At 37.6% G+C, this 62,936-nt stretch overlaps 1 protein-coding gene across 2 annotated transcripts; it reads right to left on the bottom strand.

Annotated features, from left to right (window-relative positions):
• Positions 1–12,743: 12,743 nt before the first annotated feature.
• Positions 12,744–40,620, bottom strand: CLOCK (clock circadian regulator). Of its 2 annotated transcripts, none has more exons than XM_010179037.1 (20): positions 40,574–40,620; positions 38,865–38,924; positions 38,302–38,450; positions 34,092–34,183; positions 32,636–32,725; positions 31,059–31,179; positions 29,810–29,923; positions 28,629–28,747; positions 24,647–24,729; positions 24,316–24,422; positions 23,530–23,677; positions 23,237–23,312; positions 22,174–22,315; positions 21,688–21,788; positions 20,743–20,832; positions 19,876–20,034; positions 18,130–18,336; positions 16,647–16,855; positions 16,090–16,333; positions 12,744–13,897 (listed from the first exon to the last, which is right to left on the bottom strand). In XM_010179037.1, the coding sequence occupies exons 1-20, from the start codon at positions 40,618–40,620 to the stop codon at positions 13,715–13,717; spliced, it is 2,541 nt and encodes an 846-aa protein (XP_010177339.1). In that variant the 3' UTR covers positions 12,744–13,714. The 2 variants fall into 2 exon arrangements, with proteins under 2 accessions (XP_010177339.1, XP_010177341.1); XM_010179039.1 differs by having other exon boundaries at positions 19,876–20,022.
• Positions 40,621–62,936: the final 22,316 nt, after the last annotated feature.

Here is a 62,936-nt window from a genome sequence, read left to right as displayed (position 1 = left end):
CCTGCTGCTGCCCAAGTTTTTCTGTGATGCTCAGCACATTGCATAAGCCCATTTTTCCGCAGGTGGTTGCTGACTTCTGGTTTGCATTTTCCGAGTGTTCCATTAGGAAGTGTCCATCAGACTCTGGTCTAGTTTGTGAAGTGCTGCGCATCACAACTAAAGACTGTGGGATGTTGTACCTTTAGCTTACAAAGTGTTTGTGTAAGTGCTACAAAAACAGATACTACAAAAATGTAGATACCTTGATCTTGGCTTTCAAAATCAGTGAATGATTATGATCTGGATCTTTTTTTCATATTATCTGTGGGATTGTTTTATACCCCATTGTTCCATAATATGTTCAGATAAATTCTTGTCTGTGAAGTACTAATTTACATAGCAGGACCGTTACAGAAATGCTTATGAGGAAAGAAATTATCTTTACATGGAGATTTGAGCAGTGTGGTCAGTCAGCTGTGACCATACATTCTTCAGGGAAAAGGAAACAAAATAGTACCTGACTATTTGTTAAGTGTCCATCCTGTAACAGCAAACAGGGCTCCTGTTTCCCGCCTGCTTCCCACCTGTGCTGCTTGGTGGTTTCCTGCCTGTCCTCTGCTCGGTGCTCGACACCTTTTTTCACTGGCTAGTGGCTTTGTCCTTTTGGCTAGTCAGTGTTGTCTTTTCATCATACCATATCATTTCTTAGAGAGTTTTCCTGTTTGCCTGTTAAAATTTTCATGCATTCCTCATGTGATGGAAGCAGCTTTTTTTTCCTCTCTGAGCTAAAAGTCTCACTCAGAGATGTGCAGGGGACTCAACTCCACTTTCCCTCATTCATCTTTGTACAGCAGAAAGTCCTGCTCCTGCCTTGCCTTCATTATTGGTTGTTAAAAGATTGCTTTGTGTTTCTAATGCTGAAGTCTTCTGTTTTATGAGGTGTCAAATATGTCTGCTGCCCTTAACTGTGTAATTTGTAAGCAGATCTGAGAAACCTCTTTAGGCAGTAGTGGTGTTCACGTGTTGAGTAGCTGTGTTATGCAGTAATGTGAAAGCTGTTGCTGATGATAATCTTTGAAAACAGTTTATTGTCCTCTGGGCTTAAATTCTTCATACTTCCCTCTTTGGGAGCAGAGTGTAGAGCACAAGCTTGTGAAGCTGGACAGAAGAGTCAGGATGTGTTTTACCTGCTGAAAACTTTCATTTGCAGTTCATGGATTTATTTTTCTTTCTTTATAATTAGGTTGGTGTTCTTCCAGCTGATGCATCTTGTGTTCCTCAACAGCAGCCACCTTCTCTCTAGAGGTTGCTTCACTGTTTTAAGTACAGCAGAGTGATTTCTGGTTCTATATTTAACAAGTTGAAGATGCTTCTTGGTTGAAACATGCCATATGCTCCTGCATTAGTCAGTCTTAGATTTAAGTCTGTCTCACTGGCTGATGTACACTGTTACTGCTCTTCAAGGCAGGGATGGAGAGCTGAGCAGAGTGAACACCAGAGAGTATCCTCCATGCTTGACAGTCTGTAACCAGGGAATAAGGGCATGGCACCTTCGTGGCAGGAAGCTGTTGTAGTGGATTGTCAACTGTGCTGATGTTTCACTCCTGTGTTTTTTCCTCAGGACCCCTATGGCGTGGCAGTAGGAGGAACAGTGGGACATTGCCTATGCACTGGTTTAGCAGTTATTGGAGGGAGAATGATAGCACAAAAAATTTCTGTCAGGACTGGTAAGTGAAAGCTTGCTACAGCCACAAAAGATGCATCAGTGCTGGTAATGTTTGTGGTGTAAATTACTACATGCTTGGGAACTGTGTTTGTCAAAACTTTTGGAAAACCCAAGAGCATGTGCTTGCTACAAATTTCATTTAGAATGTTTGTTCTGTAGTTGCAGAGGTTGTAAAAAAAAAAAAACCAACAAAAAACAAACCAACAAAAACAAACCACCTTCACTGAAAAACTGAAATGTGCATTCTGTTCTGTTTGTTTGCCAAGGAAATTGGTGATGAAATGCTAATTAGCAACGATTTAATATGGTCCTAATAAGCTCAGTGTGGCTCTTTGGCCACAGGAATAACATTATTAGGTTAGACCAAAGATCCATCTAGCCTTTTAGTTTGCTTAGAGAAGAGCAGGAGAACATACACAGAGGTACTTTCCTGGAATACTGTCCCAGCCCCTAGCAGACTGTGGCCATTGCAAGCAGTTAATGTTTCGGTACTGTTTCTCTCAGTATAGTTACCTAAACTGTGCAAAAAGTGCTAATTGTTATGTCACTCTTAACTGATGGCTTGCTCCAGCATGAGAATATTGCATCTTATTTTCCCCCCTACAGACAAATACTCAACAGCAGGTGTCAACCTCAGTGTTGTACTAACTGAAGTAATAAAACAAAGCTTCCTTCTGAGGACCAGAATATATTCTTGCAGATATGTTTAGACAGTTGGATGGCATATGGGCATCCTGATGCTGAGCTAGAAACAGCATCCACTGTTTGCAGCATAAACTTTAAAGTAAGGTTATTTGGGAATCAGACATTTTAAAAGAAATTAAAATCTGTAATGTGTAATGCAAGATTTTTAACTTTCAGTATCTAATTTCTCTTTGATTTGTGTTTTCTTTTCAGTGACAATCATAGGAGGCATTGTCTTCTTAGCATTTGCATTTTCTGCACTATTTATAAGTCCAGACTCTGGTTTTTAAAATTTTCCATCACTGCAGAAGAACAAGGATTGGAAGCATCAAGCAGCTATCCTTGTGCTTTTTTGTATATAGTGTACAGAGTTAGAGTTAAACAAGCACTGAAGATGAGACACTGAACTTTTTATAGCGAATGATTCATGGGACTGACACATTTATGGACAGCTTCTGCAGTGGAGATCTGTGTATCGTCTGGTTTGTTTATTCTGTGGTGCCTGTTCCCTTGGTGGGATTTGTGTGGTTTTCTTGCTTGCTGGACCTGGCTCAGCTGAGTTTTGAGGATCTGCTCTCATAGGTTTTGAGGCTTCCTCTTTTCTTCCTCTGTTACATGTGGCCACCTTTCCTGTTTCTTCAAGAGCTGATTCCTCAGGCTTCTCGAGGCAGACCATGTCCTGTTCCGTGTTGCTCAGCAGACGGCGTACAGGAGAAAGCTCCTGGCTCCCACCTCCAAGGACTTGGTTTCCAGGATGTGCCCAAGGCAGGATCATCAAAGCAACCAGAAACTTGGGAGCAGTTCCTGACCACTGAGTGGCTGAGCCACCAACAGAGAATTTTATAAACTCAATTTAGAGGGAAAACTTCTTAATCAGGGATTTTTATCAGGAAATTGGTGTATGGTGATTAACAACCTACCATGTTCAATATGCAATCTGTCTGGAGCTGATATTGTTTGACTTTTTTTTTTTTAAAATTTGAAATATTAAAGTATATGGAAAGTAATAAAATGGTCCAGTTTAACAATATTCCGTTCCCAGGACTGAACAATAATGGAATTCTTAGATCTAGATGTGTTCCTCTCTTTAGAAATAGAAATGTAATCTGGAAGAGTATTAATAAAACATAGCGTCTCCATTTGAGCTATTCTCAGTATTGTTTTCAGTGATTCCTGCCACAAAGGTTTTGGTGATTGTGTACTTAAGGTGAGAAAAGTTTACAAAATTTATTTTGGATACTGATAAATGCTAGTGTTACGAACACGTTGAAAATGTTGACCACTGAAGATATGTGGGTTGCAGAAATACGTGCTTTTCTCTGCTCTTCAGTGATGATTTGGATTCTGAGCTAATGTCTGAAGTAACCCACTAAGATCTACACAGTCACAGTCTTGTAAAACAGAAGATATGGTTTCTAATATTATGAATCTGCCTTATATTGTAGCTGAAGTAGTACAGAGCATTACAAATTTGACAGTTTTACTTGTAGCTCACAAACAGGGCAGTCCCTGATCCTTCTCTTAGGTTTCTCTGCCCAGAGAACCCCTTAATGCCCCATTTCCTGCACTCTTAAGGCCGCAGCAGTGCAACACCTTATGAAAATGGGCTCCAGTTTCAGGCTCCAGGTCTAAATGTTCATGTCTTGGCCTGAAAGAATGGCGATGGTGCTGCTGGCAGTTCTCTTGCTCATTACCAGGTGAGGCACTGCCTTGGTTTGCTGTTGTGGCTTTTGTGTTGTGGTTTTGGGTTGGTTTGGTTTAGTTGTGGGTTTTTTTGTTTGTTTGCTTGTTTGGTTTTTGTTGGGTTTTTTAAAGTTTAATTTCTGTTTGGTTGTTTTTCTTGTGAACCAAGTGTTGTAGCCAAAACCTGCAGCCCCTTCATCCCCACAGCCTGGAAACACACACTCTGTCTTGGGGTATGTTTCAGCTCCTGTGTGGAGAGGATTTGTAGCAGAGGTCGTGTTAAAACAGGGCAGGAACCAGGAACCCAAAATAGGGAAGAGCCTGAGCTTTAACTGTTTACTAGACAACTGCTGCTTGTATTAATGAGAAGTGGTGCTGCTGGACTGGGTCGTGTTCATACGGATGTGACCTGGGTAAAGTAACTGGTGCTATTCCTGCTGAAAATCAAAAAAACTGAACCAGGTGGCCATACTCTAATGTAGAAGCTTTCCGAACTTTATATGTGCTGCTTAAAGCTGTTCTGATAAAAAAACAATTAGGATCAATAGAAAAATGATGCAATTTAATGTATTTGTAGAGATAAATGTGAAGTTGCAGGACACACCTCTGCAACTTCCACGTATATATTTTACTGTTACAAACTTACACATGATGCTAAGTACTGATGTATCTGGCTGCTCTGTAATGCTAGCTAGGCAGGTAGAAGCTAGTTTGAATAATGATCTTTTTGTTCGTTTGTTTTAAAGCACAAACATTGACTTATCCTTGGAAATCTATTAAATAATTAGCTCATGAAACCTCAGTAAAAGCTTTGAAAGGTGCTCTAGTTGTTGCTGCTAGTTACTGTGATTCAATGTTGTCAAGTGCCTGCTGGGATTTCTCACTATTTGAAGAATCTGCTCGGGGTGTAACTGAAGCCTGTTGAGGGTGAGAGAGGGCTCTACTGACATATTTTTAGCAGTGCTGTGTCTGGTGTGCTGTCTCCAGCAGAAACGGTGCCCTCCCACAGCATCCCAAAGCGCTCACGCCCTGGCCATCTCTTGGCTGGTTCAGGGGTTGGGATTTTAGCAGCTTCCCTCATACTTTCTTGTCTTTCTAGTGCATTGCTATCTGAGAGGTGTGTGGCACTGTTCTGTCTCAAAATACCTGGATACTTGAGATATTGGTAATATCTTTAGGAGTGTGTGCATGTGTATACATATTGAGATACATATATATTAATAAAAAAGTGTCTTACCCTTTAGGGTGAGTTTGCATCAAAAACTTCCAGATTTTGTTAAAGCCTTTCCTTTGCCCATGCTTCCCTTAAAGTAGCAAGTCTTAATTGAAGAGGGGGGTATGTTGTAGGTAAGATTAAGTAAGTGTGGTTACTAGAGTTAAAACACTTTGGGAGAGTATGTGAGCTGGGGTGATGACCCAAGGGCTGAAGCACCTGGTGCTGAAGGTGTTGAGGGCAAAAGGTGAGGTGATGGGGACTGATGCAGCATTTAGCCTGCGTGTTAAAGCACTGAGGCTGAGCAGGATCTCTGTGTGATCAGATCTGGGCGGGGAGGAAGATGCAATGTTTATAGAGGCACCCAAGCAATGAAATTGTAGCCAAGTGGCTGGGGAGGGGACAAATGGGGTAAGGAATCACCTGAGGTGACAGATGAGTCAGCCTCCTATCAGGTGCATAGAAGTGGTCAGTAATGAGTTGTCAAATTGTCTGGGTTGATTTGCTGTGTAAACAAGAATACAAAGCAGCAAAGAAAGGAATCATAAGTGCCAGGTGTGGGCCTGGCTTCCTGCTTTCAGCCAGGTGAGGTTGTTCAGGTGGAAGAAATACCAGTCACGTCCAGCCCAGTCCTGCTCTGGGGTCGGTAGGAGGAGTGTTGCAAGGGCTGGAGACTGCAAAATCTCAACTTTCCTGATGGCAGGGCAGGCTTGATGCTGTGCTGGTGTCCCATGTGGTTTCATAAACAGTTCTGTAGCGAGGCATTAAGCACAGCCACCTCCTAGATGGCAGTACTTGTACAGGAGCAAAATATAGAAAAAGTTTAAATAATAGTGCTATTTCCCTTTTAAGTGGAGGTAAGTTTGGAGTTTGTCTTGTATTTTAAAATATGAGGGAAACACTTAAGGTAACTAGCTGAAAGCTTAATTGCCTCAGTCCTATGCGATTTCTTGTTCTGCTGTAGCTGGAGAATGTGAGAAGCAGTGACCGAATGTTGAAGTGCTGGAGAGGCTCTGCAAACATGGACATGGGCAGCTGTGCACCAGAGCTGTCCCATCGGTCCTGCAGCTCTCCCTGCTGGGGTGTGGTGCAGTTGACTTCAGGGGCTCCCAAAGGAGCCTCCAAAGCAGTGTTTTAGGCAGGAAAGTGCACCTCTGGCTGCACGTGTGCACAGCAGAGGTCTAAAAGCGCATGCTGCCTGCAGCCACTCATTTCCAGGCAACAGAAACAAATGGAGATGAGGGTCACTTCTGCTGGGATGGAAAAAAAGTCTCACATCAGCTGAGATGTTTACACTGAGAAAACCTCGCGCTTGTTATTTTTGAAGGTGCCTATTCCCAATCCTTAGGTAAAGCCTCCCATTACACCATATGTGGCAAAGTGCAATAAGCAAAGATTAAGGTAAATTTGTAATCTTTCATCCTGCCAGGACAAAGTTTTTCAAAGGAAACAAAAACCAAAGTACAGGGCCTGTCCACCAGCAAGCCTGTTCCTCCTAGGCAGCACAGCCGGGTATGTAGGTGCTGGGCTGGTGCTTGGGCTTGCTGGTTTAAGGTAAATCAGTCAGGTACCACATCTGGAAATGTGAAAGCTCCTGAGGGGCTCTACTGCTGCGGTGCTGTCAGAGGCAGCTGCTGCTGGAGTGGCTTACCCTGGCCTGGGCTGCACCTCCGGCTTGGGCTGGGCTGGATAGCTGCCACTGCCTCCACGTGAGCCCTTTTACAGCACCTTTCTGGAAATGGGTTGATGGTCGATACTGCCTACGTGTTAGTCCCAGATATTGTATATTATAAAAAAAAAACCCCACCACCTCTGATCTTGAATTGAGAGGATCAGGCAGTTTCATCCTAATATAACCAGAGTTATCCTTAATTTCCAGAGATGTGGAAATAATGATGTAATGGCACTTGCCATACTGACATGGCCTTTTTCCATAGATGGCCTTGTACAGCCCCTGAAGGCAGCACTCTGGGCCAGTTACAGCTACAGGCTTTTGCTGTTGTAGATACAGGTTACGTTTAACCCGTAACATTTTCCACCTACAGATGACTTACACTGTATGTGCGTGTTTCTTCTGCGTTATTTAAATGTATCTCCCAAGTGAGAATATGGTTGCCACAGGGTCTGAAAGAGACTGTGTGCTACACAAATTTTCCTCATGTGTTACTCTTGAACAGCTGAAATCTGGAATTTATATCAGTAATGCCGGAGGCTCAGCAGTGTACCTAACCTTTGGATCGCTAATCTTTACAAGTCCTTAACAGCTGCATTCTCATATAAGCATGGGTTTTGCTTCTAAGTTTGCACAGCAGCAAGATGCCATTGAACAGCATTGCTTCAGGTGTGGCAGCAGTTATAGTTACAGCTCTTCTTCTTGATAAGTTCATGGAAAAATATTGATATTTCCAAAGTTAATTTTTAAGAAAATTATAATCCTGCTTGCTCCATGCTATTGGTTTTATCTCACTGTTGACACTACGGCACTAACTTCTATAGCTAATTTTGTTTTGACTTCTGGGGCACAGGGGGCTTATGGCATATGGAAGTAATATACAACTTGCAAATGTACCTTCACATGGACATCTAGTGTGATACTACAGAAAGGAAAGAACTGCAGGCTGTAAAGATAGCTAAGCATATTTATAATTTTCTCAGCCGTTCGGCTGCAATTACAGGATCTCCTTCCCTCCCACCTTTCCTTGAACACTTAATTAATTGCAAGTTACTTGTGTTTACACTTTTGCACTGATCAAAGGTTCAGGGAGAAAGGCTTAGACCACCCTGGCAGGTTCCACCCTATCACACAGCTCTACAAAGCAAGAGCTGTGTCCCCTGAACGAGTTGTGCTCTCAGCTACATGCGAGTCCCTGCTTCCTTCTTCAGTGGCACAGCTGACATTTGGGATCCTCTCGACTCCTTTACAAATCCTATTCTCGGACAATTCACAGCAGAAGAAATAGTCAGGGAGGGGAGTTGACAGAATTAGAGAGATGTGAACCCCTTCTGTGCCCACCCGAACAGGGCAGCGCTGCTCCCTTGGGGGACAACGGAGACTGACACATTCAAACCAGCGCCACTGAGCAAATCCAAGGCAGTAACGAAATACACAAATCAAGCCTTTAGAGTGGGGCATCAATTTATAAAGACATACACAGAGAAGACAAGAAAAAAAATACAGTATGCGTTTTTACTGAAATCTCACAAGTCATTTGTCTGGGTAGGGGGAGAAGAGAAAATCGACAACAAGCAACTTCTCACAACTCAGTTCTGGAGGGGAGAGTGGCTTCGTTACAGTCATGGGAAGGGTCAGAGAGCGCTTTGCTGTAAAACTTGGATAAAACTGACATCAAGCAACTCAAGAAATAGTAAACTTCTAGAACCTTCGAAGCTACAGAAAGCAAAATTTTTAAATGAGTTACATGTATTCAGTTAAAAAAAATCGACAGTTAGTAGTGGTCACATGAACACCAGGGAACTGCATCTACATTTCCTGACGTCAATATGAGCGGCACTAGGGTTTTCCTGTTTGTTTTCTTGTATGTATACAAATCTAATGCCAGTTAAAAAAATATAAAACTGAAACCCAAGAGACTGTGAAATCAACACTGCTAAGAAACTCAAAAGTCAATCCATTTGAAAATAAATAATTTTTACCTTTCTTGTTAAAAAAAGACAACTGGCCACCTGCTTTCAAAGCAGTAACATTTTTAAGACCATTCCCAAAGTGTTTCATAAATAATTACCCACTGATTGTCTATTAATGCAGCATCTCTCAGTCTCAGCTGGGGTCTCTGGTTTAGGATATACAGTATTTTGTTCAGACACAGTGTTTTGCTTTGTGTTCCCCCCCTCCCCTCATTTTTATTTAGGTACAGTTTCTTTGAATATAGCATATCATGCTGGCAAAATTCATGCAGATGACATAGCATGAAGTACAGCAGAGCTTAAAATCACCTGTTTAAAAAGGAAAAAAAAAGAAAGAAAAAAGACAAGGAATGTAGTGTTAAAAATCATGACAGTGAAAAGCAACTACCCAGTCTGACAACCAAGACAATTTCAAATGTTCTCTCACAGTTCTCTCATCTACTATGATTTCTCTAAATGTCTTTTTAAAATCCAAATTCACTTAATTCTCTTCAACTTCTTCCACCAGAGATAAGTAAAAAAATAAAAGGTTAATTATTCTTTCCCTTTTAATCAAAATAACCATTTTCCAGCCCTCTGACTTACATATAATTTTAATAATCATTTCAAATAGAGAAACATATGAATCTGACATGTTTGACATCTCCTGATGCCACGACATTAAAACACTCATAACAATACCTGGGTTAAATCTCTGAAAATATAAATGGATCTTAAATCGACTCCAACATTTGAAAAAGGCCACATCTTTAAACCTCCGGAACATTTTCACACAGATTATCATCCTAAGGGACACTTGCAATTACCGAGCAGGTAAACGAGCCTCTGGATGATTCTCTCTCATAGGCACTCGTGCAACTTAAAAAGCCTCCTTCCAAGGATGCCATCGTCACTAATCCCTTCCCCGGCCATACCAAACACACAGGCGGTTTCAGAAGCCTTTTTAATCTTGCACTTTGGGCCTCAAAGGATCACCATGTTAAAGAAACATTTTCCAGAAATGTCTCTCTTGACAGATTGATGCGTGTTATTCCTCAATGCCCCGCCTTTAAAACAGTTTCACTGACTAAGGAAATAAACTGGTTTTCAAATAGTCTTTTTCAGTAAAGTGCTTGTTAATACCCAAAAAAAAAAAAAAGAGAAAGTGCTATTTGAGCCTTAAAAGGATTTCTTTTTCTGTGAAAAACTGCCTGATATAACTTTATTCATTTTTACATAAAGCTGAAATGAAACCTATCTCTTGTAAGGATACTGGGTTACTAATTTTGGTGTTTGGCAGCGGGCAAGATGCCCACGGAAGGTGGTGACACACTGGAACTGTAGTGCAGAAGGTGAACCTTCTAGGTGAAATGGAAGGCATATGGAGAGCTCCTACTAGAATCCTTTCATATTTACATACAAATATAATATATATTAAATATAATATAAAAATAGCTATATTCTTTTTCTCTGAAGTTATCCTAGAAGCTTTTCTTCAAATCCTCACCCATTGCAGGCAAACAATGTCTGTCTCCTAAACTCTACGCAACTTGTGTATCACCAGCCCATTTCCTCGTAACTGCAATCCTCTCCTCACCAGACTCCTGTCAGAGCCGTGCTGTAGCGGTTACGCTCCAGAACCTGCAGCATCACAGCATTCGTTACCGCGCCACTGATCAGGATGTTGCAAACAAGCCTATGGCTGTAGTAAATGAGTCGGGCAGAAGCAAAAGGCTGGTTAAGAAGGAGCCAATAGTAGCCTGGTCCTCTCCCCACTAAAAATCAAGGACAGTTCAGCAACTGATTCAGCAACAGGGGAAGGTGCAGACCCTTAAAATACACACTTTTTAGTCACTACCTGTGAAACAAAGCATCTGCATCCTTTCACAGAATCTGGACCAAGTTTTACACACTCGCTTTTTGAAAAAAGAACTGCCCAATTCGTGGCAGGAATTTTTCAAATGCATGCTTTACTTTTCCAGTCTCTTTGAATTTCCTCATCTTCTATGCTTTCTCCACCAGCTGGCAGTCTCTAATTGAATGACCTCTCTCTGAGGTTACAAAAAGCTTCTTTATCAAAGCCTACATATTTCTATAGTTCTCTTCCAGCAGCCATGCTATTGTCAGCGTCTAATTCCTCTCTCACCTAGTTCAGCCTTTTTACTGTCAGACCTATAGCAGCACACCAGAGTATTTGGGAAGGGGAAAATGGGAAGAGAAGATTAAATGAAGCTTTATATAAAAAGCTGCATCATTAACCGTCTGGCTGGTATCTCTATTTTCTGTAATTCTCAGTATAATAGCTTAATAAACCTATTTTACCACTATTCAATAGTTCTAACAGCACTATTAAAGCTCTCCCAGTTTTCATTTTTAGTGCTCTATTATTATTATTGTAATTTGTTAAGAATTTTTTTAATCTAATCTATTTTTCATTAAGCAAAAGCACTGACAGCACAGACCTCGAGTCAACGCAGCTGAATTCAGAAACAGGTAGAACAGTAGGGATAGTAGAGCAAGGCAGGGTTTCTTTACACACAACTTCACAAAAACAGGTTTCTGACAATTATTCCAGCTCCAATAAAGCCAGAAATCCCTTTCAAGAAGGGAAGTGCTCCTCGCTGTGTTTGGTATTGGCATCTGTTCCTTGCTTCAGGCTGCAAGCGGCTTCCTGGAGCAGAAAGCGATCTGATCCTCTTTGGTACTGTGCTCCTCACACTCTCCTTCCTTGCTCACTACTGTGTTTTTTGGTGCCAAACTCTTGCTTTATACCTGGGGAATAACAAGGATCTAACGGTGGGACATGTGCAGAGGCAAAGGCAAGCCTCAAAACATAACCAATGGTCTCAGATGCTTGGCTAAACTGGTATTACCTCCCCATGGGTTTGGTTCCTCCAGTGATACAATCAGAATAGTCCATCACCATTTGGTTACATTCATTCAACTCCTCCTCACTATTCAAGATTAATCCAGCTTTCTCTTCCTAGTACTAATTTTAACTGCTTTTACTGTTTTTTGTTTTTAATTATCAGCTCTATCAGCATTTAATTATTTTCCTCTTAAGTTCTGGTTTCCACAAACTAGTACCATAAAAACCTACTGAAGATTTACTTAAAATAGCACATTGTATCTGTTGGAACTTTTTATTTTCTTTATAAAGTGAAGTTGCCTTCTGAAGTCTTAGTTCAGTGATATCTCTTAAATCAATAGCCTGGTAGTGTTAAATGCAGTCACGATCTCCCCCAACACATACTTAAAACGCTATGAAAATGATTTAAAAAAACAACAAATAAAACTCCCCAAACCAGCTTACTACTCCTCCTCCTGCAAAAGGAGTTCTAGACTTTTAGATTTATTTGAATCTTTTAAGAGTATTACCTTCAAGGTCTGAGATTTTAAAGTCTCCTCTGTTTCTGGCTAGTGTCTGAGGGGGAGTACCACTCAAAAATGCTCATGTTCTCAACTCAGACCATTATTAAGATCAGCACAATACAGAAATACCTATGAAGCAGATACACAAGTTTGGCTGACAATGTACTAAGACTTCAAAATTGAAAATGATTACAGATTCAAGACATTGTAATTCAAGATGTTCAACATTATCACCTGAATTAAAATCAAGGCACTATGGGTTTGTTGTTGTTGTTAAAATGACCCTGAATTAGTTCTGACTAATTTTTGAAGGAGAATAAAAAGATTCCAACATATTTTAACAAGTTACAATTCTCACCACAGAGAAAGTGGTTAAAAAGTGCCCAAAAGATTATTAAATGTAAATATATTTTTGTGCAAATTACTCCTATAACTGAAACATTCTTGAAAATTACTGACTTTTTTTAAACCTTTTACATAAATATTTCTGACTATTAACTATATCAAAAGATAGCTTTGGGGAATAAAATTCCAAACCATTCGCAAGAAAGCAGTGCAAATTCCTATTTTTCAAATAAAATGATGAAGTAATTATGAAATGATGGATGATATTCACGAATCTGAATGTCCTGAACCCTGATGCACGATCACCAGTTCAAACAGCTTCATCAATAATTTAACCTCGAGAAGTCAACTACCCAACACACGATACCTCACCGAACAAACTCTGACATCACAGACAAAGCACAAACAAGAGACTTGTGCCCACATTAAGGGTGAAAATAATGATGCATCATGTTGTAAACAAAAGGGTAGAACAGAGGAAAACATTAGTCTGAGTATGGCGTGAGAATTCAGGGAAACATATTCAAACCTACAAATAACAGATTACATTTTCATGCATCATATAAAATATTTCGCTCTTTCTCCTTTTATGCAGACATATACACAATATTTTACAGCATCTGTACAACAGAGAACTGGATTTCACACAACATTTTCAAAATATTTACTGTCCCATAATCATCTGAAAAAAATTAGATGGTTTTTGGACTATATTCCTGGCTTTTTTTTTTTCCTGCTAATTCAAACAATTGCTCCATGTCCATTTTAATACTTTAAAAATGTACAGGATTGATAAAAATACCAATATTTTCAGCATCCCTCTCATTTCAGTCACATTTTGAGATTTCACCTGGACAAATTAACACATGGCAGCAAATCCTTTCGAACACAGAACCTTGGGCAACTATCAAAGTTGGCCATGTCCCCATCACCCTCATGTGGCTTTTCTTAACAGATTCCAGAAGTTAGATCTCAACACTGCGGTGTTAGAAAGCCTTGGTACTGCTACCTCTGCAGCCTCAGTGCAACTGTTTGTGGAGCAGCCTTCTCCCAGTAGTTAGCTTCAACAAAAGAGGCTGAGCCCCACACTATTGTGGCTGGACTTTGGATGGATCAGTCATTTTGTCAGTTCTGTGTCGAGAAAGCTGTTGCTGCTGCTGCTGCGACTGATGCTGCTGGTGGTGGGACTGAGTAAAAGTGCCTTGCTGTAGTGGGAAAGCAGCAGAGAGGATAAGCTGAGCTGACTGATTTCCGTGAAGTAACCTGGAGGTCTAAAACATGCAAACAGAAACAGATTATTTTTCCTGCTGCACTGAGAAACACAGGCCTAGCTGCTTTTTAACTTCTCACAAGGGTTCAATCAAAATAAGCTTCTGATTTGGTCATTTAAGCTGAGCAAATAATGCAAACATTAGTTCCCACTAATAAAGCTAATTAGAGCATCTGACCAATTAATAAAGCTGCTGTAACTGGTCTTTGCAATTTCCCATGACAACAGGTAGAAACACATGGCAGTTTGTCTCCATTTCAAACCACAAGAGCATAACAGGGCTCAAGGAATCTGTTTAAACAAGTGCAGGTGGCTCTCATTGCAGTCAAATGTAAAACCAGCACACGACTTGGCAGAGACCCCGTGTATCCCCCCAGCCGAAATGAACAAAGAAACTGCCACATTTCCAGGCCCAAACCAATGCCTTTGAAGGCAATTAATTACTACTGGAAATAGTACTTAGTTTAAGTACTAATTAATTAATTTTCTTAGAATCAAAAGATGATGGTAATTGCAGGAAAGCAACAAAGGATGGGTACTAATGCACTCAAACATCTCAATCCAGAAATATGTTCTGCAGCAGAAAGTAAAGTACATCCCACAGGATCAGACAGTAAGGAGCCCCAGTGAGTAGAGGCAGGAGAAGCACTGTTCCTTTTCTCAATTTTTAAAGAGCATTTGGTTCACTTCAAATTCTAGCACTCTTAATAGTTCGTATTAATTAATACTAAACTTTAGCCTAGAAAGAAATTCTATGACAGGAACAGACCTTTGGAGATCTTAATCTTTCACAGATCTTCTGTATTTCACCAGAATTAAAGTCAAAATTGTACAACTTTTTTATTTAGAAACACAGCTGCAGACACTACTGACCTGCTAAACATCACTGTTGTTACAGTATTTGTCTGAGTTGTCAGAGAACACATTCAAATCTGTGCTCTGGTCTGACTCAGTTCAAGAGCCTCCCACTACAAAAATGAGTGCTGAAATTCAAATCACTGGGTATTCTTCTGCTCTCTTTTTGAGAGTCAGCTTGCAGCTGAAAAGCCTTTGCCTGATGCAGGACTGAAACTGGTATGTTTCCATGAAAGATTTGTTCAACAAGTCAATATTTTCTGTCAATGATCTACTGAAAGAGAATTTTACTCAGCCCTAAACATAACTGTAACTGTTCATTGTGCACATAAATGTAGGTGAAGTCTCCAATTGCTTACTACATTTGTATATATTCCACTTATGCCCAGAAGTCTAATGCAACTGGGAGACCACACATAGTAAGAAAGAAAAAATACTTGGAAAATAAGCATTTTTAATTATGTATACACTAAAGAGTAAAAAAAAAAAAAAGGAGAAAAGGAAAAAAAATAATTCCTAGAGTAGTTAAAGAATGTTGAGAATGTGCATATCATGACAGTTACTTTATCTTTCTGAGAAGGCAACATCAGAGGGCAAATTAAGATTTTTTTTTTTTAACCCATGCCTTTTTGGAGGCACCTCCTCTCTAGTGTTCTAGCTACTACTACATCTCTGTCACCAGCATCACCTGCTGGGTGAGCTCTGTGCCAGAGATTAATTGCAATCAACAAATAGCAACAGATTTTCCTAGCAATTCTTTCTACCTTATCCATTTTTTCTTCTCCTTTTGTAGGCACTTCCTGACTGTCTCTGAATTTCTTGGGCTTTGCCTTCCTTGTCTTTTGATCCAATCTCTCTCTTTTCTTCACCTAAACAAGGTTCTTCTCTGTTCTCTGCTTAAAAGGTTACTCACTGCTCAGCCTCCCCTGTAGGCTAGACAGATGTTCATGTCTTATGCTACAGGGACATGCTTTGCTTTGGCCTGCAAACTGCTTTCCAAACCATACCTTCTTGCATTAATATGTGGCTGCAAAGAAAATGCAGGCTATTTTAAAGGGAAACATCTGTTTCTTCATCCCATGCTCATTCAAGAGCAGCTATTCAAAGGGAAGAAGATATAAAACAGGACAAAGCATGGAGTGAAACTGCAGGAAAGACTACTTCCCCTTTGAGTAGGAAGATTTTAGAGAATGGCTACAGAACAAATATCTTATGCATCAGGCTTGTTCACTGGTCACTATTTTAAGAGCTCTGTTTTCAGATGAAGCACCCCTAGGATAAACTAGCAATGCTGGAAGTCTCAGGACTTTGAAAGATTTTTAGAGAATGCCAAATTACCTGTAGGAACTGCTGGGGATGCTGGGTCAGCTGCTGCTGAGCTGGTTGCTGAACTGTGGCGAGCTGCTGCTGCTGATGTTCTTGCTGACTTTGCTGCTGCTGCTGTGGCTGCTGCTGTTGGGCAGCAAAAGTGGGATAAGCTGTCACCACCTGTCCCATTAACATGGTACTTGGTACCATCACTGCTCCACATGCTACTGGGGCCGTCACAAGTTTTGTTACAAGCTGCTGACCTTGAGAAAATCTGTTAACAGAAAAAGATATTTGGAGTCCTTTTAGAAAAAAACCAAACAAACCAAAATCAACCAAGCATCAAATGCACTTGAGAAATGCGGATTCATCAGGTTTGTACTTTGCTATAACAACACGGGTTTTGACAAGCCTGCGAACATGTTGTTTTGGGCTAAGTTTAGTTGAACAGTTGTATCCATATATAGTTAAAATAATAAATCATGTGATTTTTTTTAATGCTATTTCAGTTTCTTTGGTGTATGATGTAGCTATGTAAGCATATCATTATAGCAAGTCATCTTGCTTCATTAGTCCTGAAGATTCACCTGATTTGCCTGTCCTGTGTAAAAGTGGTTACTGCAGCAGCATTCTGGTTGTTGTTCTGTGGTAAGCTAGAAGGAACCTGGACCATGTTTCCTGTTGTTGGCTGCGAAATCACCATAGTGTTATACAAAGGTGCTGAGACGGTGTTCTGTGACTGACTGGCAAGAGAAGACTGTTGATTATGTCCACTGAGTACATTTGGTTGATTATGCTGAAAAAGAAAAAATATTTTATGAGACAGCAATTTGAAAATAGCCAGGTACTACAGCTGTCCTCCTCATTGTCATTGCCCATACTTCACAGCTGCCAATGTTTTTCTTTAACAGACTAATTCTTAATTTCAATTACACAGGTATAGCTACTGACTGAGGATCTGGAGGTATGACTCGCCCTAGGACATCTGAAAATCTCTTAGATTAACCTCTTCTTCGGTTTAGGATACTTTTTTCCTGATTTTCTTTCAGCTACTTCCATATTGTTTGTTCAAGAGCCTATTTTCCACTTCTTTAGCATCTCTGTGCTCAACTTAGCCTAAAATGTGCACATCACGTCAATCAACTTCTTACTTGAAAGTTTGAAACTAGCTTACTGCTGAGATGGTAACATTGTCCACCACTAGTCTGCCTCTTCACAAATCTCAAAAAAAGTATGGATAAAGATACAGAGGAGGGTGACCACAGAGATCGGAGGTATAAGGACCCTCCATACACAAAACTGTCAAACCCATTAGAAGTGGTCAGTTTGAAGAACAGGCTTCTATGTAGACATGTGACAGAGAACTTTGAAGTCACATGTGACTGAGAAGATGAAAAGTGAGCAGCTGTTCAATGTGTTTCCCACCCCTGAGCTGGGTGGCAAGTTTAAAAAACAATCAATCATATTTCAAAGAAAGTGAAGCTACAGAACTGACTACGAGATACTGTGAATTTCAAAAGTTTATATGGAATTGAATATAACTGAATAAACTCACAGAAGAAAAAGACTATTACATTACAGATGTCATGCACCTATGGCTTCCGACTGAAGTTACTGAAGAGTAGAAAAGTCAAGTGCAAAAGCACCAAGATATGCTTGCCCTGTTCCTATGCTTTTCTAGCTATTTGCTGTTTGGACACAGGGTTTCAAGCTCACATAGTACAAACCTCATGTGTTCTCAACAGAAAATTCATAGACATTCAAAAAAAGGCAAGGTAAAAGTTTTCTTGAAGCTGGTCTTTCAAAGATGCTACTTGTTATTCATTAGTTACATGAGTTTTAAGTCTTAAAATAAAAAACAAGACCTGGAATTGCATTATCAAGAATGATAATAAATGATAAAAACAATAAATGATAATAGCAATAAATGCATTTCAATTGTAAAACTTGGAACATGAAGAAATTAATACAACTCAAAGGACAGAGGGATGTCAAGGAAGCTGTTGTTGTGTTTCAGCTATGGTTCTGAGCATATATTCTGTCCAGCAAAATCAATAATGAGAATTTTACCTGAGCTGCAGTACTCTGCAAAGGCTGTTGCTGTATCATGTGTGGAGTACTTATATGGCCTGCGTTCATCCCACTTTGAGCCTGGTTAGTCTGAACAACTTGACCTTGCATGTTTATTGGCGTAAGCTGCTGAACATTTGAAGAATTTCCAGAAGCAAGCTGCACAGAACCAAAGTTGAGCCCAGAAGTTGACTGCTGCAGGAACATCTTACAAAAAAAAAATAAAAAATTCACAAGTTAGCTTTTCAGAAAAATCTGTTCATTGTTCAAGATGTTTTGGAGAAACTGAACTTAACTACTTTAAATCAATGTAAGATAAAGTTCCATCTTAGTTATCAGAAGTTTTGAAACAGCTGAAACTTACTAGAAGTGTTGAAACCACCTATACGGGGTCAATATTCAGAGATTCTACTGTAACTGGTAAGGTAAGAATCAGATTCTTGATTCCTAGAGCCCTAAACATTAACATTTAGTATTTGTTCTTAGAGAAAAAGTACTATTAACAGATTAACTTGTAATGCAGTCTACAAATGTGTAAAGAGAAAACACATTTGAGATCACATTTCTCTTTGTAGGATCTCCAGCAGTTAAACTAATTCAAATGAAGAAAATCTCAGAAATAATCGGTCCAGGCATAGCACGAAGAACATAATCCTCCTTGGCAATCAAGAAATCATAATGGTTTTACTGAACTTTCCAATATTGCTGTCATAAACTGAATTCAGCACAAAAATATCTGAGTCTTTACAAAAAGTTAGGCTTCAGACTATAAGAAGAGAGGGTAATAAGGTAGAATGTGCAGCCCTTAAATATTTTCTCTATTTTCCACAGTCACTTTACAGCGCATAGGAAGACAGCTGTGAAGCTGTGTCATTTTGAGGCATCTATTAGGCAGTCTACTGTTGGCAGGCTTGTGCTAGACATGATAAAACACTGAAAAAGGCACATGCCACAAACTCTTAGTCTTCAACAGAATTTAAGCAATATACTCAATACTTCCAGGAAGTATTTTTTTCTACTCTTTATTCACAATGCACACTGAAAATATTTAGATTATTTCCTTAGAGGTGTACTTCAGTTTGGCCTTTTTTAGGTTTAGTTTAGTTTGGTTTTTTTTTAACTAGAAAAACCCAATAGGGTCATTCTTTTCTTCCAAAGATAGCTGCTGAAAAGAGAATGACAAAATGAGAAAAAAAAATAGTGGTTAAAACACAGAAATGAGGTAGTCAGCTGCTAGACTGAGTAATGCATCCTTTAGACTCCTTGTCTTTCTGGCTCAAATACACTATGCAAAGTAGAACCACTTCACCAGGAGGGTGTGCAGGAGAACAACAGCCTGACAGTAAGGGCAGCTTAAGAAACAAAAGGTATGAATTTGACACCCTCAAGACAAAAGAGGAAATGAATGCTTATCTTGCACACTTTGGATTAATATACTAGTGTCTGCAAAACTTAGCATGAAGTAACAATCACTGCATCCTTTTATATTTAGATTCAGGCACAAGCTAGGCTTGAGCTGCTCAACTCTGAAAAGAGACATTTGGGCACTTCCAGATACATTCAGAAGTGAAAAGGCAGGTACCTCAGGAACAGTAGCTTCAGATGCTACAGATTTTAAATACATCAGGTCCAGATGGCAGCTGATAAAGGGCAGGGAGGATCATCTTGTGGAATTCAGTGCCCAAGTCTCATTTTAGATGCCTAAGTTCTCTACAGATCAAACGCGTAAGAGTTACACCAACTCACCTGGAGTCCTTGGCCGTGGACAATTTGAAGCTGCTCTTGAATCTTACGCAACTCTTCCTGCTGCCGATGAATATTTGCCTCGATCATGCGTGTTCTTTGCTCTAGCTGGTCCTTTAGATGTTGCATAGCTCCTAATTGAGCTGAAAACTGAAACACAGGCTATAGTGCAATGGAGAAATTAAAAGCTGAGGCAAAATTATGACACTTTATTTATAGGCAGCTAGCAGCAAAGAAATTAATCACTCCTCCTTAAACTGCTAAAAACCATAATCTGAGGACAAATTCATTCATACAAAAAAAGGTCACAGAACTCACATTTAATTCATGTCATATTTAATCAATTCATTAGAATTGGTGAAGGCTGAGCCCTCAGAGGAACTATGTTTGCCACTTCTATTCTTCCCAAGACATCTGCTATGGGCCACAAGTCAATGTCACCTTTTGATACTTATATCTTATCAACAGGACACAGATCTTTGGTTGGACCCAATATCATTGTTCTTATTTCACAAAAGTGTTTCATAGGCCAAGTTGCCTTGTGTTACAAGCATATGTGTAGGAAGTTACCAGCACAGTTGATGGATTTTTAAATTAATGTCCTAAAACAGTTTATCCTAAATTGTGTTTATACCTATGTTTCTAATGGTCAAAGCTGAGAACTATATCCATACAAGTAAGGAGAAAAAACAAAACAAAACAAAAATACCAAAGGATAAGTGCCAAATTGGGGAACTTGCTGATTTCAAGAGAATAATGTTAAAGGTGACTTTGGCACAAAAGTACTCAATTTCTGGAAGAGAAACTAACCTTATATTCAGAACAAGACTGTTTGAAAAATAATAAACAATCAACTAACTTAAGCCATACCTGGGACATGCCAGACTGGAGCTGTAAAGTTGCAGGCTGAGACATCGCTGGCTGTGTTACCGGTTGTCCAAGAGACTGGGAGCTTAAAGACTAGGATTTAAAAAATGGTTATTGTTCCATAACTGGAAGAGAATGAACTTCACAGTCGACATGAAATATTTCTTTACATGAAGTGTCAATTCCAGAATAGCATCATATGAACACATGATAAAAACAAGTAGATGTTTCCTGAAATATCTAACCTTAAATATTGGAGAATTAAGAACTCAAGAGTAATTGTTTATATTCAAAATATATAATTTTTCCACTGCTGAAAATATATAAAAGCAGTAGGTATAAAACAGGAAAAACAGAAATTACAATTACAACCGTTTTAAAAGTTTTATCTGTAGTAAGGGAAAATTTTTTTCAACAGGTTTGGAAGTTGACACCTCTGATTTATTCTTAAACTAATAATTTTTTAAAATATATATTTTAATAAGCATTCTGTTTTTGAAGTGAATGTATTAGTTCAAATGGAACATGAGCACTGAGTACATGAAGCATGACATTTTCTCATGTTACCAAGATTTGAGAAACTATATGAAAGTGTTCACTAACAGAGTCATAAATTTATATGAATTCTCTACAGGGACACACATGCAGAATCATAAAAAGAAGTAATGCATGAGTGAAAGCAGATTCATACATAATCTTGCAAAGCCTAATGCCAAAAAATGAGTACTTATATGCTTAATCATTGTATTCCCTTAAAATGTAGTATACTGAAGTTGCATAGTAATGATACAATTCTGATAGTCACATATCACAAGTGAAACTGTTTTAAGTGAAATTTAAATTATGTGTTTTCAGAATTTATAAAACAAAAGCTTATATGGATTTAATAATACCTTCCTAAAGGTGCATTACACTGATTAAGTACAAAATTTTTCTCTGGAGAGTTACCTGACTACTCACAGATGATCTTCTTTGTGCAGTCTTTTCATGACCAGATAAGCTTTGCCTTGGAGGAGTGCTAGTGTCCACCGTCATTTTAGTTGGTGTTGCTGACAATTTTCAGAATTGCAACAAAACCAGACACGTTAATAGTAATCTCAGTTCTGCAATGCAGTAATCAAATCACAGGAAGCTTTTCATAAATTAAAAAAACCCTTCAGGCTTTGAGTCTTTTTTCACCCTGACTATCCAACAATAATGCCATCAGGACTGAAATAGGGTGTTCTAGGGGCTGCTATTGTACTTTTAGAAGAAGTCATTATACAACCTCTGAAAATCTGAGTGGTAAGCAGATCTCTGAACCATGAAAAGGACATTTTCATTTGCATGCTTTTCATAAAATTATGACTGCTAGTTATGCATTTAATTAAAGTAAATAAAGTAGAGAGAGCTTTCACTAGGAAGGCAATAATATTTTCATCAGTTGATGCTTACATGAATGATCTGATACTGCAGTATGTGAAGATTTTCTTGAACTCCTGGAGGAAGCAGAAGGTGTGGGGCTGGTATCAAACCTTTCCAGTGCTTCTTTGAGACTCACTGTGTTTATGTGATTGTCAGACCCAGAGTCCTGACTCTGAAGAGACACACACAGACTACGATTACTTCATCTGATTAAGCACGCAATGTACATTTCTCTTAGTGAATCTCTAAGACCATGCTGTGTCTAATCAACACCCTTACACAGATGACTGGGCAGAAGTAGTGGCCTGTTTGATATCTGTAAGCTCAGTTTCCATTTGCGGCTTTTGTCCTTGGAAAAGGAACCAAACCAAAGCCATATAAGCCTAGAAATGAAAATGCATGCAGACACAGGCTACAAACTGACTGCTGAGCTGACCTCCTTTAGTAACTCAGTTCACTCTGAACATCAGCGTAATAAGTAACTGCTTATTCTTTTGAGAAAGGATGATTTAATTCCAATAGCCGGAGCAGTGTCAGATTAAATTTGCTGAACTGCCAAGGGAAAATATATCTGAACTGCCAGAGGAAAACACACCAGAGCATCTGCACAAGCTGGCTTCTCTAAGACTCACTGAGCTTCCAAGGACATTAATACAAAATGAATTTCATATATTTCTAAGAAGTGGGACAAAGTCACACAATGGAACAGCTCCTGCTTTCCTCTTGTGAATTCCTTTAAGCCATCTTTGTGTGTTGACCTTGTTTTTTCAGATTAGGAGTGCTTCCAGTAAGGAAGAACATTTATTTATGAATCAAACTCTGCAGGAATCAGATCTTAATAAGGACTTACAGATGCTGCCAAGTTATAACTACACGCACATGAACTTCTGAAAAGAGGAGGGCAAGTGTTCAGGGCAAAATGCAGTTAAATACCCTTCCTAGACTTCTCTGATCATTTGAAATAGCCATATTATTTAGAGATCAAAGCAATTACTTTATCTGTAACAGGACACTTGCTGCTGTGTATTTGCTTACATATAATTTTTATTATGAAAGAAAGAAGAGCTAAAATAAAATTATATAAGACACTCACTTTATCTGCTGATATCTCTGGAAGAGACTCCTCAATACCAAGTTCTCGTCGTCTTTCTGCCCTAACTTCTGCATAACTAGAAAAACAAACCAAACATAACTACTATATTTTGGGTTGATTTAAAAACACAACTAAAAAATAAACTCTTAGAGCTACCTTGCTTACAAAGTATCTCTGGAAGCTCTCCAATGATTCTTTAAACTGTTATGATTTCTCTGTCTCTAAAAATAACAGCAACACAGCTCCCATGCCATTAGAATTTCTCTAAAATAGATTTTTAAAAAATAACTCACCTTACAACAGTGTGCGTACAGACAATAAACTCTGGCCTGGAATTCCACTGGTGATACGTGATATAGTAATGTGTTTGCAGCCAAATCCATTGTTGTCCCTTTGTAAGGAATCTGTAGTAACATGACTTCCCTTTCCCATACTGCATTACTATAAAAGTGAAGAATAAAGTTTACTGTCTTTCCAGTCTGTAAATATTGCAATTAGATCATAAACATTATTTCCCGGCTTCATATGGCCTAAAACCACATCTAAATACAGTATTATGATAATGATTAAAAACAGGCTTAAAATTAACTTTCTAACAAAAAAGAAGTTTACAGTGCATTTTTCAAAGAACTGCAAAATTCAAACTTCCATTTTTTGGTGGGTTTTTTACGTATTGTGAAAAGTTTATGTGCAAAATATTTAAATAAAGCTTCATAAATAAAAACATAGCTAAACAGAAAGCTTATTCTGTTACATATTTAAGCAATTTTTGCAGTCATTAAACATCCCACATCCTTTTAAATTTTACTGGAAGAACTGGAGAACTATAGTCATAGTGCTGTGCACTCCAATTTACCACAATGAAAACTCCAAATTATAAGATAAAATTAAATCTCTTTTGCAGTTCTATATCAACAGAAAAAAGATTAGCAGTGCAATAATGTCTAATGAATGGGAGTAAAGATGCTTCACACAAATATACCACAAAATGTCACTACAACAGTTGTACAATTTAACAAACTTCAAACCAAACATCTATAAAGCGAACTTGCTCGTTTTAGCAACGTAGTCATACTCACAATGTTCGTGACATTTTGCCAGATTATCTAGATCATCCACATGATAATAATCATAGCCTGATGTTCCCAAAACTTCAAATGGAAGATAACCTATTATTGGAGGTGCCCTAATTAATACAAAAATTAATGTCATTTTATTTTCACACAAAAAACCCCAAACAAAATTATTTTATTATATACATTTTCTTGTTTACAGTATGTGCGCTGAAAAGAATTAAAATTTAAACCCAACATAAGCTATGAGTAGTTAAGGTTGATTAGTGAACTCTAAGTATTATAGCCACCACTGTGATTCAGCTACTATTGCTGCTATACAGAGAAGGAATTGCACCTGTGATCCAAGAATAGGAACTTCCATTCTAAGCTATGTCTAGATGTGAACTCTTCATTGGGTTCTTCAACAGTGCACATTTCCTAAAAAGTAAAAAAATAAAAATCTCTCTCAAAACTGCTCTATTCTAATTCATAAGCTCTTTCGAAATTCAGACTTACCTAAAGTTAGTAGAGAACTTCACAAAAGTTACAATGTTATTTTTAGACAGCTTCATTGTTTTTGCTTGTTTAGACGCATAGTACTGAGGCAGAATCTAATCTCAGTTGTGCCAGCCTGACACTCATTTGATTTAAATGGAACAACCCTGGTGTGAGATTAAACTCAAGCTCAGTATCTACAAACACAGTAGTACAAGCAGAAATCAATAGCTCCTGCAGTTATGCTTTTAACTTGTAACAAGCAAAAGAAGAAATGAAACACTTCCACCAGATACCAATTACAGGATATGCTTATAACGGGTAAAAACTAACACTTGCAAGATGTTAATGTTATTTTGAGTTTAGGAATAGGATTCTTTCTTTTCGTGAATACAGAATACTCTAAATCACTTTGTGGCTTGAGGGCAGACACATACTACAAATAACACATTCTTCTTATGTGCAAAACTCATTAAAAGTAAGGAAATTACTGTATTTCCATTACGACAAGAAATCCTCAAGGTATTCTGTACATAATTTTAAATGTACTTGCGCAGACACATGTGCAATCAGTGTACATCAATCAATTTCTCTTGTCCCCTTCCAGAGAGGAAAAGATGCCCCACGAAGTACTGTGCCTCATGCTGGGACAGTGATGGAGCTAAGTACCTCAAGCCAGCTGGTTCTTTTGCAAACTCCTCTAGTACTGCCTTACAAGAAGACGGATGATGGAATACATGTGTACACACAAACACACCTCTCAAAGAATTACAATAAAATTAGGTATCAGTAAATGATTCTTGTTTGAACACCTGCATGCTTGTCACACTTGCAAGAGCTTGCAATGGTATTCCCATTGCCAGAGACACAGCAGAATCTGCTGGTGATCAGATTCCACAATTTCCTAAAGACTACAACAAGGAAGCCATTTCTGCACTGACACAATATCCACAACAGATGTGGACAGACGAGCAGACTGCTGCTCTGCAAACATCTTTAACTAAAATAGTCCTGTGGAAAAACACAATAGAAGACTAACTGCTGCTGCTACAAAAGAACCACCTTCCTTTTCATTCTTTCAGGTTATCATGCAAAGAGTTTAAATGGATATTTTGCAGTTCTTTAACTAGATATTGCTAAGTTTTCTCTCTGTGAAAGCAAAAAGTGAACATATGTAGGCAATGTTTTTTCCTCACCTTCATCGGTATAAAATCTAAGGTCGACAACTAGAAAGTGAGTTATATGATAGAGTTAATGAACAAAAATCACTCCGTGCACAAAGTTCTGACTCTTGGTATGACTTCCAGTTAGCAAGAAAACCTTCAAAAGGGAAACTACCCCTAAAACCTGAAGCTCATCTATACTTTCCGAAGACTACAGCATTTAATAAAGCACCACTCATAGCAAAGTAAAAGAAAATGACAGAGCAAGTGAGTATTCTTTAGATATATTTTTGATTTGTTGTTTCTTTCAATCTATTTATTTTGGCACGAGTCAAAACAAAAGTAAAATAATTTAAGTGCCGACAGTAAAACCATCATTGTTAGAGAGAAGCTGGCAGCAGGTTAGTATCTGATTACTCAATACATTTATATTAATAATTTGCAGATATTCCACTTGATAGACTCAATAACAGAAGGCATCAAGAGTATAAACACGTATTGTCGGATCAAAAGTCTTCACTCGAACATTAGTATTCTTCACAAGGAGATTTCTCAGATGAAGTCAAAACCCTTAAGCGGATCTTAAAGCCTCTGTAACATGAAAGCTTCCTTAGGCACTAAGAGCTCAGAAGTTCAGGTAAAGAGGAACAAAACTTTGGCCAATTTATAATCTGTAAGGCTTTTGCCCTCAGGAGAATGAGAGACCTGAAAGATCATAAATGGACGTTCCTCAGCCTCCAAATGTCCTGTTCCACGGAAGTTTTACTACAGTACATTCTAAACTGTCAGACTTTAAAATATAAAAGTATTTGCAAATACTGCTAGGTTGGTCTTTTTCCCTTAAAGTATTTAATGAAGCAAATATTACACATTTAACATCTCTAACAGCTGCAGGCCTAACAGGAAGAACATTATTTAGACCTGTATGGCAAGAAAAATGTCAGATGAAAGGCTTCCATGGATTCAGGAAAAATAAACAAACTCCCTGGTGTGCAGTCTAAGGAGATCCAAATTCCTATTCAGCCTGACAGAACTGAAGTTTATATGATTTCTCCACAGGTTCCCTACCATGTTTTCAAAGTGCAAAGTACATAGACCATGCCTTCAGAGGCCACCATCAACAAATCTTCAGCTTAAGACAGCAGTGCATTCAACTTACAGGGCAAATATTTAAATGTTCAAATAGTTCTGCATGACAGACAGCAGCTTAACCATGTGCCATATACATTTCATGGTATTTCCTTACAACCAAATTGCAGGAATCATAGAATAGTTTGGGTTAGAAGGGACCTTTAAAGGTCATCTAGTCCAACCCCTCCTGTCAGAAGCGGAGACATCTTCAACTACATCAGGCTGCTCAGAGCCCCAACCAACCTGACCTTGAATGTGTCCAGGGATGGGGCCCCTGGTCAACCTGTTTCAGTGTTTCACCATCCCTCATCATAAAAAAATTCTTCCTTATATCTAGTTTAAATCTACTCTCTTTTAGTTTAAAACCATTACGCCTTCTTGCCCTATCACTACAGACCCTACTAAAAAGTCTGTCCCCATCTTTCTTAGAAGCCTCCTTTAAGTACTGGAAGGCCGCAATAAGTTCTCTCCAGAGCCTTCTCTTCTCCAGCTCTCTCAGCCTTTCCTTATAGGAGAGTTGCTCCATCCCTCTGATCATCTTCATGGCACTGCTCTGGACCTGCTCAAACAGGTTCATTTCTTTCCTGTGCTGAGGATTCCAGAGCTGGACGCAGAACTCCAGGTCAGGTCTTATGAAAGAGGAGTGGAGGGGCTCTGCTGGCCATGCTTCTTTTGATGCAGCCCAGGATGTGGTTGGCCTTCTGGGCTGCAAACACATATTGCCAGCTCACATTGAGTTTTTCATTCACCAGTACCCCCAAGTCCTTCTCCTCGGGCTGCTCTCAGTCCCTTCATTCCCAGCCTTTATTGATACCAGTGGCTGCCCCAACCCAGGTGCAGGACTTGGCCTTGTTGAACCTCATGAGGTTCACATCGGCCCACTTCTCGAGCTTGTAAGAAGAAATGTAAGACAGAAGACTATCCTGTACCTATACATTTATATGAACCACAATCTGAATCACAATCAGACAATCCTGTACTGTATCTTGAGTATTTATTTTGAGTGATTTTGGTGAGGAACAAGACTATACTCGGTAAACTACAATTTTCATACACACCCAATTCTAAACTTGAAAAGATACCTTCACTGTACATTAGCAGTTAAGCAAAATGTTCTCTTTAAACAACCAAGTTACTGAATAACAAACACTGCTGAAACAAGAGTTCTATTACCTCAAACCCAGCTCTTAGTTACTGACAAGTAATATAAGCTTTCATTAAGCCCTACCAGATTTGCTTCTGTGACAAACTACAGCAGGACCATCAGCAACATAAAATTCACACCTAATTTTCAATTAAAACTATTAATTTCTCGAGTGAAAGTGGAATCTCAGTCTTATCTTTCATAGATTTATTTCTTGCATATCACTGTTTCATATGGCAATTTAGAAATGTCATTCACCACAACTTCATTTGATGCTTTGCATAACAATTAACCTATTTATGTGTGTATTAATAATATTTGAAATGTTGCATGCATTCTCTCTTAAGTTTTTAAACGTACTCTGAATAGGAAAATGATACAAAAGTGATTTCATTTGTACATACCTTGATAAACTGAGGTGTAGCTAATCTAACTGTGGCTACAAAGCAAACTTTATCTTCATATGAAGGCCGGTGCGATCGCTGAATAGTTCCTTCAAAACCATTGTGCGCTGAGTTGGGAACTGAGGAAAGACAGAGGAGAAGAGGTTAACATATATTACAATATAAGCATGGAGAAAACCAGCAGTTATACCACAAAACAAATGTTCCAATATTTATCTAATGTGCTTTGCTTATAATTTAACATGCATTAAGAAAAATGGTACATGTAACACGCTGTGTGTTTATGTGTATGCATTATTCTTTGGTATAGGAAACTGAATTGATTTGATGCTATTTCCACATGAAAAATCCACCGTGGTTGCTATTCAATTCCTTGCTAGCTTCCTGAAGCTCACATATAGTTTAATTATTTGTTCTGGAATACTTACAAATACTGAATTGCAACTGATAGGTCTGCAGTTTCCCAACTCCTCTAAGACTGGCACTGTTTCTTGTCTTTCCTGTAGCATTACATACCTGCACTTTGTCCTAAAAACTTGACCTCTCCCCATTTTGTGAGAAAAATACTGGTATCACATTAAAAAAATCCCATAGGTTTACTTACAAGATACTGGTTTTGATAGTATTTTTAGGGTGATCTTTATGAAGATCTGCTACTGTCCACACCGTACAACCCAAGTGGAAAACTGTAATGGCCCATCCACTCATCTGAGCGGTAACTTCTGTCAGTGAAAGCACAGAATTGAAATGGGGGGGAAACCTACACTTTACTTCCCACCTCACTGCATAGTGATAACTGCAGGTACTCAGTATCACTGATCTTCAAGTTACTTAGTCAACTGCTTAAGTATGGATTATGCTTAACTAAATTTAGGCTCTTTATTTTAAAGTGTTTGCTTAACATTGCTTTTAAAAAAAGCTTTATAAGATACTAGTTTTCTTTAACTGAAAGCATTAAGCATAATTACTACATTTAGCATTCAAACGCACAGACACGTAATACCTGATAGGCAGTTGTAATTCTTTTTCATTAAAACAATATCGAAATGATAGAACTCTGCTTCAAGCTCTTCTTTGGAGACTGATTTTAGTTCATCATTAAGTTTCACACAATGGCCCCAAGCCTGTTTAGCTGTGAAGCTGTCTAAGCATTCCACTCTAACATTGCTGAAATTACTTACCATTATTCAAACACTTGAAATTTCCTATAAATTTTACATATTCGTATGTAGGTTGCTCCTTAGGATCTATTGTTCCTCGCAGCATATGGCAACAGAATTCTAGCTGATTTTTTGCTGAGGAAAGAATAAACAAATGAAAAGGCTACATGCTTGATGAAGCACACAGGCAACATGAAACGGAAAGCAGAAATAATTAAGCTGTATACTTTATTGAGATACTGTAAATGTTTGATTACGAATGGCTATAGCCTCTGCTTTTAACCAGTGTGATACTAACTAACTTAAAGAACTTCATTAGAATTTGTGTATGAAAGGCCTGAATGCTAACAACATAGAAAACCACTGAAAATTAGAGCTACTGAAAAGAAGCTGCTGCCCTAAACTTAAGCTTACTAAAGCATGCATTTCCAAAACCCATCAGGTTGCTATGTTTTTCTTTTTGCCACCTGCTGCAACTGTCTAAGTAGAAGCTATATAAACAATATAACCGTTTCTAACACATTGGAAAGTCAGAGTGAAATGCAATGCAATGGTGAAAATTTTACTCTGTGGTGGAGAAACCACCAGCACAAAAGAGTGCTTCCGTTCTTCAGGGCTTACCCATATGTTTCTGCTTAAATAACACTGGAAGAAAAGAACTGATCAGATGTGATACAAAGCAGACTATTTTGAACACAACTACATACTGGTTCTGTCTAGGATAGAGTTAATTTTCTTCATAGCAGCTCATATAGTGCTGTGTTTTGGGTCTGTGACTAGAACAGCACTGATAACAGAGATGTTTTAGCTATTGCTGAACAGTGCTTACACAGTGCAAAAGCCTTTTCTGCTTCTCACACCACTCCGCCAGCAAGCAGGCTGGGGGTACACAAGAAGTTGAAAGGGGACACAGCTGGACCTAAGGGACATCCCATACCATATGGCATCATGCCCAGCAGTAAAAGCTGGGGAAAGGAGGAGGAAGAGGGAGAAGAGGGTTTTTTGCAAGTAACCATTTACACATGATGAAGCCTTGCTTTCCTGGAGAAGGTCAAGCACGTGGCTGCTGATAGGAAGTAGTGAATTAATTCTTTATTTCACTTTGCTTGTGCACACGGCTTTTGGTTTATCTATTACCTGTATTTATCTCAATACACAAGTTTTCTAACTTTTACCCTTCTGATTTTTTCCCCATCCCACTGTAGGGAGTGAGCAAGCAGCTGTGTGGGGCTGAGCTGTCAAGCTGTGTTAACCCACAATAACTACTTACATTTTAAGTATTCTGGTGTCAATGAATCACTTTCCAGCAGATGAGAAGACAGTATTTTATAAATTTCTGAATGTTCCCCCTCTGGGATAAAATTAAATACACTCTGATCCACAAGATCAGACTGCAAGAAAAAGATTTAAAAGCATTAAATTAATGCAAGATGTACAATGTCACAAAGCCTACTATTTTAATGCAAAACAATTCCACAGTTCAGAGTAACATTACTTACTCAACAAAGCCACCTGCTGGAATATACATGAGTATTTTGCTAGGAAAAAAATCTCATTTTGATGTGTCTTAATTATGACACTGTGAACCATTTAATGAAAAACACAGCAGATACACATACACGTTAAAGTACAATGGAGCATGTATTAACCTCCCTGGGGTGCAACAATTCCAACTAAAGGAGCTTTTTAATTAGAAAAGATAGGGGGATGCTGTAGGGCACTGTAACCTGTCGGTAACATCCAGTACATTGACAAGACAGCCCCTCCCTACATCATATAGGTTATGATGTTACCAATAATTATATCCAAGTGCACTTGATTTTATTAATATATTTTGTAATAATTTCCACAACTATATACACAAAACCAGGAACAATAGAGATTAATGCAATACAACTGAACAACTGATTATATGCATAAATGCATTTGAAAAAGTATTCAGGAAAGAGAGATGACAGAATGTATGTTTAGAGTATATAAATCACACCTAAAAGCAAAGGACAAGCGTGCCTTTGAGAACTTGGTAAATTCTACTTTAAAAAAAAAACAACAAAACAATCGCAATTACCTGTACATTTTTCAAAACTCTCAGACCGATATCATCCATACTTTTGGAGAATTTGTGTTTTACAGAATCATTTTTTAAATATGCCACTCCAAGTTTTATAAAATACTCTTATCGCAGTAAGACAACTAGACTTTAACAATAAATTATCCTTCTCTTCTAGAAAATAACTTGCTGTTTCACTTATCAATTGTTTGCATTTTTGAGTACTATTTTGCCTCATTTCAGAACAATATTATTCAAAGGTAGCTTTAAAAACTAGAATGTTAAATTTACCAATGTGCAGTGCCACCAAGATTAAAGAATGAACGTGATAAAACCCAAAGTATATACGTAGCTTAAAAAGCAGAATCAGCAGCAATGCATTTCTTACAAGAGTTCCTTGGCAAGAAGGGAGTAAAAAAGTAGTTTAAAAAAATTCCAAGGACATAGCTCATTAGCAATACTCTTCTGACTCATGTAGAAGCTGCAATAGGTGTGAACTCTAACAGGTCTCCTGCAGTCAACTGTGTTACTCCAGTTATGTTGAAGAGAAACTGATGCTAGTCTGGCACTTCATAATCCTGCCTAACACGGTGTCGATTACATTCTGTATTTCCAGAGGAAACGTTTAATAAGGAGACAGACAAGTAGGAAGGAGTTGTGCTGAAGAAAAAGCAGAAGCATTAGAACAAAGCATTCATCTGTTCTATAATGCCAAAAGGCCAACGATTACTTAGTACTCATAGCAGAACACCATCCATAGACAAACCGGTATGTTACTGAAAGCAATTTGTACTTACTGGCAAATGTTCAAGTAAGGGAGTTATACTTTCAGACACATATATTATATTTCCATCTGTCATAATTGCTAAAAAAAAACCATCAAGAGCCTGAAATTAAACATAATGGGCAGTTAAATAAAAAGAAACAGCATATCAAAAACGTTAAGCTATATTCAACATGGAAAATAATTTAGACCAATTTTAGTTTAGTTCATTATAAAAATAAGACTGCCTTTCACTACTAAAACTTCTTAGACTTGCTTTAACACTACAAGCATTAGAATTCCCATACTGTTCTTAAATAATCTGTGGTTTCAGAAGCAAGTCCATGTACAGCTAGCCCTGGTTTCCCCCATCTCCCACTCTGCCTGCCTGTTATTTTAAATTCTATCATCATTTTAAACATCAGAAAACTCAGAAAAATGAGCTAGAGATAAATGAAAGAAGAGTTGGAAAACCTAAGAGAAGAACAAATTAGAGCGGTGGTGAAATCAATGAATTTTGGTATTGAAAATTGTGAGATACAGTTCTGCTTGCCTTATCTTCTACTTAATTCAAACTTATTTCCACTGAACATAATACATCTTCTAGTTGACCACTACTAAACATAAAAGCATGACAGAACTGTATTTCTAACTAGGAAATTTTAGAGCTCACATGTTTGAAAAAGTGTATTATACCTTATTGTTCTAGCTTTACAGTCACTAGTTGTGGACACACATTTTGTAAGAGCACTTCTAAAACACAAAAAACAGCGACAAAAAACCTTGAAAAACAGAAGCAACTACTTCACTAACTTGTTGGAAAAAATATGCAAATTCACCAGAGGATTTTTTGAAAGCTTTTTAAGTGCAGAAAATCAGAACTTTTTGCTTTTAAAATCTGTGCCTCAATGAAAAGGTTTAACTAGGGAATAAATTTAAGTGTGCTTGTTCATTTGGTTTAATATTTTTCATTTAACTAATATTATAAATTGTTTCACTAACAAGACACAAATAAATTATGCTCATTTCCAAGGAAATTATACCTTATATTGAAGCTTATTTCTAGTAATAATCCAACTATTCATGCAATCTTCTTTAGCAAAGTAATGCTCACACACCATTTTTGAAGAAGCAAAGAAATGAAACACTTTATTGTTCACAAGTTACATGAACATGTTGAGCCTTTTTTAGAATTAAGATTTTAACTTATGCAAAACAATTCTTTATTTAACTAGTACCTTCCTTATGTTGATAGTAAATATGTTAATTTGTGGACTTGCTCTGTCATAATGTTTTATGTAACTGAAAACGCAGTTAACGCTGTTTGGCATTACACTGCCTACATACGAATTTTGACTCTTACTTAATGAAAACGTGTAATTACAACAAAATATAAAAATTAAAAGTTACATCATCAAACTGAAAATTTCATCATGGAATGACTCTCTGCAAGGAAATACTCTAGTTCCAGAAAGACAGAAATAATATACCTCTAACATTAACTGTGTGAACTCTTCATTACTAAGGAATGTCGGTTTCCAGTCCTGTCGAATCTCACTGGCATCTGACTGCGCAGTAATTTCTACAATCAAACACACAGGGGCAAGATAAGAATTCACACTTCCAGAAGCCACTATTTTCCCACTAAACTACATATATACAGTAGGAAATAGCAGAAGGTTCTCCAATCTCCTCTGTTGTTCATTCATTACATATAGATGTTGTTCCTTAAAAAGAAAATAAATGTCTTCTTTATGTAATAATTAGATTTTTCTACTCTTTCCTTCTACCAGTTTGTCCTGCCAGACTTCAAGGTAATGCTGAAGTTAATGACAGTAAGTAATGGATTTTGACAATGGAAAAATACTCTTTTCTCTGAGACTGTAATAAAATGGTTTTTTTTGAAAATGTTGTTTGCAAGGATTTAGAAAGCCAAAATTCCTGATCAGTTTAGGTCATTAAAACACCTAATCCTCAAGTACCTCGGCCGGTCCTGGTCATTCTAACCTTTGCACTAAAAACTGTCACTGTCCTTTCTCTTCTTCCCATTCTTTTCTGTAAAGAAATAAGGTTACATTAAAAAAAGAGTAGGTTTTCAGCACGGACTGTTAAGAGTTGTATGACAGACTCCACAGCTGAATTACAGATTTGTACACAGACAAATTTTGAACAGAGATTCCTGTAGAACTTAAGAGAAATATACAGATTAACTTCCCATACATAAGTGAGAGAAACAATGGCTAATAAGCAAAATCAGATCCTGGGTTCTGAAAGCTGATGCTTTCGGAAAGTATACAAACTTCTGGAAAGCTTACCAACTGATAACTGAAACAACAAGCAGCAAGACTGCACAGTACTTCAGTTTTGATGAGTAACAAGGGCACTACCGAAGCACTGGTTGTAAGAACGTCGAACAAGTAATTGTGAATCAAGTATTTTGATGAATCGAAAGAACCAAACCATGTTTTTCATGTTTTTGATTTCTAAAGGACGAATTTGAGCTAGTTTGTTAACTCAGATGGCTCAAAGCACAGAAAACCTGGAACTGAGTTAAATCCGCAAAGGGCTGGAACAGTTCAGAATTTTGGTTCCCCAACTGAAGGGGGAAAAACTTTACAAAAGAAAGAACCTTAGACTTAAGTGAAAGAACAGTAAAGGTCATGTAAGAAACTGGCAAGAACTGGAGAGCTGCAAGGAGAGGGGAAAAAAAAAGTCAACAAATAAGACAGATCGGGCTTTTGCTGTCTGTTTTGAAATGGTATCACAAAGCAGTAAGAGTAGGTAGGAGAATAAGGATAACCTAAGTATAACCCCAAATCTAACTTTTCAGTCAGAACAAACATATTGAACACTGATACAGAAATGAAAAGCTCTGTCACCAAAGTAGAGGCAAAATTCAAATAACTTAATGCATTCAGTTCACAGGACACAGATAATCTCTAGTTTAGAACTGGAGAAGTCTCATTCATTGGCTCATTCCAGTCAGTATAACCATCTCACTTCAGAAAAAAAAAAAGTAAGTCTGTCTTCTGCACTAGAGGATTTATACTAAATAAAAGCTTAAGTTTATACCTATAACGAACCATTCTGTAAGGCTGTTCTTTTACACTTCTTATAATTAGAACAAGTATGATACTGGAAAACAGAACCAAAGTAACATGGAAAGAACTTGTTTTCACTTCATAACTTCACAGAAATGTATAAAAGATCTGGCAGAAGGTTGCATTCAGTGATAAATGGCACTGAGGTCACGGTTCCTGAGCTAAGATACCAGACAGAAAAGCATAACCAAACTTGCACATTAAACACTCTTCAAATCCTAAATCTGAAGCAACTCTACATCAGCACTGAGCATCCTCTAAAGAAATTGCCAGCCAAGATCTGTAGCATTTATCTGTGGCTTGTATGAGTATCAGTCTACTAGTTGTACTTATAAGCAGTGCAATTCTTCAGTATTTCATAATTTTCAAGAATTTGTTTACAAATTCAAAGGATAATTACAGGCAGTATTAGCAAGTGAGAAGCTCTCACTTAACAGAATTTCAGTGTGCTTACTCTGCTGTTTCTTCCCAAGATGAAACAGAATCCACACAGTCCACTAACCAGCTCAGATTGTTCATCTGGAGCTGCTGTCAGAGTACCAAGCCTGGCCAACATGAAAATGGTCCAGAAAGAACCAGAAGCAATGCAGTTAATCAAAACCCAGTGGCTGAACACAGTAGGATTTTAAACAATAAAGCAGCTAATCATTGCTGAACAATTCATTTATTGCTCAGGTCACTCTGCTTTATTGTAACAAACAGATCCAAGCACCTCAGGAGGCAAAGCATGCTTCTGGCCTTTGCCAACACTTTGTCCTAAACATTTTCACGTAAACTAGTGGAGAGCAATGCTGGTAAGCACTGGCAGCCAGAGCTTGAGAGACCTTAATATGGTACGTGCAGTCACAGGAACCTGCACTCTGTCCCACCAGGTGAAGGACAGAAGCATCATGCCCTAAATGACACCCATCTCCAGAGCTGCTTTTTTCCTCTTTATCCTAAAAGAATAAAAATAATTGTAAAAAGTAATCTCGCAAAGCACTTTGAGGGGAAAAAATTATGACTGGTGCTGGTGGCTGGCTGACACGTGCTCATTCTACACTCTATTTTATGAGAGGAATCAGCAATACAAGATAAAGTGTTTTTGAAACAGAACCAATTTTCACAAAGGCCTTAGAACCTACAGAAATTACTTTCTACAGAAAAGCAGCCTTCATACTGCTTTTCCTTCTGTTAGGAGACAAACATGTCCCAGAGAATTAAAACAGTACAATCAATACTTAATTGGAAAAAAAACCACCAAAACCCAAACCTATGAATTCTTACACAAATTATTCCCCTTCCCTTTCCATGTTAATTGTTATCTTTACCTTTTAATGGCAGTACTCAGTGCACATCTGGTACTACTTGAACCATATCGCTAATGGAAGACATGCTAGGGCATGGAAAAATATTATCATACCTTAACAAACCTTAAATTGACACGCATACTGTTGATAAATACATACCTATCCATCCACTTAATAGCCTTAGTTATTTTATTCTATAACCTAATATAGCTGCTGCTTTTGTACCTATTGCTTTCTAGTTAGTATGCATGGTCAGAAATTACTCGAGGAAATAGGTTAACTAGAGAAAGAGCTCATTTTCTTGAATTTTTATCTTGTTTTTGGCAGTGTGAACCACAAGATACCATATTAAGAACAAGTGTAGGAGCAGGAACAGGGATTTTTTATATACAGAAATATTTAACAGCCATAAATAAGTGTATACTTGGTGGAAGAATTTTTTTGCGACAGAAATAACAATCTGTAATGAACTTCAGTACAACGTATCTGGGTATATCTTACCATGAGCTGATGCAACCAACCAGAGAAATAAAACACAGCAAGGATGTTCAAAGACACTCATCGTTTTGACATTTCACATGATGGTTTACAAAACAAAACACACACACACAGACTCATTGGCTTATAAATCAGTGGATGTCTTGAAAACTAACAAGTATTTAGATTTTTCTAGTGGGTTTTTCACCTCAGCTAAAAGGAAAAAAGAAAATACTGATGCTCTTGTTCTGCACACCCACTGCATGTCACGCTCTCTCATCAACCAACCTACCCAGTAACATTTGCTGGAGACCACAATGCCCTATTGCCTTCTCATCTTTGTTACAGCAGTCACTTGTGTGGATACCCGACATGAAGAGAGGAAGCATTAAACCAACTGTTCAAACCAGTCCCATCTATGTATCAAAATAAGTACTTCCCACAAGTACTTCCACTAAAATGGATCAGCAGAGCTTTCCTGTGAAGCAAAAATTTGACAACTTTTATCTTATGAAGCAACTATATTCTAAAGGTCTCCATCTGTCCACAGCAAAAAAACTGAAGGCTATTTCAAAAATAAACACTTCTCTTTATGAAACAGAATTATTTGACATCTATGGAACAAAAAAACATTACTACTGGCTTCTGCAAAATATTAGCAAAAACATTTTTCTATCTCTGCTACCTAAATTAAGATCATAAGAATATCTTTCCTTGGGAACTCTACATTTTTTGAAAATTTCCTTAGAGGAGCTGCAGAATTGTTAATTTTTATGTACTAAGTGAATAATTAAGGATTTACAAATATCTTTATTATGATTACAAAGAATTACCTTTGTGCTTCCGTAAAAAGTCAATGCTCTTCTGCAGTACAGTGGATTTATCCATCTTCCGAGCATTACCTGGAAGCATGGAACCCAGTTCTTTGATAAGCACATTAAATTGATCTCGACGTTTCTTTTCAGATTTGTTTCTAGACACTCTGAAAAACAAAATAGAAAATGTTTTGTAACAACTATGGCACCTTCTTATAATAAGCTGCATACTACTGCCAGGTTCCTGACGCAATCAGCCCCTTCAGAATCTCTGCTGTGTGAACTGTCACAAAAACACCCACTCTAAATCTCAGACACCATCTTTGAAGAACGGTTTCCTCTTTCTCATGGAGGGCCGCAGCTAAGCCTTTGGAATAAAGCATCCTTTGATAAAAATACAAATAAATGACCCACAGTTATAAATACACACCATATCTGAATAAGAACAAATGAAATGCTGTTAAATAAATAATGTCGTTATTTATAAAAGAATCACATTTTTATTATTTAGACAACTCCCTGGTAAGCCCAAGTGTGCAAGTATAGGACATTTCTTACCTTTAAATAACTTGAAAACTTACCTTTTTGCTTTATCTTTGTCATCTTCTTCCACCAGCCCATCAAAAATGCTTCCATCATTTCTGAAAGAAAGAAATATATATTAGAGGGTAAAATTTCTCTCTTGTGGAGTCTGACCACAACAAAGCAAAAAAAAATTATTCATCATCTTCATTACATCAAGAAACTGAAGTACTGTTTTACTGTGATATCTCACAAAGACCATCATCAATGACCTGAAGCCAAGTCTGCTAAAAGTCTTTCTTGCAGGACATTTACTAAACAGAAGGAAAAAAATCTTACATTTCTGACACAACTCAAAGGATTTCCAGACTATTTCTAATGAGAACTTACAACCCTATGCAAACATTTATTTGTATACAACTCAACTGTATTTTGTCTTCTTGACTATTTGTATTACCTTACCCTTTTGAAAACATGAGAGGATAAATATAATTTATTTGTACTTATTGGCAACTTCTATTACAATTACTAGAAATATTTATAGTAAGAGCACATCTTTCTTAAATACTAAAGTATTATTAATAGAAGAGGGCTGAGGAATATGCTATGCTTCATCCACCTATGTAATCTTATAAATATACAATTAATATGAATGTTAAACAGTTATGGTAATTATTAATCCTAACCAAGCATCACATATATTCTCCTCAGTTGACAACTGTCCATATACTGCTAAAGAGGTATTAAAATATCAAAATGAAAACATGCTTTCCTTTCAAGATGCCTCAGTATACTTCATACAACACCTTTGTTTAATTCCCTTTTGTTTTAAAGGACAAAGTCAAAACTGTTCTTCTGTTTTCCAAAACAGCTGTATAACGGATTTTCACATTTTATTTCTCTAACTTCTGTCTCCTTTCAGTCTATTTATTACTGCCCACACTGACCTCTGTGTGTCCACCTTTTTTTTTATCTTAATGTCTCCTTTCCTTAACATAAGTAACCATCATCAAGTAATCGTGCATTACAATAAGCAGTGATGTTAGGAAGTAATCATTTTGTACACTATTACATAAACACAAAGCTTTTAAAAAGAATCTGTATATGCAAAAGGCTGAAGTTTCAGTGAAATGTCACAAAACTTCACTAAAAGAACTGAGAACACAGATAAGCATTTTAGAAGTCTTACCCTTTGCTTTTATTGTTATTTATTTTAAATGGTTTTAGCTTTCTGTACATTTGATGCAAGTTTCACTTCCAGAAGTCTCAAAAATGGTAACACTGAGAATATTAAGGACAGGTGTTCACCTAAGCTGCTAAGAAAGTCCAGGTCAAGGAATCAAGTAGAAAGCATGTCTCAGCTATTACTTTTCCGTTGAAATAGGTTAGCAGGTCACTTTACTATCATCAGCAGCATCATTACTTGTTTGAATGTAATTGTTTTCCTTAATCAAATATTGAAGTACTAAAAAAAATATTCAGGTAAACATTAAAAAATTAACTCAAATTGCACAGATGCTGTTTCATGGCTGAAAACAAAGTAATACATTTTAAGACTGCTCTCAAACAATAAAAATCACTATTTCTTATAACAACTAAACAACACAACTAACAACTACCAAAATAACATCGTTAAAAACAGCCAAAACCTCACTTTTCTTAATTTTTGCATAAATTAATATTCTCTATATATTAACCATAAGAAAAGATTATTAAAGAAAGCACTGAATGGCAGTTTCCCCAAAACAATTACTGCCTATTAACATACCTGTCTGCAATGGAGCTCATTTTATGAGTGCTTATGGTAAAAAACATAACATATCACACTTTAGTCTTGTGGTAGACATTTGTACGTTTGCCTATAAGAGAAGAAAAAAACATTGAAATGTGACTGCAGGAACAAATATGTTCCTCATTAGAGTGTACTAAAGTTCTCATTTGCTCTATAAGCTGCCCTTAATCTTCCCTTCTCTTCCAACATTCTGCTCTGCCCTCCTACCTCCTCTAATACAGTCTCCATTACCATCATAACCTGGACTTCATATCTCATTTTACATGACAGGGTTCAAGAGAACATTATTAAATGTCATGATAAATAAGTCTGGATTAAACCAATACAAATCTCTATCTGTCTCTGAATTCAGTTATAGCTTTTCACTGTTATTTGAACTTTTACCTAAAAGACTGTCATAGAAGGTTGAACAGATGTAAAATATGCTCCTCAGTAGTAATAAATTCTATTTAGAAATAGTGCAAACAGAAAGAAATCATTTAGGATATAGTATTTTACAGCTATTATTTATTTCTCACTATATATTTTTTTTGAGCACGTTGTTATAATAGACATGTGAAATGATGGCAATAATATACCTATTAGAATGTGATCTCTACACAGTGAAAAAGTTAGTTAACCTGGCCATTTCTTAAAGCAGTCACTCACTCATCATAAAGGTATGGAAGGAAGGTTTTGCTTTTTAAGGTATACATATGATTCTGAATAAGGAATATGAATGAAATATTAGTAGAGAAAAGAAATATAAAATTAAAAATAGTCTTTAATTCAACGAGTACCTACTTTTAGGTACCCCAAAATTACGAGACTGAATGGAAAGGCCAAAATGTTCATGAAAACCTAAAACAATAAAATTAAACCTTTGTCCTTGATACAGAAAAGTCAGATGTCAGAGGCTGCTCAAAGGGACCGGCAGAACTGTAGCACTGTCAGTGATTAAGGAACAACTGCATGCAGCAAGGAGTTTGATATGAGCTGAACTTACAGATCTTTGGGAATTTTTACTATGTTATAAACTTAATAGTAAAAAAGCATTGTGTTTATTTCAAAGGAGCTGGGTTTAGTCACTGTCGTGACTCATAGCTGCTGAGAAGAAACGATCTGTTTGTTTCTGAAAGAGCCAAATTCAGTGGAACTTGCAGTGTTAATACCACAAGAAACACGGCAGCAGCAAGTCCATGATCCAGACACTGCAAAATGTTCCAGGAAAATTGTACCCCAGTTGTTGAACAGAAGGGGAAACTAAGGAAGAAAGCTTATGTTTCCAGCAAATTGTCTTGAGATCTACAACATCCACATGCTATGCAGGTTTGCTTCACAAGACTAGGATTTTTCCCCACAGATTTTCATCATTTGAGTGCAGCAGGAAAGCAGCTGGGAGAGCCGTGCTGCAGCACAATCTCCTTCAAGGTGCACCACAAGGTGGGCATGCGGTTTTGCCCAAGTTCCCCACAGGCCCTCTTACCCACAAGCCCTCTTACCCACTTCTTCACTTAGTGAGGCCCAAGTTTGTCTTGCCTTTATTCTTCAAAATCTAGTGACTTGAAGAGACACTGCAAGCAATCCGTTCCTTCACTCCTGTTCTACAAAATAACACTTGCACTGGCCATACCAACAAATTAAATTCCCCAAATTAGGTGGCCAAGCTTTATAAAGTAACAGAATTGCACTATTTGAAAACCAGACAGAAATGGCAGGAGGAAAGTAAATTAAGAAGCGTTTGGTCAAATCTTGTCAAAAGCAAGCAACAACAGAGAGGCTGCTCAGCAGTAAAAGGAAACTACTATCACTGGCATGGAATCAGGTCTAAAAATCAAGACACCAATTCAAAAACTGATTTCCTTTAGTGCAGCAACACAGGTGCATTCTCAGTGCCTATACAGGCCAACGGATAACACTGCAGAGATTACTGCAATGAAACTAGTCAAGTTTAAAGCAAATACTACAGAAATCGGGGACTATGTCTATTTCTAAGAAGCAAATTCAGTCATGTACTGGAGAACAAGACACTACTTAACACGGCTACTTAGCCCTTCAGTGTTGATGACTGCAAGCCATGGGAACCTTACTAATTATAAGAACATGATTTTACCTTTTACAGTTTGGGACTTGCTAAAGTGTGAGGTTTAGCGATGAAACCTGGTTCCTTTGACAATGTAGAGTCAGATGTCTCTTCTGCAGAAAAGCATTAAATTCTGAACTGAAAAAAAATAAAAGGAGAATTTTATAATCATGGTGTTTTAAAATGATCACTTATTTGTTTGCGGTGTTTTGTTTTTTCTTTTACTAAAACACATCAACAAGAGTAATTTATAAATGCAATATTCTTACTAAAAACATCCCAAGTATCTGAATTCACCTTACTTTAAAACTCTTCTTGAGAGAAAGGATATTCTGAAAGAATTTCTTCTCTGCTTTAAGCTATGATTTTATGCCAATCTTTAATCTTGAATTCACACCATCTTCACTTCCATTTGCTACCTTCAAAGTATATCTTTCAACCATTATTTCAACACCTTTTCTGCTAAAACTCTTACTTGGGCCTCTCCTGGCTTTCTCAGTCACATCCTTCTCTCCCACTCTCAAGACTCCAGAATGTGCAGAATGCTGCTGCTGGCAACTAGCAAAGTCACCCAGCTCCATTACTGCTATTCCCTCAGACACAGCCATTAACCTCTTTTTTTCCAATCCCACTTCAAACACATTTTCAAGAATGTATTCCAAACCTACCTCACAAATGTATTTTTTCCCATAAAAAAACTTAGCACCAGTGTAAGTGATCACCAGCTTCCAGTCTCTTTATACTATTACTTCTCATTCATACAGTTTCTTCCCTTGAACCATGCTAATTTATACATCTTTAAGCTACACTAAATCACGTTTGGGGTTTCTTTCTCCTCTCTTTATCCCATTTCTCTCTGCCTTGCTTATTGTTCTTAAAATAAAATGTACGCGCTCTACAATGTACTTGTACCACGGCCAAAAAATGTTATTTTAAAACATACTAAATTCTAAAAAGGAGACTGAGATCTCAAAACTAAGCTTATGCTACTCCTAAATTCATTAATGGATTTTATGGAAAACATCGCAATTACCTCTTATTTGATAAGAAAAGTTAAGTTTCTTCTCACCTTGCACCTAACAGAGGCTCTTTAGTGGTTAAAATAGAAAGTTAAAGCACAGCAGAACAATCTGTCAACAGAAGAAAAACAATTACAGCATGATTCAATGAAGCCACTCGCTCTTTTCTGGCCAAATAACCTGCTGGCCCATTGACCTACTTTTTTAGGTGCTCACAGCCTCCTCTCCTATTCTGTTTGGTTCTGTTTGACAAGTGCAAACATTAATAGTGTCAAAGAGTCCCATGGAAGTGTGGGTTACAGACACTGCAACATGAAACCTGTGTTTTTAAACTGCTGGGAGTCAAACAACTCTGCCAGCTCTCACCCAGCTTCTAAGAGAGTTCTAATGAGGAAAATTTTAGACCTCATCTCTGCAGTATGGAGAGGTGTATTTTTTAAAAAAATCAAATTTAAACACTTAAGACAAACACCAGAGGACTTAAGCAGAGAACTATATTTGATAATGTCTAAAATACAATTTTTAAAAAAGAAGTTTTGAGGGTATTTCAGAAAGGGATTTTAAGATGAGGAGGAAAGGAATATGTTTGTGTCATAAATGAACATAAGCAATCTTAAACCAGACCAAAAGGAAAGCTAATCACAGTGGAAAAGCTTTTGTAACCAAAGCCCCATAGATATATAACTCAGAAGAAATGGCATGTGTGTGAAAGCCAGCAGAAAGGTTAAGACGCCCACACTTCAGCACTGGCAGCTGCAAGTGTTCAAAGGTCATAGGTCTGTCTCCATAATTCATACGGTTTTCTTTTAAATACAACAAATTATGTGTATTTGTCTCTAGATACTATGTCTTTTGTATCTAGTCAGTGTATGTTTTCAAACTTTTCTGCAAGCAAGAAGGCTAGAAACTCATTATTAAGAAAGCTGAGGTCCTCAATCAAAAAACTTAGCTGCTGCCATGGATATACAAACTATTAATACACAACATTGCTCAATCTGTAGCAAAGCCACAAAATCTAGCAACGCTGCAACTTCTGCACCACGACGACTTCTCACTCACAGCGAGGCAGTAAGTTATTGGGTGCCAAGTTATTGCTTGGCCAAAGAAATGAGGTTTTGAAGAAGTCACAGACATAGGGTAAAAAGCCACAAACCAACCTAAGGTAATAGTGAAAAGTTCACACCATCCGATAAAACACACCATGTTTCAGACTGAAAGGATTTCAGTAACTTCAGTCCAAATTTACTGTCAATACTGGTATACACACTGACAATATTAAACCTTAGAAACAAACTCAAAGATTGAACTAACTGTGAAATTACATCACAGCCTTGCTTGCGACAGATGTTCTGTAAGGACTGGATTGAAAAATGGATGGGACAATAGCCAATGTGTGGCCTATACTTGATTCTGTATAGTCAGTGACTGAAACCCTTATAGCTCTAGCACCTTGCCTTAATGGTAACATTGCTAAATACTTTTGAGGAAGAATCAGTATTTTCCTCATACTGGTAAAGAGGTTTTTATACAAATATCTTGCTTTTATAAGTAGTATTATAAGACAAATAATTTCACCCAGAGAAGATCACAGGAAAAAATACAGGAAACAGAACAGTTTCCCAACACTACAGTTTCTTCAACCAGAAACAGATTAACTTCTTTAACACAATCTGATCTCCGTGCCATAATCCCATTTTGTCAGAGGAACAAACTAGTTATTATAATCACCGAGGATTAGCTTCAGAGAAGATCTTGTTTAAAGAATCAAAATCACAGCACACCAGTCCGTGGTCCCACAGCACCGCATGCCCCAGCAGAGCTGACACTGGTTACGTACCAGGGTAAGCAAGCCAAGGAGCAGAAAAACCACAACGTGAGCAAACCGCTGAGCCAGAACCTGACTCCCAACACAAGCACAGCACCAAAACCCCTATTCATTGTACAGATTCTAAGGATAATTATAAATGTTCTTGACACTCCTTTCCAGGAGCAAAAAAACATTTGCTCCTGATAACTTGGATTATGAACTTCTGGAGTTTTACTCTACTGGGATATCCCACCGTAATGAGCAAGCAGAGACTCACCCCTCATCTCATTCCCAGAACAGCACATCACCATCACTCATGTTCTCCATTTTGCTTTTTGTTTCATAGACGTACCCCCAGCCCAACCACTTTTCCCTTCAGTTTTTTCTTTCTTGGAAGTGGAGTAGAAGGCGGGAGAAGGGGAAGAACTTACTTTGGTTTAGTTCCTCTGTCATAACCTAGGCTTCTGTAGAGAGCAAGAGACATTTAGACAGGTAAACCATAACCTGATGTCTAATCAGATGTAGTTTGGCCTAATGGAACAAGCTAGCAGGTTTCAAGACACTTGCTCCTTTCCTTGTCATGGCATACACACCAAAAGAAAGCAGATCAGGGTAATGACTGATTGATCCACTTCTCACCAATCAAAGGCTATCTGTTAAAAATACTGTGTTTTTAAAAACTGACATATGTTTCTCATTTTCTACCTCAAAATAATTTTTTAAAAAAGCAAAACAATCAAAAATATCAGAAGATAGGACTGAACAGAATTTTAAAAAATTATGTCCAAACTTAGCAACTGAAAAGGTTATTCTAGCAGCTGGGAACAGTCACATATTGCAACCTTTTCTCTACCATGTCAACAAACCAACTGTAATCTTGGTCTGTGCAGAAGAGCTGACATTCCAGAAATATCATTTTCTGTAGACAAATACACTGTAACAGCAGGTGTACATCTTCACAGGAGAATGGAGTAGGAGAGGGCTGCTTCTAGTGCAGACATGAACACAACTTGATCCCAGAGAGGCTTGGGAGTAGGAAAACCACACAAGGAATCTGCTCTGGCAGTGCTTAGGTCCATTACCTTTGCAGGGAGTAGACAAGGACACATCTGTGTGCAATATAATGAAGAAAAGGCAGTAGGACAGATTACTGATGGGTTGCCATTATCCAAATAACTCATCCAGTCTCAAGTCTCTTCCTGAGGGACTTTTGGGAAAGAGAAGTCCAAGCAATCTATAGTAGAGGTGAACTACCTGGCAGGAGGCCTGCTGTGGTAGTGGTCTGCAATATCACAGATTCAGTCAAGTCGTAATGGCACTTTAAAGAGGGCATGCTATTTGCCTATAGACCCATTTCTACATAGACCAAACAAAGAGCAGCAGTTGGGGGAGCCTACAGATCACCATGAGTGAGAGACAACACAGCAACCACAGAGGTAAAAAGAGGTTACATTCTTAGAAATGTTTTTTTCATACAGATGCATCCTTGCCCATTCCCTGAAAAAGTAATGGACTTAAGCAAGCTGCTCTGATGAGTCTGACTAAAAGTCACTGTAAATAATATCCTCATAGAAACATGGATGATGACGATTAGAGGAAAAAGAAATTCTCTCTTGCATTCCTCACGTATTAGACTGTCCTGCCATCACGAGAGGTCTTTGCTCTGTAACTTGGGACTGAAAGCAGTTTGCAATTTCCACCTCTCTAGCTCATGGGTAGAGGAAACATCCCTGCCCACCACTCCGCTGTTCCATATAATTTTGGCTGGTCTCTGCTTGGCCAGCTGCTCTGCCACCATCCTTCCGCTATTCTCTGAAGTTTGTATTCCCTTTCCCTTCCTCACCACGGAGATGGGCCCACAGCTCCCTCCCTGACAGGGTGCAGTTCTCATCTTAGTTCAGACTGCAGTGAAGGTATGTGCAAGAAAGCTGTAAGGAGCCTCTGACTCTTCACCTGGGCTATGTTGAGCCTGGCCCATGCCCACTGATGTCACTTCTTGGCTTCTCCTCAGATCTACCTCCTCACCAGGAACTCGTTGGTGATCTGGGCACTTGTGGGAGCACAGCTGCCCACCCCTGGAAGCAGCCTGCCCCTCCAGCTCCCTTGGAGCGACCAGGAAAGCACTCAGCAGGTTGCCGGGCTTCTAACAAAACTGGCTGTTGACAGTGGGGTACTGAAGCACTTACCAGTCTTTTTTTTCCCCTCCATCCCTTTCCAGGGTGCTTGTATTACCTTTGCATTGCAGGATCCCAATTAACTACATTTGGAGATACCAGAGGTGTTGTTTATGACCTCCCTTCAAATTATTAACAAAGATTATTAAAATAAAGTAATTATAATACTGATTTTCAGAGTTTGTGAACATTCTACGTGTTTCAGAAAGCTGTGAAGGATAATCAAGAAACAGTATAAACTTAGTTAAGTTTATAAGATAAATTCAAAAGGCAGCGTTTAATGATGGGGTCATCAAAACAACTGCTATTCTTCCACATTCTCATTTAAAATATTCTCTCAGTCCTTTGTTTCACAGTTCCTCACCAGACATCCCCTTTCTTCACTAACAAATCCGTAAGTGTGGCAGAAATAATGCTTGTAAATCCTGTGCAACTAGTCCGTACAAGAGAAAGACTGTGGCTGCGTGTTGATTCCACTTGCACCCACTTTTATTCATAAGGCTCCACCCTGCTTCTTGCCACCCTTCTGTGGTTTCACTGGAGGAGCGCACTCACCCTTTCAGCTCTGGCCACGCGCTGAAGTAGATTTGTGAAATGATGTGTCTAAAAGAACCCACATATCACACATTTTTAAAAGCAACCCTTATTATCTTCTTATTTAGAAGCGTGGCTTCGTGTACCATTGAAAACTGGCACAGCTAAGGAATAGCACTCCTCTACAAAGAGGAGCAGGAACCACTTAACTACATCTGCCCCTGCTGGATTTGTAACAGGGAGCCACAGTATGCACTGTGTTTGCACATCCAAAATACAATTTAGCTCATAATCAAGCCTGGCTGAAAAATACACCTACTGCTTCCTTAAATGGTGCTTAACAAAAAAACCTCAGTACTTCACAACACGAGTTTTAATCAAGAGAAGCTAACCTGTGAGTGTTACAATTCAAAACTGAAAATCTTCATGTCTCTAAACTTCCATTTCCTTTAACGGGATTCTGGGCAGAAACAACCTGCAGCCAAGCCAGCTCAAGAACAGATCCTAGATTAATGCTCACTGTGCTGTGGAAAAAGTGCTGTAGATGGTGTAAAATCTGGAGATACTGCTATTCTCTCTCACAGGAGGCACTTAAACTTGGTATACTTTACAATGAACAAATAAAAACCCAGCTTCCTTCTTCCAGCCTCTAAAATAGAACTAAGAAGGTAGGCAATTGACACGGTTTTTTTCAGAAATTTTAAAGGTGAAAAAGTACCACACACATGCTCAAAAGTTTAAACTTCCACTGAGTATTTCTAATTATCTCAGAAAATTATCTGCTACATACAAAGCCATGATTTTCTACAGAATAAAGTTACCAGACATAAAAAAGCCCAAATTTAACCACGGTTTGATGATTTCTCAATATTAACAGAAATTTAAGGAAAAAAAAATTAAAATATGATACTAAGATATCTCTCCTGGAGTTAATAAACACTTTGAAATTATTCAGCCGACTACAAATGTGCTTATTCATGTAACAGCATTAGCAATTTTAAATGTTTTGCATCAGATACACGTTAGCTTGAACAACAATTTGTCTAAAATGGTTTGTGATGTTTTCCTCAGAGCATAAATAATACCAAGAATACTAATAAATCTAACCAAAGAGGAAAAGCTAAGCACTTTATTTCTACAATGAAAAATATACATGAAAATTCACCAAGAAATGAGACACATCAAAGAGTTAAACATTGTTTTTCCTCTACCCCAATGACAAGAGGGAAGAATGTCTAAATATGTAAAGTAAACTGATTTTTGAAAACTGTCCTGGAGAAAATTCATTACCAAATTCAACAGACATAATTATTACATATTCAAAGCAAGATAATGCCAAGTAAATTATTCTTCCATTCCATATAAAACTTCTGCTCAGTGTTGATATAAACTCATGTTTAAATTTAGAAAACGAGACTTTGCAATTACTATCACTGCAACAAAAAACAAACACTCAGATATCTACTATAATTAGTCTTGCAGAAAAACATGAACCTACATGTTAGGTGAGCACCCTAACTGACAGACTTTTAGTACACATGTGTGTGTTGCAAGGTGGGAAAGGTAGCTAAAAAGCAGTTTTTGAAATTCACAGACAAACCTTTCCAAAATTCTATCCCAGACCAGAAAAATCTACCCAATAAAGATTAATTAGCTTTATATCCAAATGAACACTTCTACTTTTTACATATCTCACTACTGCATTCTAAAATCTTCAGAAATCAAAGAAGTTAAGAGAAGGGCAAGAGTGTCTGTAGAAGTCATTTCTATACCCAATGCCTTTAAAGTCTATTTAGGAGAAGTTTTAAGGATATAGCTACGAGTCTTAAATCAGCTTTACTTGATTTATAACCCACCTTATCTTTTAAGGAACAACCAACTACATCATATCAAGTTATTCCCTCAAGATACCACTATCTAGCACATGCAGACATCAAGAAACACCTTATCGCTTCTCAGTTATGCACACATTACAAAGGGGTGGAAGAGGCAGAGGGAAAGTGGCATGGCATGCCAGACAACTCAGTGAAATGAACTCAAGTGTGTATATACGTATTTTTTAAACAGGAGACAAAGAATTAGTCCTAACTTATGGACAGGGTACTCACCTAGGATGTGGAAGAAACACACGAAGAAACATACTGATTCCTCTGAATCAGTCCACAGGTGAAGAATTACCACAAAAGATCACAAGACCAATATACGCATAGACCATGCAGGTAACCACATGGCTACAGGCACTAGGCACTTCACACCCTAACAGTTATTTATATTTGTTAGACCTTTTACCAAACTCCTTGGTCAAGCTGAAACTTTTCATGTTAGCCTTTGATCATTACTTTGCTCACTCATTTCCACACTTATATTAAACTCCCTCTCTTCTGCTAGCATTAGTATCTGTGATTACACAGTTGACACAGCCTAAAACTGGTTCAAGCCTCAAACTAACCCAAATAATGTTTCATTCAGCTAAATCAGCTACATTTGTTTCACCACACACACTGCTCAAAAGCTGTGTTGGCACCAGGGAAGGGGAAGCAGTGAATCACCAGGTTAGACATCTTTTGGCAACAATGCCATTTCATGCTGACCTATACTATGTGTTAAACTGCAACCAGAGAACAAAATCAGGAAAAATGAGATTCAAATATGTGCTCAAAAAAACAAGCACTGTAGCTACTACTTGAGAAGTCTGCTTCATATTTAAATGTAACATCTGCATTGCTGCATCTCACGTGGCAATCCACGACAAATGAAAATTCTGGACAGAACGAGGTTTGTTTATATACACTAATCCAGACTCATGGATCAGCTTCTGGATATGAAAACAAATCCAGAACTCAGCCTAAGAGTCAATGGGAAACTCAAGCAAAATGTGAAGCACAGGAGTATATATACCTGACGTGCTGCTAAGTACTTATCAACCTATCAATCAAATAACTTGTTAATTAGCATGAACTATGACTGGTTTAAGATGATCCTCAGTACAGATACTTACACAAGGGTATTCACCTGAATGAATAATAGGAAATGAAGAAAATTTAAAGAATTATTTATACCAACAGCAGCTATTTGTAACTCTTAGAATTGTACAAGTGTACCAAATGGACTTACAAAAAAAAGATTAGAACAGTAGCTAACAGCAACACCCAAGAACAAGTGACAGGCATTTCAGAAAGCTAGTATTTAATACAAAACTTGACTATCCATCTCATGGCAAACATGTAAATAAAAAGATTTAGTGATAGGCATATTTCTTTTTTCCAAGTTGATTGCACAATCCTTGATTTGTGCAGCTGCGGAAGTGCTTCTGATGCTTAGGTTTCCCAGTGCGAGTGACTCATGCACAGCTAAATTATTCCGTAGAGCTTTTGTGAAGAGTGGAAGTGAAGAGTGTGAAGACTGCCTGAAGAACAGAGTAGGCAGTGCACTTCACTGGAAAGTGTCTTCAAAATGAAATAAGTTAGACTCCACAATCACGTTTCCATAAAATGAGAGAGTAGGAACATTTTAAGTCCCAACACTGAAGCGCAGTCCAAGTAAAAAATGACCAAACAAGCAGCTCTTCCTCTCTGCCTCTCCCCACCCCTTTCCCCTGGAAGTCCTGCACCTCATGTTGGAGACCAGAAAATTATGCCAACTTCAGTGTACTCAAAAGAGATGTGGCAAAATACACTTCTGTATTAGCATGCTTACTGTTGTATCCATAAGATTAACAAGATTTAACAAAAGTAAAGACTTACTTTTCTAAAATTCTGGTGTCTGTCCCTGGATCCTTCAGTTTTCTCCCCCAGTACAACTACCTGTTATAGAAGGAGCAATTTTTATTTACTTTAAATAAAAATTCAATACTGTAGTTACAGAATTCCACCCCCCTGCATTGCACTACTCCTTAATTTAATTAAACAAAATTTCACTACTCTTTTGTTAGAGCTTTCAATATTACAATCCAGGCTCAATTGGAATTACACTGATTGCAAAACCTTGGATACACGACAAGTCCTTCATATTACCTAGGCAAGAAGTGCCTTAACAGGAAAGGGGGAAAAAAACCAAAACAAAACAGAAGTAAAATTCTGCAATTTTGCAAATGGTGCAGAGACAGGAAATGTCTTAAATGTTGTCTTGGCTAAAGAATGGACAAAACCAAGGCAGAAAGACATTACATCCTTGTCCCTGGAAACTCCTGGCAAAACACTTTGTAACCACTTTAGGGATAGATGTTAGGTGTCTTTCGCCACCTTGCTATAAGCAAGAATCAAAAAGAAATGGAACATCAGCCAACATTTAGTCAACAATTGGACTTGCTCAGGCAGGAAAGATGGTGCATTATTTTATCAGAAGGGACAGCACTGCATGAACTAAGCACAAACAGCAATGCAGCAATAGAAAAAGCACATAAAATCAACTCTAAATTTAATTTAACTTTCTGCATGCATATTCTTACATATATGGATATTAAAAAAGGAAGAATATCTTTACTTAAGTATTCATCTATTAGAGCACTGAACACAACTGAATTTCTGTATGTTCAGTAAAAACTGTTCAAAGGAAAATTATAGTTCGAAGTAGCACCGTAACATTTAATGCACTGGGTTTTGGTATTCTGTGTTTCCAAAACATTATCAATTTATGTAGATATCAAATGTGCTCACATTCTTTCTTCATCTTCCTGAGCAGCAGCAGCACGCACTCCTCCTCTGTGGCTTGCTACTGACAGGAGCAGAAACTTTCAGAGCCTGTGCTGACTAAGCAAGTTCAGAAAACCTCCCGAATTCACCTTCTGAGAGTCACCAGAGCAGCAGTGAAAGCAGACAAACTCCTCGTTCCCATAGATCAGTATGATCCTCAAACTGTTGGGCCCAGTCAATTTAATGATAAATTAAGTTGATTAATCAGGATGACAATATTACTCTTCAAGCAGTGGGAATTTTTTACATGAAGGCTTTCTGGACTTTGCAGACTAATTCAACACATAGCAAAAATTCCGTCAATTATTTCCCATTCTCCCAGCTCTTTCAAACATATTTTAAGATCACAATATTGTCTCAAAGACATAAAACATATTATAACTGAGGAATTTCTAAGCCAAGCTTTTTTAAGCTTTGTTGCTACCATATTTGAGATAAGAACTTTCAAGATTATGTTATGGGAGGGGGGAGGTCGGTCACAAATTCAGCTTCATTTTGTATTTTTGGAAATTCAGATTCGTTCAAAAGTTTTGAAGGAGTCCTCAAAGTTATTTGTGTGAGAACTATTAGGCCCTTTTACCATCTACAATACTCAACACAAAATCATACCAACTACTTGGGACCATACTCACTACATTTGCATGACGGCAAACTCTTATTCTCTTTTTCAGTTTCTCTTTCCCCACTTCTCATGCTTTTCTTTCCCAGAATGATCAGACAACACTATTTCTATCTACCAAAACACATGTCTTCATGTGCTTACTTCTTGACCCTCAAAGCCTTCTCTGCACTCTCAAGTTCTCCACACCTCCCAAATTAGTAGCACCGTATTTTATTTGGAAACATTTAGAATCTTCCCTTCCAGGTCATTACTGAAGATGCTAAAATTAGCACTGCTTAAAATCCTGCCATCTCAACTAGCAAGCAGGATCTAGTTCAAAATCACATTGCACTTGCATTTTACAATTAATATTTTAAATCAAAGCAAATGTGGCGATCCATCCTTACAGGCTGTTCTTCCACTTTATTAACAGAACCTGACTTACACCATCCAGTACTCAAATCCTGAAAAGTAACATTAAGAAAGTATTTATACAGGCATTATAGGCATTCCAATTTTCAATCAATATATCAGTTACCAAAAAGTAAAACTATAATCCGGTTTTATTTTCAATGGCAATTCTCTTCTGCTCAGAACACTGTGAATACAGCCTCAGTGAGCCAGGATCTTGCTAGTAGCCTATTTAACAGTGGTATGGAGGAAGGGGCTTCCAAAAGCTATCAACAGTCACAGGAAACCCTGAAATTAATGTAAATTATATGCTGAGGCCACATGTTAACAGGCTGATGAGAACAGTTGCATTGTATTTAAGTATACTTCAAGGCTTGAAGCAGTTTGGTTACAGTCAACACGTTAACAAATATGCAGAGTGAGAACGCAATGTACAGTTGAACACAACAGCGTAATACCCGTTAAGACAAGATTACTTTAGATAATAAGGACTCTTCAAAACTTGCTGGCTTACAATTCTCACGTTTTTGACTCTCAATAATTTTCTTCATTTTAAATTTAGGCTTGTACCTGCCTCAATGAGGCCTCCTCCCAAAGCTGCCACATGAGGCAGCTAAGTACTACATTTTGACTTTTACTTAATACATAGGTTTTTTGCTAGCTAAAGTGCTATGTACACAGGTGGCAGTAATAATCGCTTTTAGAAAGAATTATACAAACTGAATGGAGAGATGCTTAAGTCTAGGAGAAAGAAATATGGTAACTTTTCTAATGTTTATGCTCCTTACAACATGAGGGAATAGACTGAATAAAAATTTAAATAGCACTGCAAAGAACTTTGAAAAAAATCACTGCCTAATTAATTTCAAAAAAGTTCTCAAAGATGCTACTGATACTTGTGCTGCTACAACCTTAATTTTTTTTAATTATGATATTAAAGAGCTGTTGGCTTAAATGTACCTAACAACAGAAATCTTACTTGAATCTTGGAATTTTTCTGGAAAAAAATGCTGAAAGCTAAGGCCTAGATTCTGCAAAGACGTGGGATATTACACTAGCAGTAAGCGTGCAAAATTCTTGGGAATCTCTGAACTTAAAACTACTAAAAACTGCTACTTCAAGATAAAATGAGACAACACTGGCAACTAAATATTAGTTAAATTTTCAAAACCTTAACAACTGTCATCTACAACCTCAAACTGAGGAATTCAGTCAAGGAAAAAAAATAAATCTGTCTTGATTCATGACAGCTCAATGCACAGAAAGATGGTAATAACTGCAAACACCTGTGGAGACTATCCCTTCTTCATCTTTTGTCTTGCTTCTGCTTAATGACTACAATAAAACACCAGACTTGGGGTTTTTTTCCCAGTGCAGATGAGCAGCTGAAACAAAACGTGGGGTGGGAAGTATGTAAGTTTTAGAACTCCATATTAAAATTATGAAATTAAAGAAATCGGAAGATTCATATGCTTAACAATTTAAGAATAGAAGCAGGGAACAAAAACAGACTAAACAATCAAAATTTTAGAAGGCAGTTATGATTTAGCCATTTGATTTACTGTGACTTGTAGTATTTATCTGTTTCCTTTACAGTCTGTATTAACAGAAGTTGCAAAGATCATTCATGTTATTTAAAAAGTTCCAAATACTATCACCAAAATGTACGTATTTATTCTACAAATCACAGATGTTCACTGCCCTCATCTACTGACCTGTATCCAAAGTGAACAATTTGGGCTATGTCTCCATTAGCAACTAATCTGGTGCAGTAGAAATGGATCAGCAGGTCAAAGCAGCTGGTGCTGACACTCCTATGCTAGCTGTTCAAGGGGATTTATTTCAGATTAGATTTCACCTGGTCTCCGGAAGGAAACATCACCATCACACAGGCCATTCAAAGTTTTCCAGGGACTTAATATGATTCAGACCTGTATGTCCCCAGTACAGGCAGAACAGCATTTTGCACCTGCAGCAGAACTTAAAAAACGGGTTTTCTGGGAAAGGAATGTACTTGGAACACCCTGAGCAAGTATGTGGTAAGGGGAGATAACTGGGAGATTTTCTGTAAAACAGTATTATTGATCCAAATTAAATTGGTAATGCATACACTGGAATTGTATCCTTCCTTTCCAAACCAGACTAACCAAAGCAGGTGTGATCTCACAAAACAGAATACTTGAGGGCACTGAGAGACTCTAAAAAACTCTGTTAACTTTTATTCTTAACTCTTCACCACAATTAAAGAAAAAGCAATCATAGCACATGGCAATCTAGTGGCACAAAAATAATTTCTTTCCCAATTCAGCAGAAGACACAGAAGTGGATATTCCTGTCACCTTGGCTTCATTTCCTCTGTGCTTCTTTCTTCACTCAATCTTTCATGTCTTTTTTTTCCCCTCTTTTAATATTTTACTTCTTTTCTTGTCTCCCCCTTATTTCTTTCAGATTTTTCTCTCATTTATTTATTTGTTCCCTCATATTACCTGTGCTACTAAATACAGCAAGAGAAATCTGAAGATTCTGGCATCTCCGAACTTTCAGACAGAGCTGTCAGTGTTGGTTTTTCATTTGGAAATTCAGATAGTGTAGACTGAGACAGGCATGTAAGCTCTACCACTGCCATTTAACTTGCTCTAACTCAAACAAAACTTAAAAGGGCTAAAGATGAGCATGTGTTTGCTTCAGTCATTCAAATTCATCTCTAAATCCAGTGCTAAGCAACTAGGTGAACTGAGAAAAAGCAGATTAGCGACACAGGAATATTAGTCTACCATAAGACTGAAATTAGCCTAGTTCTGAGAATCATCTCTGAAAACAGCCACAGGAACACCATGACAGAAATGCTAAGGGAAACTAATCAAGCAATTTATGTTATGGAGGAACTCATTACAGAAACACTAGATAAATAAAATAAATTTTGCATATACACAGTTTTTTTACCTTAGGAGTAAAGCCAGGAATATATTGCTTCGTCTTTGCCTTTTTTTTTTCCTTTCTGAGCTATATAATTTGTTTATATAATGATTTAATCTTCTAGACTTTAGGTTAAATGCCAGAGTTTCTTTTAGTGTTGCAAGTTATAAGCAGGATTTTGTCACACACAATTAACTCATTAGTTGCTTAGAATAATCAAAATATTCAGAGACTCACCTAGTTTCACTGACACTAGTAATTGTAAGTAATTCTGGTTTTAATAACAAAAAGTCAGCGAGCAGCAATTTTAATCAACATTAAATACAACATATTACGGAATTTTAATATGGGTCCAATAATTAATATGGGTCAATCCACAGAAATCCAAGGAGCAATAAATCATTCCATTTACTCCTATACTGAACACAAATTTCATCGTCCTGTAATTCACAAACACTTCAACACAAAAAAAACACAAAATATTTGAAAACAGAGTTAAGTGCAGTCCTATAAGAAGCAAAAGGGAGAGGTGAAAACATTAATACGTCTCCACACTACACATTCTAGTTTCAGCAGAAGCAAGCTGAACTAGAAGCCTCCAGACTGTCTTGTAAGTCTGGCTTCATTTATTTCATAATTTGAATCTGGAGACAAACAAGATGGTGACTTTTCCCTCCCCTCTGCCTGGCTGAGTGCACTCTTCGCTTTGGTCAGCAACGCCACTACTTTATTTCATTAATTTAAGTCAACTCCTCTGATACAAATGTAAAACCCAGGAAAATCTCTTAGCTTCCTCAGAAACAACCTCCTTTTCCCCCCTTACATCTCATTTAGGAACCAAGAGACCACTTTCAGACCTTTAGCTCTCTATAACCTATTCAACAGATTTTGATTTAACGAGTTGTAATTTTTCTTCACTGTGATAGGCAGAGCAGCCCAAATGAATTATGAGCAAGATAACTACATTCCCTATTCCTTGTGGATGGGCTCTGATTGTGCCGCTGCTACTCCTTACTCATTGCATTTCTACAGTAGGTGTATAAGAACAAAGCCACGAAAGTGGTTTGACTTCACTGTTCTCCTGAGTAAATGTGTTTTTGCAGAAGTAATGACAGGGGCACGTTTCCAGAGAAGCACAGAGGCAAGCACGCGCACACACACACAAGTCAGTGAGAAAGACTACAACAACTTTCAAATCTCTCTTTTCTTGCATTTCTACAAAGCAGTGTCAAAAGTATTTTCTCTGTTTAGTTATTTGCTTATCATGCTTTTAAGAAAAACATTAAGGAAAATAAAGAGTAAAAGATGTTTTTATATAAATAAATACAAAAGCTCTGAAACTTAAGAACAGCTTTAAACTGAGGATTTTCAGCACAAGTTTAAACAAAAAAAGCTCTGAGGAAGAAACACAAGGAAAAGCACTAATGAAAAGGAAAAGGTAAAGGTAAGGAAAACAGTCCATGGAGAGAAAAGCAGTAAATGAAACTGAAGTATGCCCTGGAAAACACAAATTCTTAATAAAACAAAGCAGGTCCTCAAGGTCTAAAAAGGCTACTTGAAAAGCAGTGCCAAAGATGCACAGCATGCGTAAGTTTTCAGGATGCTTAAAAAGAAGTCTGTACCACAATCTGTATGCATTGTTCAAAAATCTATTTTATTATGATCTGTTCTGAACACAAGAGCAGCAATAAAGAAGAAAAATCAAAGAATATAAAAAAGTTGACTCAAAATTGCACAACAGTTATGGAAATATCCTACTGAAGCAGCATCTGAAGGACAGGATGGGGGGGGTGGGGTTAAGGAAAAGCAGAAGAAGTACAGAAGAAAGTGTCCTTACTCCATGTTTGTACCTGACGTTACAATGGAGTGGAGGAGATTAGCCCTGTTTACTTCTCGCAGTCCAGCTAGAACATGCTCACTAGCTCTGGTTATGACTAAAAGGATTTGGAATATTTCTACCTCATCTGATTTGGACACATGAAATGGATTTAAGCAAATCATTGAACTGGTACAAACTGTATTTTCAGAAATCTATCATGCCGCCTAATGTAAGAGTTTGGGATGGCACCAAAAAAAAATAAATCCTGATACTGCAGAATAACTGTTTAAGTTTTCTCCTAAAAGCTTGAGTGCTTGCTCTAACATACCCAAGCGTTTTATCTATCCAGTGACAAGATTTTCATTGCATTTTGAATCAAGAAAACAGCATGTTCCTCCTCCTCATCTCACTTTCAGACACAGGATGACTTTTGGTAAAGTTTTCGCCGCAGCAGATCTATAACACAAAGAATTACTGCTCAATGACTTAAGTCTTGCTAAATTATAAGCAACTAAAGCCAGGGTCTTAGAATAGAAAGTATCAAGCATCATTAACTACAAGCACTGCTACCCATAACTCCATTCATGACCAAACTTCATGCATGACCAAACATCTCCAATGCACGATAAACCATCAGGAATACAAAAGAATCCACTTTCAGCAAGATTAGCACAATGTCTGATCTACCTAAATAAGTCAGTTTCTTGGGATTTTTTGACCCAGTCAGAAAAAAAACAGAACATCTGAAAAAGTTTAACAATAATATCTACTTACAAAGAGAAAGCATATGAACACATACACGAAGGCTACAGGGGCCATGGCCGTGATCCTCACAATACATCGAACCAAACCAAAACCCCTTTGTCACTCATAAGAGGAACCTTAAACAAACCACCCTGTCTGTCTTGTGTTTCTCTTTGCATGACCATGGATATACAAAGCAATCAGTAACCTTACTGAAAGATAAGACAAACCTTGCAAAGATGAACATCTGCACCTCCTGGCCCATCTCCAGCTGGATACTACATAGTGTCCAATCAAGGAAGTGGGGAGATGCAACACTTTCACAGATAAAATGGTAGGTGAACAGAGATACTGCTACTTGAACCTATTAAGATGCATTCTTCTGCTTTCCTACATTCTTACATTAATGGGGTATTAAGCCCATCTTCACTCTAACAAGAGCCTCTGTGGAAAAAAAACAACAAAACAACAAACCCATCCAAAAAGCTGTGAGCACAGCAATACATGTGCTCATTCACTGCAATACATCCTGGGAGAGATACTACTTCAGTCTCCAGAAACCACAGGGCCATGTTAGCACACGTCATTGCTGGGGACAGAGTAATCCTGAGGTGGGTTTTTTTCCCTTCTAGTTACCAAGGCAGCTCAGGTACAGTCAGTTCAATTGTTTCAGTCCATGCTCTAGTGTACAGGATGAAAGCTTATTAAAAGCTTATTTGAAGTTTATTCTTGCCCCCACATAACATTAATTTCAATCTCAAATTAAAGTGGAGTGTCTACCTTGCCTGAGGTTGAAAAAGAGATGCATTACTGTTCTAATAGCAATAAAATCTACATACTTATTTAAATTACCTAGAAATGCATTGCGCCTTGTAGAGCGGGTGGATAGCATTAGTAGTCCAAATGTGATGTCATCTGAGCAAAAGTCTTCTTTGGCACAGTCTTCTGAAAAACAACAACAACGACAACAAAACCCACAGTTCTATAAAGATGTAAAACAACTTTTAGAGGTGAGCCTTTGATTGCTGCTCTCCGTTTTCTCTCCTGCTTTCTCAGTCACCTTATTTCCATCCCTAAACTGTCCACAATTTCACTTTCCAATTCCACTGTTTAACATAATGAAGTAAATGCACATGAAGGAGAACTTCAAAATTGCATATCGCTCTTAATGTAGCTCTGGCACTGCCTGAAAACCAAATCAATGAGACAAATGCAACAGCCTAATGGTTAACACTGAAGTCACAGTTCTAACACTGCCTACAAAACATTAATACTACAATTATTATATTACAATTGCTTTGAGGTATATTATGACCTTGCAGAACATCAATAATACACCAGAAAGATTTCTGGAAAGAAAATACATAAATATAATCTTAACTCTGCGTATTATGGTTCAAACAGGACATGTGATCAATCTCACAACAGTTTAAAACTCTCAAGAGAACATGGCACAAAACGGCGTTAAGAAAGACTCAGACATCTTCCCCTCACTAATGAAAAACTGACTTCAGTAAGCTGTACTGAGCAGAAGCTAACTATGCCATAGATATTCCTATACGCAAACACTCCACTTCTTGCACCAAGAAATAGCTCCCCATCTGTTACAGATCACAAATTCTGTATTCCCACACACAGTGCTGTGTTTTAAATAAGCAAGCACCAATTTGGTAATATATCTTACTGCTGATAATCCTGCTGGGAAAACTACTGCTAGTTGTCACTATTAATGCTTTCTGTGCAGTGCTCCCCATAGGGCAAAATATATCCTTTAAGGTATACATAAATCTATTTCCTTCCAACATATGCAAAGATAGGCAGATTTCCTTTCACATAAAGGAACTTCAAACTCCCTGTTCTGTACCACTTTGTCACCCAGAACATACAACATAAAAAGCAGAAGATGTCAAGCTAGGGAAGAAGAAAGTCAATGTTGGAAGGTGGTCTACTGGACATGCCTAATAGAATAAGAAAGACCATTATCATCTACTTATCTACTTTTCTATGCAGTAAAATGAAATATTCTAATGTCAGAAATCAACATTTTGAATTAAATACCAGCATATAGATAAAAATGGCAAACTATATGGGGCAGGAAAAATGTCTACATGTCATTTTAAAAAACAATCAAAGCAAGTCTATGAGAGTTTGGTTTTCGTTTCTTATGCCAGCAATACAAAGATTAATATAACTCAGTATTTGTCAACCACAAATTTAATTGTCCATACAAAGGTAGTACCAATTTAACTGATTTTGAAAAGCAATTTCAATTATTTTAATGAAAACAGTTTGTGACTCTTTTGACTTAAAGTGCCAGTGCCTTAATTACCTTTAATGTCAGCCCCACCTCAATTGCACTGAAACTCATAAAAAGTCCTCCAGTTTATACAAAACCTGGGTGCAATAGGGGGTAGTGACAGAGCAACATGAATGCTTGAGATTGAATTTTCAGGCACAGCTGCCTGTTGTTTTGCCACTCATTTTAAAAGCAAGTTAAACTGACAGCTATATTTCTAAAGGGGTTAAAAAAATTCTTCGCACTAGAATCTGTGCTTTGACTTCCCTGCCAAACTGATCAAACCAGCACATTCTCAAATCTTTTTCCTGTCTCATCTTTTTTTTTTCTTCATAAAAGCCAAAGCCATCATGATAATTTATAAGCTTCTACAGATCTTTTTCCTGCCCCATTTCCTAACATCTTCTAGAGTGATAGTGTTTCCTAACACTCTTCCATTCAGACTACTGATTTTATTTTGCTTTTCAGATCTTGCAAAATAACACATTCTCCCTCTTTTCTTTCAAATCCCTAGACTGTTTGGTCTTGTTTTATGCTGCCTTTTGCTTCTGTATTCTAGTCTACCTCCTTGGTGATCTACCTTGTACCGTTCTTAGAAACAACAACTTGTTTAATTCATTCACTATGACTCGCTTATTCATTTGAACCCTTGTCCCCCTTTCTGAGGTCACTCTCCTCATTTTCTATGTCAGTGAAATTCAGATCACAAGCTCTTCAAGGCTGGAACTGTATCTTATTATCTATGAAACATCACGCAAAGCTTTAGTGCAGCACAAAACGTTTAATTAATGCTTCTGAGCTGGAAAAAAACCCAAACAACAACTGGAAAAAAACACCAAAGTACAGTATTTTAACAGCAAAATCATTTTCAGAAAACATATTTTAAGCAAAATTGCTGAGATGTTAGACAGTTATTGTTGGAACTATCAAACTAGTTCCAAACTGGAGTTTCATTCTCAACCACACAACTGCTAGTAGTAGCTTGATTACATATAATGAATGTTGCAGCTGTGGATGGCAAGAAAAACTTTATTAAATCACATTCCTACATTAAAATTGACGTGAGGAAAGTGTGTGTGTGGGAGAATCTGCATTCCTATTCTGACAGTTCTTGGAAGCTGTGATTCATGCTGCTACTTGCTTTTCTATGCACAGTCAGAGGAAAATCCGGTTTCCTTTCGACTATTTGTTGTTACTATGAAAATTACTTTAAAATAAGCACAAGCCAAAGTCACCTAAGTATTCTGCAGTCTATTCCAATACTT

This window comes from Mesitornis unicolor, unplaced genomic scaffold (assembly GCF_000695765.1).
Source record: "Mesitornis unicolor isolate BGI_N332 unplaced genomic scaffold, ASM69576v1 scaffold9392, whole genome shotgun sequence".
NCBI lineage: Eukaryota > Metazoa > Chordata > Aves > Mesitornithiformes > Mesitornithidae > Mesitornis > Mesitornis unicolor.
Note: the sequence above shows the minus strand (reverse complement) of the source record. Positions and strands in the feature narration are given on the sequence as shown.

Excerpts from the sequence above, each read along its gene's own strand:
- CLOCK (XM_010179037.1), bottom strand. The coding sequence starts at position 40,620 with ATGTTTTTTACCATAAGCACTCATAAAATGAGCTCCATTGCAGACAG. Across the intron at positions 38,925-40,573 it reads ATGAGCTCCATTGCAGACAG|AAATGATGGAAGCATTTTTG; the intron begins GTATGTTAATAG and ends TCTTTCTTTCAG. Across the intron at positions 16,334-16,646 it reads ACACAGGACAGGCAAATCAG|ATTTTCTCAAGGTCAGCAGC; the intron begins GTGAATCTTCAG and ends TTCTGTTAACAG.